A 72,089-nucleotide genomic window follows, 5' to 3' on the forward strand; every position below is an offset into this window, starting at 1 on the left:
GGTCTGTGTCTGTCAGCGCCCCGCCTGTCTGCAGTGCTGGCGCGCTGACTGAGGGAGCGGGGCCTTAGCCTCGGGCTAGGTCCCCGCTGCAGACGGCGGCGCACGCCTCTCACCAGCCCCTTGCTTCTCCCCTAGCAGGCCCCGGTGACTCCTCGCTGCCTGGCCCTCTTCGTGCTGTGACGCGTCAGCCAGCAGGGGATACAACGGGATTGTATTCCCGTGCGGCGACGCGTCACATGGTGCGCCAGGGAGCCAATCGGAGGCTGGATCCGCACCTAAATCATTTAAAAGAGAGACGAAAAGGGCAAGAGAAATGCAGTATAATGATGTGCAGCATTTTGTTGCCATTGCTCGGTTTATTTCAGCCTTATTAATGTAGTGTGCTATATATATCAGACATTATGTCTGCTCCATGATCACTGTGGATAATAAGAGGTCCATAGACTTTGATATTTAGCCATTCTATGTCAAGGATTTCTGATGTCTATTGCAATGTAATATACGTGTTGTATCTTTGTAGGGAAAGTGTGCCTCATTGCCCCTATGTAGCTATCATTTTCACAATTTAATTTCCCATTCACCAAAATCTGCATTTAAAACTGTCATATGGTAGAGGAATAAACCTCAAAGCCCAGCGCTACTAGCCAGAAAGACAGCGTGAATCACGCGGTGGCTTGTATTTAGCAATATACATACCGGAGACGGAACCTTTCATGTAGGAAACGCTGTCACTGTAATAAGGTAAGTCCTTAGATCACATATGATGAGGACCAGCTGGAAGCGGTGGACATGGGGTCCCCCTGCGGGAACCGGCAGACCCTCGCATTAACAACCGGATAACCCTTGGTGACAAAACAGCAGTGAACAGTCGATGGACGGCGTACTCGCGATCCAATCCCAGGTAAGTCTGAATCTCCGGTATAAACGGCATGCATCCACAGGTAAGCAGGAACAGATAAACAGGAGAAAAACTAGGAGCACAGCAACATTTAAAACTGGTGGTTTCTTGTAAAAATAAGGAATAGCTCATTTTTGAGTTATGCAAATTGTTTTAAACAATCTTCAAGCAAAGCTCCGAGGTTAATGTTGGTGTTGGTGACATCCAAATACTTAACTTTATTGAATACAGGCCATTGAGTTATATGGACAGAGAAAAGGACACAGGAATGAAGAAGTTGAACACAGACTGAGGGAAGTGGCCAGAACTTATGAGTTCAGTGAAAAGCTCCCATCTCCCCCCAGAGTGAGCAGATCTAGTATTCTATACATCGTTAAAATTGCTGTAACATATCCCTTCAATATCAGGATACATAATTAGTAGTATTTGCGTACATTGGCCGCGCCCACCCGGATCGTTTTGTCCACGCCCCCCCGCGCATCAGAACGCAACCTGCAATCGCGGTTTCGCACCGTGCACGCGGAGCCAGGACACCAGGCGCGCATGCAGCAGCCTCCAGTGGGACCTTGGCCTCAGTATGAAGGGGAACCACATGACTTGGGGGAAGTCGGACAACAGCAGTTTTAAATATCTTTGTAGATATGACTTTATTGTGGCATCTAGTTTGGATTCTAATTCCTCTGTCCGGATTCCAATGGAGGTGATGTAGTTTCTCAGTTCTTGCGTTTTCTCATGGAACAGTGATTTTTAGATCACAGAAGAGATTATTTTTTTTTAAGTCACGTCTTGTGACTAAGTCGTCCTCCCTGCTATTACTTCGCTCTCTCCCTGTGTCTCTTTCGGAGTCAGAGCCGTACTGTGAGGCAGGGGTTGCGGGTCTACCTGCCCGCGCCATTTCAGCCGATTGGAAGTAATTGGTTAACTTCGAGGACTGTCTCTTCCTTAATGCTCTCTTGGACATCCTTAAGTAATCTGAATTTAATTTGCGGGTTCGATCGTGTTAGTTTGCAAGTGTTTGATTTTATTTTAGTGCTGTGGGGTAACGGAGCTAGATACCTATCCCTCCATCACCACAGCCGTCGGACATGCGCCCTTCTATATTTTTTTATGACGTATTCCCCCCGTGTTGATTTATTGCAATATAGTTTATATTTATTGCAGGTATTATTGTAGCACCTTGGATAAGGGGCAGGAGATGGGAACTCACAGTAACAGTAATCCTGTACTTCTTTTCTCCACAGCCCCCCTGTCCTCTTCTGCTTGAGCTGCCTCCCGGGCTAACTGCAGCTCTCTTGAACTGGCTGTGGAGGCACACTCTGGGTGGTCCAGCTCTCCTGTTCCCCCACAGCTGCCGCAACAGCAAAGGATGCCCCTGGGGGGGTGTGCACAGGGGGGGAGGGGCGGCGGACGCCGGGGGGGTTATCTGGATGTGCAAGGATTCATATATCTTTTAAGCTGCTAACAAGGCAGCAGTCTGGCCATAGAGGACCCACCTCGGCCGGCATGTGAACATTGCTAGGGTAAATATAAAATAGATGTTCCAGGGCACTATGGTTTTTTTTCAATAAAGAGAATTTATTCAATCATAAACACAACGTTTCAACCAGCAGTGTGATCTTTGGCAAGTCAAGATCTTCACTTGCCAAAGACCACACTGCTGGTTGAAACGTTGTGTTTATGATTGAATAAATTCTCTTTATTGAAAAAGCCGTAGTCCCCTGGAACATCTATTTTATATAGTTCTTGGAGTTTTCTCAGGCCGGTACCCCCTGGACCAGTAGCACCAGTAACTGCAAGTATATTGACTTTCTCATGGTGTGCAGCATTATATCTTTTATGCATTGTAACATTGCTAGGGTAACATGGTTGGGACACGGGTATGCGGTGGACACATGTCCTTCCTGATGTCCTGCGTAATAGTCAGTGGTTTTTGGTGCCCAGATGTTCTGGTCTTCCATGTGGGGGGTAAAAATCTGTATCAGTGATGGACTCTAGAGGTGCTTTGGGATTTGGAGTGGGATTTGGGCCAATTTTTATTGTTATTTACAGGTGTGGTAATAGTCTGGTCAGACGTTGTCACTAGTTGTGCTGGAGGGGGGCTAATGACATCATGACAATTGAGCATAGTAGGCGTAAGCTTAACAGAGCAATGGAGAGGTTTATTAAGGAACTGATTGGTGTCGTTATTCGGCACAGAGAGTTGGAAGAACCAGAAGTTGGTCTATTTCAATGAGATGGGGTCCATTTTTCTGAGGTGGGCATGGATAATTTAAATGTTGACTTGCAGGACAACCTTGAAGCTGTGTTGGTGGGGCAGTGAGGCTAATTTAAACAAGCCTCCCTTGTGGCGGGGGTTTCATAGGGTTCCAGACTGGTTGGTAGGGTAGATGGTGAGCTAATGTCCTGGGTTGTTTTGGACAGATGGCGTAATTCCCGGTTGTTATATAGGCGGTTATCCAGCCAGCAAGAGGGGGTCACGAGTCGTGTATGCATGGGCTCAAGACATGGCCACGGGCAATCGGACATTTTTCAGTGTATGGACATTTTTCAGTGTATGGATATATATATATCTCGTGTGTTGGAGTTTAATAAAAGCTGTGGCCGTTGTACCCCATATAGAGTGTGGCGTATTATATGTGTCTTTTACTGGGGGAAGAGGGGTGAGGAAAGTGGGGCATCCATGGGCCATGTTCATTTTACTGACCATTCACTGTACATCTCATGTCCTCTGAAACTCATAATGGGGTGCCCCTAGTGAATCATATGCCACTAGTGGGAGGGCATCTTACTCGCTGGCTCTTGTGAGTCTCGGTGGCTTCGTCGTGGGAGAGGCTATCGTAGGCTTGAGGCCTCCACTCTCTCTCATAAGGCTTGAACTTGGCTTGATGTGCCCAGTCTTGTTGCACTGGTAGCACCTCCTTTCGTGTCGGAACTCTGCAGTTTTGTGTGCACTTCCATCTGCTGCAGGTTTACTCTTCCACTTAGGAGTTGCCATGTCCTGGGTAGCCCCTTTCTTTTGCAACACTACCCGACTGACGACAAACTCATCAGCCAGTTTTGCAGCATCTGTATAAGTCTTTGGCTTGCTGTCAAAGATCCATTCCGGCACGTCCATGGGGCACTGCTGCAAAAACTGTTCTTTGTATATTAAGTCAACAAGCAAGTGGTACTTATAGCACCATACCCCGCGACCCACTGTCCCCTGTGCAAAGCCATGCGGGAGGCAAACAGCGTGTAGTACTCTCTGGGCTGTTTCTCCTTGGACCGAACCATGCCCCGGTACGCTTCTGGGGTGAGGGCATACTGGGTGAGCAGGAGGGCTTTAACATGTCCATAGTCATTGCCATCCTCATGTGCGATGGCCTGCAGAGTTTCCTTGGCCGCACCGGACAATAACGGGTCAGGCCGCAAAACCCAGTCCCGCTCTGGTACCTTGTATCTGTGACATTGAGCTTCAAAGTTCCTGAGCAACCCATCAATCTTGTCCATGCCATCCACGAACTTCCCGAAGCTGTGATGGTCCACTTGGGGGGTTGCTTGCTCCCAGTTAACCAGTTAACGCAGGGATGATGTTCCTTGTGTGGCTGTAAGCAGCCGGACCCTTTTGTCCAGGGTCGATCCCTCTCCCCATGAGGCAAGGAGTGGATCGATTCCGGGGGGAGTCCATTAGCCACTGGGGCTACCATGGCTGCACTCTCCCGAACCGGTGCCCCCACAATGTCTCTGCTGGCACCCGCTCCCTCACCAAGTCCTTCCTCCACCACGGGCTGGATTAACCTCATGCACCCCTGTGTGAAGTGTTACCACTGCAACTGAAAGCAAGTCCTACTCTGGTGAAGCCATACGGGCTTCGTGAGTTTCCAAGTCCTCTTCCAGTAAAGTCTTTGACCGTCTGTCCGTAGCCCATAGCTTTTACACCGGGCAACAATCTTGGTTCGGTCCCATGTCCGGTACCGACCTGATCTCTTGTCCATCTTCACCCGCAGGCACTACAGTAAGCTAAGGGAAAAGAGAACCTGTGTTTTCCGTGCCTTGTGAAACGTGTGTAAGTTACCGCTTGTTTTGGGAGCTCGCAATCTGAGTTTCCAGCTATGTTATAAGACCCCGCAAGATTTTATAACATAGGCTCAATTGATCCCACCTCTGCCACCAGTTAATATAAAGCCTGTCACAGGAGACCAGGTTTATTAACACCTTTTTATACCAGGATCATTGATTGAGCACAGCAAGGAGGTAAAATAAATTGTAATTTATTTCAGGAAAAGACATACGCACAATTTACAGGGTTATCACACTTACTGGGAATGGGGCTAATGAATAAATCTATCCGTTAAACGAAATTCACCGAAATTACCTCTGTAGGAGCCCTTTCCAATGACCAGGAGGTACTCACGATCGTCCTGTAACCAATTTTGGCATGCAATGCCAGACGCGACCGCTACGTTCTTCAGAAGTAGGACTTAGAAGAATTCTTGAGTCAAAATCTTTGAAGCTGGCTCACATCTATTAAGTAACAGAGCATCTTTGAATTTGCAGCTGATGGTTTGGCGCTTGGAATCTCTGCACCTGATTGGCTGCAAGGCTCCTTGTGGGTTTCAGTGTTCCATTCACAAACCTCTACAGCCTATCAGAACGTGGGAATTCTCCTGCCAGCCAACCACCGATTTGCTTGTATTGTAAAGCCAGGAGGGCACCTTTTTTCATTCTGCAAAGGGGCATGCGCCAACCGGGCACCTGCCTCTACATACTGAGCCCACCCGCTGTCCAGGCTCCACAGAGTCTGGGATATGGCAAATGGTGACTGGATAGCCCTGTGTTAGCCCAGGTTGCGGGTACTCAAGCAGAACTGCAGTACCCCTCCTGTTCTAATACCTTGGTATCCCTAAGGTTTACTGAACCCTAGCATAAGACCTGTACCCCACAGTACATCACTCACCCCACAATATATTACCACGGATGTAGTGTCCCCAAAGTACATTGGGTGCTTGACACCAATATTCTGATGTCCTTTCCCCAATGTCAGGGACCACCCAAAAGTGTAGGCGATAGCGCTATCCCGTGGAATGTTGGTGCACTTACATGGAGTACCCGGCAGGTACCTCAACTAACGAAATGGTGGGTAGCCAGTGCATTAATAAAGGCAGTGTGCTCGGCTGGTTACCCCTATTTCGCATTGGGGATGAAGGGGTTAATTTGCATGCACTGTACATGTATCATTTTTCCCTCTGTCCCTTGTTGTTCTCATTTTGCAGGATTGTATGTGCCTGCCGTAATGTATGTAATGGTAAACTGACCTTCTTGGCTTTGGACAAGATGCCGCTGTGAGCGCTAATCCGTGAGTTAATTGGATACATGTGGCACGGTCTCTTTGTTCCATTGCCAAGAATAGGTATCTATTACTGAGACTGGAAGCCGTAACCGTAGAGTCAATTGAATTAAAGGGCTGTGTTTTCTAGTCTCAAGTGGTACTCGGATACAATGTATTTCCCTCCCGGCTAGTCAGCGTAACTTGAATGGCGACTGTTCAATTGGCGTGGGAACTCGGTCAATTGACGTGAGAACCCGGTCAAGTGATGTGTGAATCCCGTAACCGCAAGTTAAGTGAGGGGAGAAACCCATAGACCAGCATTGCCAGTCAAGGAGAAGCTGTAACTCTGGAACAGAAAGGGTTAAAAACCTGATATTTGGTGTGAAGCCCCGGTGTAACATCCCAAGCACGTACATATAAAGATTAGAAATGTGGGATAAGGGGAACACATATTTTTAATAAAGTGGATTTTAGTTGCAGATTTAAAAGGACAGACAGGATGCATTTTTTCTATCTGCCTTTGATAGGCAACTAGCCACCAAATGTTTTGACACCTATGAGCTGGGTCACTTTCCTATGCAAGCTTCAAAGATCACTTGCTGGGTCAATGCCGGTGAGTCTAGGGAAGTGTTGCATATGAAAGTCCCAGAGTCAGAATGTGTGAATTAGCCAGGATGGTTGCTAAATAGGAAATCCTGTTAGCCATCTGGGCTAGCTCACACCCTGAGTCCCCCTCCCCAGCCAGGGAGACGCCAGGTAGAAAGGGGAGTACACATATGCTAAGCAGGCCAGGTAGCAATGTTAGCAGAAAATCCCGAGAGTGCCCACTCTGCAAACTGTGGGCAAGTTGGGGATTGGGGAATGAGAAAATTCCCACAAGGGGGATTGGGTGGGCATGTTGGCTCTCAAACCCTATATACATGCTGCCCAAGCTATCTCCGTTGACTTTAGTTTTTCATCTAACCATGTGAGCGGACTTCCACCACGCTTCTAAAAGCGGGTATGCGCAGCACCAACTAATTCAGAACGCATCGAGTTTTTTTCAACGGAACCAAGTACAGAACTTTGCTTCAGGGTTTCGTTAGTGCTGGGGGTTATCTAACGAACCCCAACGGACCGGAACGAACTTTGCTATTTTCACGGAGATATTGAATTTACAGCGTGCGCCCCTTGCAACAGGACTGCATGTTAAAGAGACAATATTCCGGGGCTTTGTTTTATTTCTGGACATTCTATCCCGTTCTCGGTTCAGTAAGTGTTTTTATTAAGTGTATTCTAAAGATGTCGTGTGTCTGTCTATCAAGGAAATAAATGACAATTTATTTTGCTCAACTTGTATGTTCACTCTAAACCCAAAATATAAATGTGTTGATATAGTTGTGTCCATCTTGATACTCCAGTACCCGGTGCGGCCGACTTAGGAACAGGGATCTGCTGATCCAACGACGTCCGTGATGGCGTCCACCTCCACGTGGTCTGAACTCCCTCTGAATGGTATCGCCATAAAGAGTCTCTTATGCTGAAGGTGGTCTGGTCCCAGACCACAGGCTGCAATCATCGTGCGTTTCATCGGTGATATAACCTAACTATAGGCAGCTACTGGGGAAATGTCCCTAGCTATGGGCTATCCCTGTAGCAGCCACAATCTATTGTGAGTCAGGGCCTAGCTGGGGCCCAAAGGAGGTATCTGGCCTAGTATGGGAGCCACCTGTACCCATACACAACCTCACCCCTCTGCATCCCTGCTCCGACTGATGCCTCACGCTTTAAGCACGCCAAATGTAGCAAATCTACTCTGGATATAATAACGGCCCTATTGGATAACACTGCCCACCTGATCGGGGCGCCCCAAGGGATCCTGGGATATGTAGTTCCCCTGCGGAGCATTACAAAACATGGCCCCCGCAACTCTGCGCATGCGCGGATATCGATAATGGCCACCGCGGGTCGGAACTCTCCTGCGCATGCGTGATCCTCAAATGCACGTCATATTTACAATGGCATTGCCCTGCCTTGGCGTCCGCCGCGGAGCAACAGAGCTCCCTCTTCTGCTCTCCCGCTGGTCGGCGCAACTCCTGACATGCCGCATTAGCCTCCCCCATCCCCGCACCTGCATCAGAGGTAATGGGGGAGCAGGGGGCACAGCTACATCATCATAGGTTTATTTTTTATATTTGCTGCAACCGCACTTATTTTCAAATTATGCACTTCCTTCCACCAGTCTCCTTATGTCTCTAACTCTATTCATATATCTCCATCTCTCCTTTCTTCCCCACTTCTCAGTTCACATGAACTCCTTTCTTACCTGCGTCCTCTGTCACCACACAGCTATACCTCCTGCACTAAAACACACCCCTACAAATCATCCTCACACATCCTCTTTCTATCCATGCTTCTCCTCCTTGCTTCTGGGGATATCTCTCCCAATCCTGGTCCCTGCCTTATTTCTACTTGCTCTCGTCCTCGCCTACCACATACAAATTCTACTTCTTCTGGTGTTAACCCCTCCAACCTCATACCCATCCCCTGCCACCCTCCCTCCTCTCTCCCTTTCTCCTGTGCCCTTTGGAATGCTCGCTCCCTCTCTAACAAGTTCCTCTCTGTGCATGACTTCTTTCTCTCTCACTCCCTGCTTCTCTTTGCTATAACTGAGACCTGGCTCACTCAGTCTGACTCTGCTCTGGAAGCTGCCCTCTCTTATGGTGGCCTTTCCTTCTCCCACACTCCGCGCCTTGATGGCAGGGGTGGAGGTGTGGGGCTCCTGCTCTCCTCTCTCTGCCGTTACCGAACTATTCCTATTCCCCCCTCTCTTGCCTTTCCCTCCTTTGAGGTTCACACTGTCCAGATCTTCTCTCCTCTCCCTGTTCATGTGGCGGTCATGTATCGCCCACCTACCTCTACTCATCCCCCTTCTGCCTTTCTCTCTCACTTTGAATCCTGGCTCTCTTTCTTCCTCTCCTCAGACTCCCCTGTTCTACTCCTTGGGGACTTCAATTGCCACATTGATGACCCCTCTCTCCCTTGGGCTTCCCGCTTTCTTTCTCTAACCTCTTCTTTTGGCCTTCAACAGTGGACTGCAGCCAGCACCCACAAGGATGGCCACTACTTAGACCTGGTTTTCACTAAAAATTTCTCTCTCTCTGATTTCTCCATTTCCCCTTTTCCTCTCTCTGACCATCATCTCATTCTCTCTATCTCGCTTCTCCCCTTCTCCACCCCCATCTACCCCCCGGTTCTGCAGAAATCTGCGCTCTATTCACTTACCTGACTTTGAGTCCACGTTACACTCCTCCCTCTCCTCTCTCAGATCTGCTACAGACCCTGACAAACTGGTCAGGAACTACAACTCTGCCTTGTCCTCCTCTATTGATCTACATGCCCCGCTTTCTCTCTGCCGCACTCGCCCTTTTAATCCTAGACCCTGGTTAAATTCCCACACGCGCATGCTGCGTTCCTCCACTCGTTCCTCTGAACGCCTCTGGAGGAAATCTCATACTCTCGCAGACTTCCTTCACTACAAATTTATGCTATCCTGTTTCAACTCTGCCCTCTCGCAAGCTAAACAAGCCTACTTTTCTTCACTAATCAACATGCACAAGTCTAACCCACGCCGACTGTTCTCTGTCTTTGATACTCTACTCAAACCACCCTCTGCTGCCTCTCCTTCCTCCATCTCCGCTCAGGACTTTGCTGACTATTTTAAGGAAAAGGTGGAATCCATACGTCAGAACATCCCCTCTGTTTCTTCCTCCCATCCTACACCTCTTCCTAACTCTCCTCCTGCCTTCCTTGACTCTTTTTCCACTGTCTCAGAGGAGGATGTGTCGCTGTTGATCGCCTCTTCTCCCTCTACCACTTGCCCTCTTGACCCCATTCCCTCCCATCTCCTAAAACCTCTTGCTCCTACTATAATCCCTACGCTCACGCACATTTTTAACTCCTCCCTCTGCTCTGGAACCTTTCCATCCTCCTTCAAACATGCAACAGTCATACCATTACTCAAAAACAGCAAGCTTGACCCTACCTGTCTTTCTAACTATCGGCCTGTCTCCCTCCTGCCTTTTGCCTCCAAACTCCTTGAACGTCTTGTATTCGCTCGCTTGCTCCATTTTCTCAACACCTATTCTCTCCTAGACCCTCTACAATCTGGCTTCCGTACTGCTCACTCCACGGAAACAGCCCTCACTAAAATAACTGACGACCTCCATGCTGCCAAAGACAGAGGTCATTACACTCTGCTCATATTACTCGACCTCTCTGCAGCATTTGACACCGTGGACCACCCTCTTCTCCTTCACATTCTCCATACTCTTGGCATTCGGAACAAAGCTCTATCCTGGATCTCATCCTACCTCTCCCATCGTACTTTCAGTGTCTCTTCTGCTAATACCTCCTCCTCCTCTATTGATCTCTCTGTGGGGGTACCCCAGGGCTCTGTCCTGGGACCTCTTCTCTTTTCTCTGTATACACTCTCTCTAGGTGACCTAATAACATCTTTTGGGTTTAATTATCACCTCTATGCTGACGACACACAAATATATTTCTCAACACCCGACCTTACACCTGCTGTACAAACCAAAGTTTCTGAATGTCTCTCTGCTATATCATCCTGGATGGCCCTCCGCCGCCTTAAACTCAACATGGCTAAAACAGAGCTCCTCATACTTCCTCCCAAACCTGGCCCTACTACCTCCTTCCACATTACTGTTGGAACTACGATCATTCACCCAGTAGCCCAAGCACGCTGCCTTGGGGTCACACTCGACTCCTCTCTCACATTTGCCCCTCACATTCAAAACATTTCTAAAACCTGTCGCTTTTTCCTCCGCAATATAACAAAGATACGCCCTTTCCTCTGTTGCTCGACTGCTAAAACTCTGACTCAGGCCCTCATTCTCTCCCGTCTTGATTACTGTAACCTCCTGCTGTCCGGCCTTCCTGCCTCTCACCTGTCTCCCCTACAATCTATCCTTAACGCTGCTGCCAGAATCACTCTACTCTTTCCTAGATCTGTCTCAGCATCTCCCCTCATGAAATCCCTCTCCTGGCTTCAGATCAAATCCCGCATCTCACACTCCATTCTTCTCCTCACTTTTAAAGCTTTACACTCTTCTGCCCCTCCTTACATCTCAGCCCTAATTTCTCGTTATGCACCATCCAGACTCTTGCGTTCTTCTCAAGGATGTCTTCTTTCTACCCCCTTTGTATCTAAAGCCCTCTCCCGCCTTAAACCTTTTTCACTGACTGCCCCGCTCCTCTGGAATGCCCTTCCCCTCAGTACCCGACTAGCACCCTCTCTATCCACCTTTAAGACCTACCTTAAGACACACTTGCTTAAAGAAGCATATGAATAGGACTGTGGCTATTCTGAACACATGGCACATAAAGCTTGGCCCCCTGCAGATGCACTTACCAGAACTCCCTCCTCCTGTCTCTGTACGTTCTCCCTACCTACCAATTAGACTGTAAGCTCCTCGGAGCAGGGACTCCTCTTCCTTAATGTCTAAAGCACTTATTCCCATGATCTGTTATTTATATTATGTTATTTATTTGATTACCACATGTATTACTGCTGTGAAGCGCTATGTACATTAATGGCGCTATATAAATAAAGACATACAATACAATACAAGTGGAAACAGGAGGCAGGTGAGCGCAAAAAGTTAAAGGCAGAGAGAAGAAAATGAGACGTCACTACAGGTTGGGTGCAATAGCAGACCAATTTATTAGCTGTAATCTCTGTGATCCCTGATATACTTCCTCTGGCTGCTGAGCTTGCTGCTGCTGCTCTTGTTACTGTTCTTCCTTGGACTGCTGTGGTTCTTCTTCCTGCTCCTATTATACCTCTTGCTGCGGTTCTGGCTGTGGTTCTTCCTGTTGCTCCTGACCTTGTGACATTTGACTTTTCTCATATATTGAATATGTGTATCCAAAATCGGTTGACTTCCGGAGGAGATCTTTGTGCCTATAACAAGGGAAGTACGGGGTGGAGCACTCGTTGGGGCCTTGTCCCAGCTGATTGTTGTCGGGATATGTATTAGGAGTTCCATTATATTTGGCTATCCATAACTCAAAGATCCTGCAAAAGAAAGGTGAGGATAACTGATGTCTTGCTATATGTGTCAAATAAATTCAATGTTCTCTACTAACCAACTCTCCACAAACCCACTGACAACCAGCCTGTTCTCCACTTAACCTACCCTAATCCAATCATTCAGCCACCTACTCTCCAGTAACCCACCCTCCAATGACCTGCTCTCTACTAGTCTGTTTTGTACCAACTTGCTCTTCTCTTACTGTCTCTACCAACCTGCTCTCCAACCTACACTCTATACTTTAACCAATCACAACTCCTCCCTATTCTACTTTGTCACCTAATGTAAAGCTCTAAACTTCAAACAACCTGCTGTCCACTCTAACCTTCTCTGGTCTCTCATCCAAACCTCCATTTGCAATCTACTATCTTCCCGTCTTTCATCCTCAATTTGCTCCTTATTCTCTTAGAAACATAGAATTTGACAGCAGAAACGCCCCCACTTTGCTCACTTAATTTGCCCATTCTCCTGACTGCAGTGGAAGAATTGTATGCTGTGTGATAATGGGTTGCAGACCTGTCTGAAACATGCAAATGTACCCACCGGTGTTTTTTTTTTTGCCGTTTCATACTTATGTAACAGGGCTGGCCTCAGTTGCCTCTCTGCCCTTGTCATGTAAGTCCTGATAGCTCAGTAGGCTGTGACAAGCTATTCCAAAGGGCATTGACACCCCTCATGCTATTCTTTGAGTGACTGGAGAGGTGGTGACATGGTGTTTGTGTGCAGCCAATCGTGGTGTAGGCATTGTTCCCTCCCCTTCCAGATCTCAGAGAGGAAGTGACAAATTATATGTCACGAGAGGGGGTGGCTGGCCCGGTAATAAAGGGGTTAACCCCCAGCTGGCCACACCCACCATCATGTGGGAGGTGAGGGGTTAACTATAAAAATGGTTAAATGTATTTTTATTCCCCTGCCTCAGTTCAATGTGTATTCCCCTTCGGTTGAAATGTATTTTCCTGATTACATATGTTTTGACTTTTACAATGGTTGCACCAAGCACCTACACTGGGATCAGGTCGGGAGGGAAAGGGTTAACTGTGTTAGTGTGTTTATAGCCCTTTGTTCCCCTTCCCGCCTTTTCACCCACTATTTGCCGGCACTGTTCATACGTCGCCATTGGAGCTCCATAGAAGTCTATGGAGATCGCGAGGTTTTTGGCCCTATACCCAGGATGACCAGCAGGTGGAGCCCGAGAAGACGAGTGGAGCTCCCCATTGAAATGAATGACGCAATGCATTTCAATGGGAAATACCTAGAGTCCGCTCTCCAGGAACTGAGTTGGATGCCTGACAATCCGCAGTATCTGAGTTCCGCTACTGTTTCAACGAAAAGAGCTTGATCGCTAAATTGCCGTGGGAACTCGGTTACGGCCAAGTTCACCATCAATTAAAGTTGGTAACTCCGGTTCTGGGGCAGCTAGCAATAAAATCCTTTTTGTCCCTAGCTCGTGGGGACCCCCTCACTCGACCCCAACAGGGTCTGACAGGCAATGGCCGTGAGAAAGGGTCGCGCCCACCACTAGGGTCGCTGCCATTGACCACAATGGCGGAGAAATGCCGCTAGGTTAAAACGGCTAAGTGTAAAGCTTTATAAACTTGAAATCCGTACCTCCGGTTCGGTGAGGGCTAGAGGACTGGGATTCGGCCACCGGGTAGTCATGCTTCTAGCATGATTGCATGGCAATTTCCAGCCCTCTCAGACTAAGCGAACGGAGAGTATTTCAGGTGTAAAGTTACGGTCACTGCCATTGGCCGCCATGAGGGAAAAGCCACTAGGTTCCAAAAACACCAAGTGTAAAATTGTGTAAACCTGAAACCATTATCTCCGGTTCGGTGCGGGCTAAAGGACTGGAATTTGGCCACCAGGTAGTCACCCCTCCGGCATGGTTGCATGGCCATTCCCAGCCCTCTCATGCAAACCGAAGGGAGTATGGTTAACTGTGTAAAGTCTGGTTGACTCCAATGGCAGAGTGAAATGCACTGATTTCCCATTGACTCCAATGGCGGAGAAAACCCCATTGTTCCCTATGGGGAATTAAAGGTAAAAGTCATAACTTCGGTTCGGTGGGTCGTACGAAGCTGAGATTTGGCCACCATGTAAAGTCACCTCCGGCATGAGGACATGGCAAATGTCAGCCGTCTCGGACCCACTGAACGGATTATATTTAGACATAAAGATTGTGAAATATATCATGTATCTTCATGCCTACAGTAAAGCCCGTGAAAGTTACTGGCCAATGAGGTATGTTAATGGCCAGGGGGGCAACATTGTGTCTACAGGGAATACCCTGAACAAAGTCTCCCCCACCCTGATTAAGTATTCTAGGGCGGGGAAGAGCAGGACGTGGGTACTTGTATTAAGTGCCATACTTCACACCTCTGGACAGAGTTTCCCAGCCTAGATACCCAAAAGGCAGACTTAGAGTCGCCAGCTTGTTAGTGTGGGGTGCTGAAAATGGGTTTCTGGCCAGAGTAATGTGCACATGTGCCAGCTACCTGGGGGCAGATACCTTTCTGCTTCCAACGTTAGCTGGCAAAAGGTAATTGGGCCCAAATAATTGTCATCCAATACCTGAGTCCCAATGTTAGGGATAGAGCCCAAATCACATATAAACGATTGCAAGCTTTGGGCCCATTGTTAACCTGAATCCTGGTTCTTTCATTGTTCCCTTCCTAAGTTTGTGTACTGTATATATTCGTTTGTTATTTGTCCAACATTGTGTGTCCACCTGTCTTTTAAGGAATAAAATCGCTTTATTATATCACAGTCGTATTCAATTCAACCCAGATGATTTGGTGTATATTATAACCCTGTAAGCTGCCGTGACATTGTAGTCCAAGTCTGGAGAGACTGGATGGGCTGTGAGTCTCTCCCATCCAGGATGAGTGTGCACCCTAGCCTCTATGGGCTTGGAGACCATCTAAATTCTACAGAGTCCTCAATACTAACAGAGGTCCAGCACATCCGGAGGTCTGGGGACCTTCCTCTATCCACCTGCATCCGCTGTGTGTACCATCTGCAGTGTCTGCAATAAAGCCCTTTGTTTTATATATCCCTGCCTGAATTGCAGTATATTGGGCAGGGGAGGGAATGAAGTCTGCTTTGGTGAGAGCTACTCTGGGATTTCTGAAGCTCACTGAAGCTGGAGGCGCTGTTACCATGAACGAAGTCTGAGTACATCAAAAGCTGTCCCTGTCCCCACAACAACACGGACATCTCGGCTCTCCTGACCCTTACAGGTATGCCAGCACCACAACCTCTTAGTAGCATCAGTATCATCTCCCAGAAGGAGGGGGGGGGGGAGCAGTGCTACAAATGGAGGTGCTGCTGAGATAAGGGACAGGCTTTCAGGGACTTTATGGCAGTCGCAGCAGCAGCAATGCAGCAGGAGTAAAAGAAAAGCCAGGGCCGGGGCCCCCGATGGTATGTACCAGGGACCCTTGGGCACCATGCACAGCAAATAAGGGCGACCCCCAGATGGGATGTTTCCGGGGAGTGTTGTTACCCTATCCACTATCCTTCCTCCTGAAAGGTTAGAATGTTGGGGCCCAGGGAACTTGCATTGTGCTGAAGCTCTCTGTGGTACCCGTTACTCAAAAAAGCACAACGTACTCTGCTGTGGGGGAGTCGCACCAGGATCAGTATCCTAGGGGTGTGACTCCCACCCTTATGTCATTCCCAAGATCATGTTCTGGGGGCATAACCAGTGGGAAATTTATCCCGGAAGCGTGAACCCCATCTCTCTGCTATAAACGGACAAGCTATTGCAGTGTATGCAGAGACTTATGCACCTGGCAGGCTCTGCACTTTTGAAAAAGGTCTTAAATGAGCAAGAAAATAAATGGGCCCCTGATGGTAAGTACCAGGGACCCTGTGTATCTGACTGTTCTAAATAATGTACTGTGTTCTAAAATGGCGGACACCGCGTGTTCACTGTTCTCAAGTTCTAAAATGGCGTTCCCGCCAGAAAAGCGGGACCGCATGGGCTGCAGTTCACTGCAAAAGTTTTCCAAACCAAGTTGCATCCTTTCGGCACCAAGCTTGGGCACCGCCCCTCAAGATGTCTGGCTCAGTCGGAGTTAATTCACAACCTTCTCAGCACCGCCCTGCCCTAATTCCACCCAGGGGAGGGGCAACCCCAACTACCAGCCAATGGAAGCCTTCCTCTACTATGGGCGGCGTCCCTACTCTGTCGTGCCTAGCTCAGTTCCAGAGGGTTAAGCTTGAGAGAAGACGTCTCTGTACAACCCTTCTATACTACCGCATGGCTACTAGCTCAGACTTGGAGACTATGGAGGCCAACAACTATAACCTCCCTGGCGGTTTCCTCGTGGTGCACTTTCATGGGCCGACTCATCTGAGATGAATTTGCCCACGCTACTGACAACCTGGAGGCCAGCCCAGTCTCCATGCGCGGTGCCAGGACTGTGGCACCTTCTATATGCAGCCTGCTAGTCCTGATAATTCTGCTCGGAGCACCCCTATCTTCGGTGCGAGTGCACCGGATGGTGTGGCCCATGCAGTGCTTAAACCGGCGGCTGAGGACCCAGTGGGCTCTGACCATTGCACCAGGATGCCCAAGTGGTCCGGTGCCAACGACACCTACCTATGAAGACCTGGCCCTCCTGCATTGTGGTACGGCCTATCCGGAGCTGTACAACGTGGGGCTAACCATGGGCCCATGAGCTCTATTGCCTACCCCAAGAGGTGCCAGTGTGACGGTGCCCGCTTCCAGCTTCCCTGAGACGCTGTCAATGGTCCCAGGACTGGGGCCTGTGAGTGGTGTGGATCCTGCGGGTGAGTGAACTGCCCCAGGAGTGTCGTGTGCGGTTCCCCAGGCTGGCCAGGATCAGGCAAGCTTCATACTATCGGTCGCCCAGGCGAGCGAATCGCCACGACATCGCGTCCTGGTGGAGGTGTCCCCAATCCGGATTTGAAGAAGACATGTCCAGCGGTGCGGGAGCTGTGGAGAAGAGATCGTCTCCTACCTGTTATCCGTGCCAACGTTCCCGGTCAGTCGTCTATCCAGCGGGCCGTGGTGTCTCCGTAGAAGTCCTGCACCTGCGGAAGATGGCATCGCGATATAGACCCTGCAGACGGAAGAACCTGTGGAGCCAGAACCAGTCCCTTACCTTCAGATGGGTGAGACTCCCCCTCCTTCCAACAGGTCTCAGATGCGGCCTATCAGGACGAGGAACCAGGCGGAACCTTGTTCGGTGTGCTGTAGAATGATGCAGCTCCGGTGTTGCCGGACGTGTCGTCATCCGGGCCGCCGGATGAGAAACCACTGCGGAATCTCGCGAGGTTGGTGCTATGTGAGGACATCACCAAGATGGCGCCAACGGAAGTGAAGAGGGTTCCTGAGCCGCTGCTGACTCCAACAGTTGGGAGATCGGGACTCAATCAGTGGATGCTCCGTGCTTTGTGGCCCAGTGCCCCGGAAGGGGTCACTGTGTTCCTGACACCACCTTGCCAGTACTTCCACAAGGCCATGGTAAGCCAGCTATATATGGATAGGTCTCCCTCACCGGCCCTGCCCAATTCTGCCCCTGCCCATGACACCACCGTCAATTTCACTCCCTCTGCCTCGTCCCATGCCACCCCTGTGCAGGACAATGCTTTATCCCCCAACGCTACACCTGGTGTTAGTGGGTGTATTAATGTTGATCCCATCACCTCTATCTTTGTATTTTCCATGTTCCCAAGTAGTAATGAGTCCCCGGGGTTATCCACCGACTTGCGGGATTGGGATAGTAAATCTGAGGAGTCAGATGGGCCACCACAAGCACCTATTTGCAGATGGGACCAAGTCCCCAGGGTCATTTAAATCATTCAGGGGGTCATCTAGATCATCCCAGCGGTCTAACACCTCCAGTGTGTCTGTCACAACTTGCGCACCCGCACTTACCTCCGCTCTGGCCCGACACCTGCTGGCAACCCACAGCACTGTCCTGCTCTGTCACGCGCCTCTCCCCGCACGCGCAGTGTGCTCCCCTCGGGAACGTCAGTCCCCGCTGACGCGCTGCGCAGGCGCAGACCCCGCACCGCGGGATTGGAGGGCAGGGGCGAGATACGTCACCGGCGTGTGAGCGACGAGTCAAGAGGAACTCATTAGTTCTGTGCTGCCAGCTGTTTCCTCCCTCCCGGCCTATCCCTGCTCCTCGCGAGGGTTACGCCTCCGCTCCACCCCCTGGGGTGATTGGTCCCTGCCTGCTAGTTATGCTCAGCTGTGCCACTGGCACTTCGGCTGAGCATAGACTCTGTTACCTGGTGTTTGTCTCTGCCTCCCTTGTATTGTTACCTTGTCCTAGTTCTGCTTACCCGTGTACCGACTCTGCCTGCCTTTGAAACCCTCGCTCTCTGGAACCCCAACCTTGGCTTGAACTTTGACCATCCGTATCTCTCCTGCCCTGACCCTTGGCTCTGGACTCCTACCATCCGCTCTTCTCCAGTTCGGACCTTGGCAATAGTACCTCGCTCGCTCTGGACCTCTCCCGCATCGGACACGGCAAGTATACGTTTACTCTCACTTCTCCTGCCCTAGACTCGGCCAGCAAGACTACTCTACATTCCGGACGGGGTCCCCGTGTCTGTGGCTGGTGGCTACTATCCCATCTCAGCACAGGGGTCTCGTCTAGTTTGTGGCGAGCACAGCGTAACAGTGTCGTCCCAAGTGCCCACCACTCCCAGTAGTCCGAGGCCTGAACCTTTGTCAGGGGAACCCCTTAAATGATGGGACCCCATGTTCCGGGGAAATGTCCCTAAAATGGATAGGACAAGGTTTGTATTAGTAATGGCCCTATCGTTGACCACTGGTGGCAGGAAGGCAAATTCTCTCCTGAGGATTAGGCAGAGGCCCTTCATAAGAGGATGGGTGAGATCAATTTAGGAGTAAGAATACCTAAGGGCCCCTCTATATTATACCAAGAGGTGGATCCCAATGACACAGGGTTTTGGGTACTACCTGGTCAAGGAGCTGGCCAGAAGAATTTACGACTGAGCCGGGCAGATAGAGCTATTAAGAACCGGTACCGGTTATCTCACGCTATGAATTTCCATATGTCCCAGAACCAATCATGCAGGAGATAGATGACAACAGGCATGATTGGTTGAGGTTAGCTGTCATGGAATATCTCCATGCTAAAACCAGCTACAAGGAATTTGTTACGGAGTCTCGTATCTGTGCCATTATGAGGAAATGGATTACTGGGACCAGTATTTTCAAAGATAGGGTAGAGGTTCGCCACGACACTGGTGGACAAGGTTTACTATGTCTCGGTTAAGGATTTTGAGGGATGGGCTATCAGAAAGCCGGATCCTAAGTAGTTTCCCTAGACTCTTCATATTGGAAGAGGGTAGTTATCCATCACTGTTATCAGTGGGTGATTGGGGTTCTACTGTGTTTGCATCGTGGGTATGTGTACCATTAATGTTGTATAGCCTGTCATTATTTTGCAGGCTCCAGAGTGATGGATGGTGCAATCATTGGTTCCAGTGAGGACATGGAAATTTCCACCCAGGGGAAAGTGTAACAGGACTGGTCCCTGTTGCCTCTCTGCCCTTGTCACGTAAGTCCGGATAGCGCTGTAGGCTGCGACAAGCTATTCCAAGGGGCATTGACCCCACTCATGCTATTCTCTGAGTGACAGGAGAGGAGGTGACATGGTGTTTGTGTGCAGCCAATCGTGGTGCAGGCACTTTGGCCTCCCTACCAGATCTCAGAGAGAAAGTGCCAAATTGTAGTCAGTTTGAGTCTGGAGAGACTGGAGGGACTGTGAGTCTATCCCATCCGGGATAAGCGTGCCCCCCAGCCCCTAGGGGGCAGGGAGACCATCAAAATTCTACAGACGCCTCAATATTAACAGAGGTCCAGCACATCCAGAGGTCTGGGGACCTTCCGCTATCCACCTGTTTGTACCATCGGCTGTGTCTGCAATAAAGCCCTTTGTTTTATATATCCCTGCCTGAGTTGCAGTATATTGGGCAGGGGAGGGAATGAAGTTTTCTTTGGTGAGAGCTACTCTGGGATTCCTGGAGCTCACTGAAGCTGGAGGCGCTGTCACCATGAACGAAGTCTGAGTACATCAAAAGCTGTCCCTGTCCCCACACCAACGCGGACATCTCGGCTCTCCTGACCCTCACAGGTATGCCAGCACCACAACATCTTAGTAGCAGCAGTAACATCTCCGAGAGAGAGGGGGGGGGGGGGGGGGGAAATCAGTGCTACACTTAGAATAACCTTATGTCTATCCCAATAAGTTTGTAATTCCCTGAATGTATTTGTTTCGACCTCCTCTGTTAGGTTATTACACAAATCCACCACTCTTTCTGTACCTCCTCACATTTCCCCATATCTGTCACCCTCCCGCTTCAGCGCAATTACCTCTTGTGCTAGAACTTCTCTTTATGAAACATGCTTAATACCTTTTGTTAATACCTTTTTTCTCTTCTCATCTCTCCTCCCCTCTAATATTTATCCTCTTCCTCTTCCTGTCCTCATGGCATCAATTGTGCCTCCCACAGGCAAATCATGCTGAGGAACATTTCGATACATCAAGCTACAGCCGAGGAAAGTATCTACAAAGGGTTTAAACTGCAGAGTTGATTTGTGCTGAAACTTACTTGTCAATGTAACAATGGTGCAGAACAAACATTGGGTCATTGCTGGATATTGGGACTTGGCTCATGGTCCCTCCCAGGTATATGTGGACTAGATTATGCATGTTAAGTTCTAAGGTCAGCCCATCTGATGCCCTCAGGAAACCTGAGCAGAGAGAGAACACAGAAGCATCAAAAGCCAGTTTGTATCATGTCCCTCTCTTACTGATCCCACCCCAGTCACTGGATCCCAGCTCTCCCTATTTCTGTCAGTAGGGTTATAAAGCAAGGTAATATAGGGGCAGGAATGCAATGGATATACAGATGGATCAATGTACAGTACGAGCTGCTAGAAACATTACATAGAAGTAAGAATCCATGACACATTGATTACAATTGGTGAGTTTCCACATATTCCAAAATGTACAGGGGAAAATATCTGTATAATTTCTATAAAACTTGTTCAGTCGTAACACATAAATTCAAACAGATTAAAAATTTGTATTTCACCTTCTAGGGCATTACGGAAGCTCCGTCTTGCTCTGCTGTTATATGGGGGTCTGTCGAAGTCTCTCCACTTGAGTGTGTCCTCCACATCTTGGAATGAGGGCAGCCTGTCAGCCAGAGGGTCGGTACCAGGTTTCCTGCGCAGCATTTCCATCTGATATTCATTCTCAACCACCGGACAGTAAGCATCATCGTAGTTATACCCGCTGCAGATGGACTGAGGAACAGAAGACACAGAGATGGTTATTCTCCTGTTGCCTATTTGCTATAATCCAGAATACTGCAGACCATGGCACGTATATGTTAATGCCCTCACAGGGCCAGCATAGGAAGAAGTCACAGGGCCATGTCAGGCATTGATTTGCAGTAAATGTAACTACATCTTTATTGAAAGAGAACCAACACTTCCTTAGGATTTGGACGATAGAGATACTGGGGCCTATGCACTAAGCCGCAATAAGGCGCTTTTTGCAAAAAAAGCCTACTGCGATTCAGTAAGCAGCGAAAAGTCGGCGATTAATATCACCCCCGGTATGAATTCCATGCAATAAAAATGCATTTACAGGCAACTTCATTTCCTTAGCGACTAACCGCTGCAGCAATGAAGGGGTTAACCACCAGTGCCATGCTTATTGTGGGTAGCGGGGGTGGGGGAAGGTGGTATTTGGCCCTTGGTGGGTGTTTAGGCCTTGCGGGGGGGGGGGGGGGGTTGCGGGTGGACTTAACCCCTTCATTACCTTACAGGTTAATACCGCTAAGGTAATGAAGGGGTTAACCCCTCCCGCTACACACCCGGTAGGCCTAAACACCCATCCTTGGGGCTACTACCCCCTTCACCCTCCCCCACTACCCACAATAAACACAAACACACACAACAGCCCTAGTACGCACCTCCTAGGCCCCAATAACCATAACAATATATAATAAACACCAATACACAACCCACCAACCCCCTGTGCCCCCACATAAAACCATTATTTTTTTTTATACACAGGATTAATACCCCAGGCCAGCAGGGGTCCCCGGGTGGTCATCGCGGGTGTCCGTAGGACCCACAGGGCACCCTGGGGGGTTCCCATTGGTGTCTGGGGGCCCTCGGGTTGCTCCCACAGGTGTCTGGGGGCCATCGGGTGGTCCTTGTGCGTGTCCGGGAGTCCTCGAGTGGTCCCCAGTGGTCCCTGCTGGCTTGCAGTACCATTCCTGTATTTAAAAAATAAATAAACATGGCCTACATTTCAATAAATACACCTCCCCCCCCCCCACCCCAAACAAATACAGTACAGTAATGGGCAAAATAACTATTTTCCAGATATGGATAATAGATTGTTTGCCCATTATTAAACACAACATTAGCCAGCCAGCATCAATAAAGTACATAAAAACCCTTCTACTTACCCCTGACAATATGAAGGTACCATAGTGTTCAATTGGAATATCCAGTAACTCTTGTCTCTAGACATTTTAAGACCCATCACTCTCAGGACCCTACATATCTTAAATATAAAGGTATTCAGGCTATACCCACTGACAGGAGGGGTGGAGATAGGATAAAGGTACACTCTAAAGAGACTTACTGGATATTCCAATTGAACACCATGGTCCCTATGGGGTTAAATGAAGAGCTTGATATTATATCACTCCTATAACCTCTTTCATGTGTATCTATTACAGCCTATCTATAAGAAGAATGCATCTTTTATTTCTATACCTGCGGTTGATATTTTGGACCATAATAATTTTTATTAAGTCCAAATAGTAACATCAATATTGGTTCTCTAGTTCTAAGTAATCCATTTGACTCTAATGATTACTTTTTTGTCATTCCAGACTCCCAAGGTTACAATATCTATTTGCTATAGAATCTTTCAAGTTATGTATAGTTAGAATTTTCAGCCAAATGTATAATTTCTGTGATTAGTTCTTTATAAGTGATTTTTGTAGGATGTGATCTTACATGTTCACTTTGAAGTAATTACAGCTGTTTGTTAAATTGCTTAATAGATCCACCAATGGGCTATGTGGTTGCTTAATTGTCTTGTAACTCCACGCCCATTTTCAAGTTGCATTTGGGTTTAAATAGCACACATTTCCAGTGTCAATCAAACCCTGATGAAGTATCTTTTATTATACGAAACGCGTTGGATAGGAAATAGATTGTGTGCTTTTTATTCCATTTTTACTTTACATATATATCTTGCTATTTAGTAGTTTTTATAACAAATTCGCATTTTTGGTGCTTTTTTGCACTTATTCATACAAACATTGGGCGGAGCAGTGCAGTGTTCTATGTCTGCAGCTTTATTGTGAGTCTGTTGAATCTTCCATTGTGAAACAACGTGACCACTGGACACATCATTCTGGGAGCGGGTGCCTTACCTGACCGGCACAAGCTGAGGGCAGTTAGCCGGGAGCGGGTGCATTCCCTATCTGGTGGTGAGTGGAGCCAGGCGGGAAGTGGATCAGCTGGTCTACACTGCAAACTACTGAGACGTGAACTGCCTGCACTGACGAGCTGAGAGCGGTTGCTTTCCCTATCGGCATTGCCTGAACCACAGCACTGCTACTTTTTTTTGCCCTTGCTAACAGCTACATTTACAATGCACAAGGAGATTCTGGTAACTTTACTGCCGGCACTGACGACCTGAGAGTGGGTGTAGGAGCCTCTGGTAACTTTGTATCGTTTCAATTTTATGTTTGCTAAACTAATCTAGTGCTTTTTCATAGCACTCATTTGTGTTTCTTTTATTTCTATATAAAATATTTTTCTATTTTGGAACATGTTTTTTTGCTCTGGTATCTTTTTCTTTAAATTTGCACTATTGGATGTTTTGAGCCATCTTTATATACCTGCTGCATTTTTCATGGTCCTGGTTACATATTGATATATTTTTATATTCCTACCACTTTGAGCACCTGACTGTGGTAGTTTAACATAGTTGATTTAGAGCGCACTACACTACCCCTTTTTTCCCCTCACTGTAAGTGTATGTACACTAAACAGTGAATGCAACGTATTTGAAAGATTTTTATAGTGTATGTCAAAGATTTACAGTAGCCTTGGTTTCGGGCATCGACAATGGGTAAGAGGTTCCCCGTGGTGGCATAGTACCCGGAAGCAGATCAATGGGACAATTGAACGGACGATGTAGAGGAAGAACCTCAGATTTAACCTTATCAAACACGTCCCGGAACTCGGCATATTCCTCAGGCAATTGTACCTTTTCCTCAGACACGGTGGTACCCCCAATACTACTTGCTTCCATAATGCAGTTCTTGGTGGAGAAATAGCTCCATTGAATGGGTTCCTTGTTGAGCCAGTCCATCCGGGGGTTATGAATCTGTAACCAGGGAAGACTGAGAATCACGCTAATGTGTGTGAATAACGTTGAGTTGTATCTTCTCCAAGTGATTAACCTCAGTTTTAAGATGAAGTTCCTCCGTCTCAAGTGAGATAAAAGCCGGCTGAAGAGGTCTTCCATCAATGACTTCACGGGCAATGGGACTTCTTTTACGCCTGATAGGAATCACATGGCGCTCCGCGAATCCTTGATCTATGAAATTACCGCCAGAACCTGAATCAAGGAAAGCAAGCGTAGAAACTTGGAAGCCCTCCCCAAAGAGAGTGATAGGTAGAAGAATGCGAGGAGGGTTGTCAGCAGAAATAGGGGAAAGAGAAAGCGTTCCCAATGAGACTTCCCCTGACGATGAGACAAAAGCTGTGTGCAAATGATGTAGTTCAGTTTTATCTCGAGGAGGTACAAGTACCAGAACCTTCGGAACATTAACCCTAATGAAACAACATTTACGGTACAAACATTATACAGAATTCAGTAAAATGGATAAGAAGAGGAAATTAGATGACCCTAGTCACCCCAGTCTCAGTGCGGGACTGTCGCGCCCAGATAAAGGACAAACATTGGAACAGTGTTTGGACAAAATCAAGTCATGGGACATAAATCATCTTAAGGCAAGTGCAATTCATTATAAAATAGGAGAAATTATAGCTGTGGACAACCAGCCTTTTTCTATTGTTGAAAATGTTGGATTTATTAATCTTCTCCACACATTGGAGCAGCGATACAAAATATTTTTTTTTACGCAAAACATTATTCCATCAATATACGATAAATGTGTTGCCAAAATTCAAGATTTGATGAACATTGACAATTCACCAAACAATTTCATCTCCTTGACATCCGACAGCCTCAGTGGGATAACCACATAGATTTATTGCCTATAAATAGGCAACAAGGCCACTTTCCATTTGCCGGGTCTGGGTAATGTCCGGGTAGTTGGGAAGACGCCGGGTACCGGGTAATTCTGGGTACTCGGTACATAGTCTGTGCAAAGGGATTCACTTTGCCATCTGGCGGATACACACAGAATTTCACCCAAAAAAATCACAATCAAGGAAATCAACAACAGGAAACATAGGTTTGATTGGCTGCCTTCGTGGAAGATTAACGAGTAAATGCCGAGGGGAATACAGCAGACGAAAACGGCTGAGAAAAATGATCGGATAATGGGCGCTGCATCTGTATTACACAATAAGCAATAAATCTATTGATTTGTTACTGTGGTAAACTATGCCCAAAATGGGGGCAAGGATTACCACAATGGCAATAAATTGCCAACTTAAAAAAATCCAAAAAATAAAATACATTGCAATTAAATAAAAACAAACATTTGCAAAAAAATGCATTGCTTGTCAATGTGGTTATCTATACCCTCAAAGGGAGATAGATAAACACATTGCCAATCAATGGGCAACCAAAAAAGAATGCACACAAATACAATACAAGTCTTTCTTTCCTTCTCATCCAACAGCGTCGCCAACTCTTAAATCACGATGCAATGATCCTCATCAGCATTTGGGAAGAAGTCCATGATACTCAGTTTGCAGAGGAGGCCCTGGTGAGTAGATCTTCTTTATTTTCTTCTTTCTTGTCTTTAACAGGTCCAGCATATTGATCGGCTGCCTTCTTGCAGTCAAATGAGACGCGATAGGCCTTATATAACTGTCTGACTGTACATCCACCAATCCGATTGCTATCTCGATCTGTATGGCATTTTCCTAACAAACAATGTCTGACTTGTGATAACTATTTCTGAATACGGTGATAACACAAATGTCAGGCCGTGAGGTAGGAACTTGCCAACCCAATCGATATGGTAGTGATCTTATCAAAGCTACCTGAATAGGCCCCATGAACTTTTCCACTTTGTTTAATCCTTGCTACATTTGCAATCTTAAGGAAATAGCGAGTGTGACGATGAAGGGGTACCGAGGCCAGTAAATAAAGGTATTATGCCCGGCTGGGTGCCCCTGAGCCTTATTAGGAAATATAGATCTTCAGCTCTGCGACTCAGTAATGGCAGTATCACTGTGCTTTTAATAAAAATGTCTGTGCGTCTCCCACCAGGTACAAGGTGGCGAGAATATTGTTATTTCTACTGTAAAATGTATTTCAATACTGTGGCAGTGTTTCCCTGTAAACCACGCAAAGGAAAAATGGTTTTAAAACCCAGCAGCCCACAGCACAGTGCACGGCTGTTAGCTAACTTCTGCTAGGAAGGTCCTAGCGCGCTGAGTTTGCTGTGAGTGCTGGTGGGGTAAAATCATGAAAAAAGGTTATAACGCAATTTTTATAAAGTTTTATAAAAATTGATGAATGAATGTCCCCCTATTTTAATTGTTCCAACATTATAGGCGTAAGGGGATTTTCATTCCGACGGCCGTAACAGAGGGAAACACTTAAGTTGTAATTACTGTACTTTAGAAGTGTATATCAGGAAACTCCTGTGAGGGGGGCAATGCATATGTAACTCTGACTTCTAAGACACCACCGCTGGTTAGGTTCCACAGTGTCTGAAAAAGTCTGTAGTTGAAAAGAGTTTGCCGACTAAAGTGTGAAATGGGGAGGGGTGATCCAAGTACCCCATCTTAGCAAATGTCCGGGCAACTGGCCTAGATGTCCGGCCAGGTAAAGGAGTTTGGACTGGTATGCTAAGCGGCAATAGTGCGAGGTTCGGGCATGCCCTTAGCAAACTAAGAGGTCCCTCTGCCAGGTTTTCCAAGTATGGGCAACTCTGGGATAGGTGGGAATATTATTCCCACGAACGATATTGGCTGCAGAGGTTACAGATAGGGATTCTTACTGTATAAGAATCCTTGCAGCCAATCGGGAGTCAGATTAATCTAACCTGGATTTTAAACTTTGCAACATCGTAACCCAAGTCAAGAGTTCGTAAGAACTAAGGAATCCAGAACCAATTCTACGGCGGTAGAACGAAGTAAGCAGCTGCAGAGGAGAAACAGGGGTTGCGAGAGGCGCCCCTATCCAAAGACTGTTTACGGCTCTGTTTGCGCACAACTCCCGCTCCTGGGAAATTGTGCTTAGAGACTCCATTTCTAAAGATTTCGTTCTGGGAATAGAAGATTTCGTTTTGACCCGTCCCAGCAAGTGTATTTCAAGTGGTTTTTGTAAACTAAGCTGCGTATGTTCATTCTGTAAATAAATTACAATTTATTTTGTCTCTTGCTTTGCTCAATCAAAGGATCCGGGTATTTTGGTGTTAAAAGCATTGGTCTCCCGTGACAGCGAGTCCCTCTTTGTACTACTCCCTACAGTTCTTATGGCTGGAAAAACAGAGATAAGTGAACAGTATCCATCTGGTACCTGACCTTTGAGGTTGAAGATGAAGTACCTGACGTAGTGCACCTCAGCAGCAGACAACAAATTTGGGGGCCTATGGAGCAAGCTCCGATAAGTCACTTCTCGCCACGTTTTCCCCAAAAAAGCCTACTGCTATTCATTAAACTTCAATAAGTGAGATTTTCGCCAATTTTTTTAGCGAGTAAAAAAATTCGGCAAGCACGCGTCGAAAAATCACTTCGCCATGTTTTCAAACTCGTGCTATTCTAATAGCCCCGAATAGCTTCTCAGGAATATTCGCCAATCTAGAATCGAGATTTCCTCTCCAAATCGCCTTGCCACAAAAAGTTGGCAAGAAGGTGGGGAGAAGTGGCGAGGCGGCACTTAGAAAATAAAATGCATTTTTCCTACATCGGATTGATGCCAGGAGAATCTGGAGCTGATATCCATTAATATCAGCACCGGAGACCCGCGGCATGAATCGGATGCATGAAAAATGCATTTACAGGCAACTTCATTACCTTAGCGGCTAACCGCAATGAAGGGGTTAACCACTAGTGCCAGGCTTATTTTGGGTAGCGGAGGTGGGTGAAGGTGGTATTTGGCCCTTGGGTGTTTAGGCCTTGCGGGGGGATTGCGGGTGGACTTAACCCCTTCATTACCTTTAGCGGTTTATACCTCTAGGGTAATGAAGGAGTTAACCCCTCCCGCTACCTACCCAGTAAGCCTAAACACCCATCCTTGAGGATACTACCCCCTTCACCCACTCCCGCTACCCACAATAAATACAAACACACACAACAGCCCCACTACCCACCTCCAAGGCTCCCAATAAACCCTTACAATATCTAATAAACAACAATACACAACCCACCTACCCCTGTGTCCCCACATAAAACCATGATTTATTTTTTTACACACATGATTAATACCACAGGCCGGCAGGGGTCCCCGGGTGGTCCCCATGGGTGTCTGGGGGCCCTTGGGTGGTCCCCGCTAGGCTTTGTGGGCCTCCAGGTGGTCCCCGTGGGTGTCTGTGGGCCTCAACGGGGTCCACGGGTGGTCCCCACGGGTGTCTTGGGGTCCCCGAGTCATCCCCACGGGTGTCTGGGGGCCCTCAAGTGGTTCCCGTGGGTGTCTGTGGGCCCTCGGGTGGTCCCACTGGGTCCCCATTTCCCCCACAGCTTTGGGGTCCCCGGTTTCTGCCCGAATATGTCCGTGGGGCCTCAGGTGGTCCCCGTGGGCGTCCCGGGGTTCTCGGGTGGTCCCCGTGGGTCTCCGCTGGCCTGCGGTACCAATCTTGTATTTAAAAAAATAAACATGGCCTACATTTCAGTAAATACACGCCCCTCCCAAACACACAGTAATGGGCAAAATAACTATTATCCAGATATGGATAATATATTATTTGCCCATTATTAAACACAACATTAGCCAGGCAGCATAAATAAAGTAAATTAAAATCGTACGACTTACGCCTGCCAATGTGAAGGGCATCATCGTCAGCATACTGCAGGGCCATGTCCTCCGATGTCAGCGAGAATACATAACAAAATGCAATCTAATGTCCCCTAGCCCCTTAATCACTGTGGAGGTTAATAACCGCTATAGTAATTAAGGGGCTAACCCACATTCCCTGCTACACACCCGGGAGGCCTAACCACCCACCACGGACCCACTATACCCACCCTTCACCCTTTTATTAGTACAGTGGGTACATCATGCTCATAAACTATGTGCATGATTTACCACTATAGCAAGAAATGGTGAAGGAATAAAAAAACAATACCAAATAATAAAACACATAACATTGCCAAATAAAACACATTACATAGCCAACTAAATACATAACAAATGGCAATAAAACAATTGAATGGCACAGTGGGTACATCATGTCCATATAATATGAGCATGATTTAACACTATGCCAGTCAATAGTCAACTTTAAAAAAAAAAACAATCAAAAACAATCTCCTATGCATTCCAAACAATCACAAAATTAAAACAAATTAAGAAGTAAACACAACAAAATGAACACCAATCAATTAATCAAATCCAAAATAAAGACCAGAATAAACAATTAAACCACCAAAACAAAACCATGATTAAATAAAATAAATATCCAAATAAACTGAATCAAACACCAATCAAAAGCCAGAAATAAACAATTTAAAACACCACCAAAAATGTTAGCATACTAACTACAAAACACAAAATAAAGAGCCTAATAAAAAAATCAAATTACCAATATACTGTACATGTAAAATACATAAAAGCAAGCATTTGTCAAAACAACCATTGCTTGTCCCTGTGTGTATGTATATCCATGGAGACATACATACAGTGGCAATGAATTTTTATTTTTTATAAAAATGTTTAACCAGGGAGTAATACAGTACATTGAGAGTTACCTCTCATTTCCAAGTATGTCCTGGGCACGGAGTTATAAAAAATACATGGTTACATTAAAGAACAGGGGTATAAAAAAAAATTAAATCACAATAAAAATAAAATTGAAAAAAACCTGTAAAATAAAAATAACATACATTCAATATTTTTCCTTACCTTTTAGATGGCTTCACCCTCTTATTCCCGTGGTCACCGTATGCTCACGATCCACAGAAAAAAAAATCCAAAGTCCTTTTCTTTATTTTCTTCTGTAAATTGTAATCCATTTTCGTCATGACCCGGGCACCCCCAGACACCCGCGGGGACCGTTGTGGCCCCATTAGGGCCCACGGACACCCACGGGGTCCACCTGGAGGCCTAGTGGGGACCACCCGAGGTCCACAAGACACCCGTGGGCACCCCCCGGGGTGCACTGTGTGGCCTGCGGACACTCGTCTTGACCACCTGGGGACCCCTGCCGGCCTGGGGTATTAATAGTGTGTGTAAAAAAATAAATATTGGTTTTATGTGGGGGCACAGGGGGTGGATGGGTTGTATATTGGTGTTTATTAGATATTGTAATGGTTTATTGGGGGCCTAAGAGGTGGGTAGTAGGGCTGTTGTGTGTATTTGTGTTTATTGTGGGTAGTGGGGGTGGATGAAGGGGGTTTTAGCCCCAAGGATGGGTGTTTAGGCCTACCGGGTGGGTAGCTGGAGGGGTTAACCCCTTCATTACTAATGGTAATGAAGGGGTTAACTCCACCCGCAACCCCCCCCCTCCCCGCAAGGCCTAAACACCCATAAAGGGCCAAATACCACCTTCACCCACCTCCGCTACTCACAATAAGCATGGCACGGGTGTTTAACCCCTTCAATGCCTTAGCGGATATCTGCTAAGGTAATAAAGCTGCTTTAATGTAATTTTTCATAATAGTGAGCGGGAGCAGGGGGTCTCCTGAGCTGAACCGCTTTTATTTCAGCCTCGGGGACCCCCTGCTTCGCGAGTTACAGGCCCTGGTATAAATCACCCTGTTATGTCACGCGGACCCTTTAAAAATGGTGGCGCTACCGGCACCCGATGCCCCTTACTAGGGCCTATAACTCGGGAAGCAGTGAGTCTCCTGAGCTGAACCGCTTTGATTTGAGCCTCTGCTCAAATAGAGAGACCCCCAGCTCCCGCACACTATTAGGAAAAATTAAATTAAAGCAGCTTCATTACAATTGCAGATAGCCGCTATTGAAACAATTTTTTTAATGGTTTAACTTTGTGTTCTAATACTAGTGTCGATGAGCAGGGTGTCTCAGGAGCAGAACCGCATGGATTTGAGGTCCTGTGACCCCCTGCTTCCCGAGATACAGGCCCCGTTATGGGGTGCTGGTATCTCCTATGCATGTAAATGTCCCGATCACGTGACCATGGGAATCAAATGCATAGGAGATACCGGCACCCCATAACGAAAGTCCCTACAGCTGCAAGCTGGTCCGGGGCCGCAGTTTGCCGCATGGACGTCCGTCCAGCAGTATAGCAGTGCAGTGACTGATAAGGGCAAGAGTCCCTATCTGGGGCCTTCCCTACAACACTTAGCAGGTTGTGACTCAGGGCCTAAGGGGCAAGGTCTGGCCTAATCCAGGAAGCTGCTGCTCCCTGGACACTACCTTCCAGCTTGCCGCCTCCTTTAGCTCTGGTTCGCGGGCTCTCCACCCACGGAGGATTTCCTGCTCCTTCAGGCTACTTCCAGCCATTGGCTGGATCAGCCTACGTGATCTCCCTCCCCCCCGAGGATTCTGGGACTCGTAGTCCCGCTTCAGTCTATGCGGAGCCAAATCCAAGGTGGCCTCCGCACTTGCCACACTGCGCATGCGCACCCCTCTCAAAGACGGCCGCCCCCTGCCATGTCCCCGATTGTACGGAACTCCGCGGAGCAGCAAAGGAGCTATCCCTCACCGGAGGTAAGGAGGGGCAATCTGCTACACACTATAACTATAAAATTACATGCCTCATGTTTGGTATTCATGGACACATAGGCAAAACATTTATTTAATATCTCTGCTTTCTCCTTATCACTAATAATCTTCTTGCCGATTGAACCCTGAAAGGGGCCTCTGTTCTAATCCTTTCAGTATTCATGTACTTGAGATTGATGTTACTTTCCATTGCAATCCCTTTCTTTATTTCTATTTTTTGCCATTCTGATGGCCCTTTTGCCATTTCTTTTGGATGTTATACTGTATATTAGAAATAAAACATCACTCACACTCCAGGAAGCAAAGTAGGAATATGGGTTAAGGATCGCCTGCACATCGTTATCTCCCATGAAGTCATTAGTACAGATTGAGCAGTTCTTCTCTCCGCGCCAATCATAATATGGAAGAGCAAAGTCTTCATCACTGGTCAAGAGCTGGATTTGTCTCTCTAAAAAGAGAAGACCTAGACGATGCCAGCCAGGAAAAGCAGGGCCTTGATGGGCATAGCTACGTGACCAATCAAAGGAGCTGTTCATCATGATTGGCTTCATAGAGTAGTAATGAATCCATGCAAAGACATTATAGATTGTAGCATCCACAAAGCGATATGTGTCTCGGTGGTGTCTGTCTCCAGTGGTCAGGACAACAAAGTCTTTGCTCTTTGTGGTTTTCGCTAGTGCCAAATAACTAAAGACTCTTTTCCTCTCCAGTAATGACAGCTCCCGGATCTCTCTCCGAACCACAGTCTTTTTCCGATCACATTTCTCTCCATGGTAGCCGTATCTGCAGTCACCGCAGTTGAAACCACTGTAGTTTCCTTTGCATTCACATGTTTTGTCATAATAGTGATGGGGCCAGTCCAGGCGGTCATCGTCATACTGGGGAACTTTACCAGCTGCAAATGGGACAAATACCACCCAGTTCCGACATTGACCTCTCCCTGAGAGGGAACCACAGGGGCTTCCATCCTTCCAAGCCGGGCAGCAGCTCTTTCTCCTTATTGCTTCATCTGTGGTGCAGGCTCTGGGGAACTGGCTGTGCACTGCGCTGAGACAGAGGGTGAGGAAGGTACAGAGGAGAATCATGTCTTCCTACAGTTACCAGCGATCCTATGTGTGGAGAGAGAGAGAGAGAGAGAAAGAGAAGGTTATAGATGACTTTCTGAGACCAGGAAACAGAGAACATGTCTGAAGCCAGCGGTGGAGAATTGGGCATTCGTGAGAGGAAGGATATTTGGTATTGCAATAAATATATAAAAGTGATGTAAATTACATAACTACATATTAACATATATCTACATCTATTTATAAATGAGTTTGTTAGCATTTGTTTTGGGTCAGTGCTTGGGAATGGAGCAAGGAAAGTGAGGTGGGGAGGTTGAGGGAAAGAGCACGGAGATTAGGAGGAGCTGTGTTCATGAAGACATCTGAACAAGTTAATTTCCTGAGGGGATTTACCAAAGAAAAGGGTCACCCTGAGAAAGAGGTCGTAACTGAAGCAGAAGAATATTTACACCCCCGTCTCTCCTTCATTGCCTATATACTGTACGTTTATCTTTAACGTGGTGTTTGGTCACCTAATCTCATGTGTGGCCGGCGTGCTTTACTTTCATTTACTATGCCAGGCCTATAAAATATAAATGGTGTACTCCATGTCTCAGGTGGGGGATCAACTAAAAAAGTGACCGCAAAGCGGAAATAACAGGAATGTAGATGGAAATAAATCCCGCTATCATTGCTGGAAATTCATCTTTCAGTTCACCTGGTTATTATTTCTGTGACGTTGTCGCATTTCCCACGCTCTCCCGCTGATACATCTCACATTGTGATGGTGACTGCCCTTGTTTTTCTCATCTTACGATCACCCCATGTGTCCTCTGATCTCCTTGCTTTGGCTCCCAATCCAACCCTCACACGAGAGGCTCCCCACTCCTCCAAACTTAGGTTGTACGTTCTACAGAGCGGGACCTGAGTTTGCCATTCCGTGCACATAGTGCGATGTTTGTGTTGTTGTAACCGATTTTATTATTTACTCTGTGTCATTAGCCAGTCTGGTATGTTATACTGTTTCACTATTTGCTGCGCTAACATGTTATACTGTTTCACTATTTGTTGCGCTAACATGATATACTGTTTCACTATTTGCTGCGCTAACATGATATACTGTTTCACTATTTGCTGCGCTAACATGTTATACTGTTTCACTATTTGCTGCGCTAACATGATATACTGTTTCACTATTTGCTGCGCTAACATGTTATACTGTTTCACTATTTGCTGCACTAACATGTTATACTGTTTCACTATTTGCTGCGCTAACATGATATACTGTTTCACTATTTGCTGCGCTAACATGTTATACTGTTTCACTATTTGCTGCGCTAACATGATATACTGTTTCACTATTTGCTGCGCTAACATGTTATACTGTTTCACTATTTGCTGCGCTAACATGTTATACTGTTTCACTATTTGCTGCGCTAACATGTTATACTGTTTCACTATTTGCTGCGCTAACATGTTATACTGTTTCACTATTTGCTGCGCTAACATGTTATACTGTTTCACTATTTGTTGCGCTAACATGATATACTGTTTCACTATTTGCTGCGCTAACATGTTATACTGTTTCACTATTTGCTGCGCTAACATGATATACTGTTTCACTATTTACTGCGCTAACATGTTATACTGTTTCACTATTTGCTGCGTTAACATGATATACTGTTTCACTATTTGCTGCCCTAACATGATATACTGTTTCACTATTTGCTGCGCTAACATGTTATACTGTTTCACTATTTGCTGCGCTAACATGTTATACTGTTTCACTATTTGCTGCGCTAACATGATATACTGTTTCACTATTTGCTGCGCTAACATGTTATACTGTTTCACTATTTGCTGCGCTAACATGATATACTGTTTCACTATTTGCTGCGCTAACATGTTATACTGTTTCACTATTTGCTGCGCTAACATGTTATACTGTTTCACTATTTGCTGCCCTAACATGATATACTGTTTCACTATTTGCTGCGCTAACATGTTATACTGTTTCACTATTTGCTGCGCTAACATGTTATACTGTTTCACTATTTGCTGCGCTAACATGTTATACTGTTTCACTATTTGCTGCGTTAACATGTTATACTGTTTCACTATTTGCTGCGCTAACATGATATACCCATATCTCAGTTTCAGGTGACGTCTTGGAGTCCTTACACAAACCCTCTTTTAAATAACACTAGTAGAGAACACCATGGGGAGGGGACCCTTTCACATTATGTAGAGGTGTGCTTTCTATGTTGAAGTTCGCTGTGTGTGTGTGTGTAGAGGTGCGCTGTGTATTTAGAGGCGTGCTGTGTCTGTAGAGGCACTCTGTGTGTATAGAGGCGTGCTGTGTATGTAGAGGCACGCTGTGTGTATAGAGGCGTGCTGTGTATGTAGAGGCGCGCTGTGTGTATAGAGGCGTGCTGTGTATGTAGAGGCGCTCTGTGTGTATAGAGGCGTGCTGTGTATGTAGAGGCACGCTGTGTGTATAGAGGCGTGCTGTGTATGTAGAGGCGCGCTGTGTGTATAGAGGCGCGCTGTGTCTGTAGAGGCGCTCTGTGTGTATAGAGGTATGCTGTGTATGTAGAGGCGCGCTGTGTGTATAGAGGCGTGCTGTGTATGTAGAGGCGCTCTGTGTGTATAGAGGTATGCTGTGTCTGTAGAGGCACTCTGTGTGTATAGAGGCGCGCTGTGTGTATAGAGGCGCGCTGTGTCTGTAGAGGCGCTCTGTGTGTATAGAGGTATGCTGTGTATGTAGAGGCGCTCTGTGTGTATAGAGGTATGCTGTGTCTGTAGAGGCACTCTGTGTGTATAGAGGCGCGCTGTGTGTATAGAGGCGCGCTGTGTCTGTAGAGGCGCTCTGTGTGTATAGAGGTATGCTGTGTATGTAGAGGCGCTCTGTGTGTATAGAGGTATGCTGTGTATGTAGAGGCGCGCTGTGTGTATAGAGGCATGCTGTGTGTATAGAGGCGCGCTGTGTGTATAGAGGCATGCTGTGTGTATAGAGGCGCGCTGTGTGTATAGAGGCGCGCTGTGTGTATAGAGGCGTGCTGTGTGTATAGAGGCGCGCTGTGTGTATAGAGGCATGCTGTGTCTGTAGAGGCGCTCTGTGTGTATAGAGGTATGCTGTGTATGTAGAGGCGCTCTGTGTGTATAGAGGTATGCTGTGTATGTAGAGGCGCTCTGTGTGTATAGAGGCGCGCTGTGTCTGTAGAGGCGCTCTGTGTGTATAGAGGTATGCTGTGTATGTAGAGGCGCGCTGTGTGTATAGAGGCGCGCTGTGTGTATAGAGGCGCGCTGTGTGTATAGAGGCGCGCTGTGTGTATAGAGGCGCGCTGTGTGTATAGAGGCGTGCTGTGTATGTAGAGGCGCGCTGTGTGTATAGAGGCGCGCTGTGTCTGTAGAGGCGCTCTGTGTGTATAGAGGTATGCTGTGTATGTAGAGGCGCTCTGTGTGTATAGAGGCGCGCTGTGTCTGTAGAGGCGCTCTGTGTGTATAGAGGTATGCTGTGTATGTAGAGGCGCGCTGTGTGTATAGAGGCGCGCTGTGTGTATAGAGGCGTGCTGTGTGTATAGAGGCGCGCTGTGTGTATAGAGGCGCGCTGTGTGTATAGAGGCGTGCTGTGTATGTAGAGGCGCGCTGTGTGTATAGAGGCGTGCTGTGTATGTAGAGGCGCGCTGTGTGTATAGAGGCGCGCTGTGTCTGTAGAGGCGCTCTGTGTGTATAGAGGTATGCTGTGTATGTAGAGGCGCTCTGTGTGTATAGAGGCGCGCTGTGTCTGTAGAGGCGCTCTGTGTGTATAGAGGTATGCTGTGTATGTAGAGGCGCGCTGTGTGTATAGAGGCGCGCTGTGTGTATAGAGGCGTGCTGTGTGTATAGAGGCGCGCTGTGTGTATAGAGGCGCGCTGTGTGTATAGAGGCGTGCTGTGTATGTAGAGGCGCGCTGTGTGTATAGAGGCGTGCTGTGTATGTAGAGGCGCGCTGTGTGTGTAGAGGCGCGCTGTGTGTGTAGAGGCGCGCTGTGTGTATAGAGGCGCGCTGTGTGTATAGAGGCGCGCTGTGTGTCTGTAGAGGCGCGCTGTGTGTATAGAGGCGCGCTGTGTGTATAGAGGCGCGCTGTGTCTGTAGAGGCGCGCTGTGTGTATAGAGGCATGCTGTGTCTGTAGAGGCGCGCTGTGTGTATAGAGGCGCGCTGTGTGTATAGAGGCGTGCTGTGTCTGTAGAGGCGCGCTGTGTGTATAGAGGCGCGCTGTGTGTATAGAGGCGTGCTGTGTATAGAGGCGCGCTGTGTATGTAGAGGCGCGCTGTGTGTATAGAGGCGTGCTGTGTATGTAGAGGCGCGCTGTGTGTATAGAGGCGCGCTGTGTGTATAGAGGCGCGCTGTGTGTATAGAGGCGCGCTGTGTCTGTAGAGGCGCGCTGTGTATGTAGAGGCGTGCTCTGTATGTGAAGACACGCGCTGTGTGTATAGAGGTGCGCTGTGTGTATAGAGGCGCGCTGTGTGTATAGAGGCGCTCTGTGTGTATAGAGGCGTGCTGTGTATGTAGAGGCGCTCTGTGTGTATAGAGGCGCGCTGTGTGTATGTAGAGGCGCGCTGTGTGTATAGAGGCGCGCTGTGTGTATAGAGGCGCGCTGTGTGTATAGAGGCGTGCTGTGTATGTAGAGGCGCGCTGTGTGTATAGAGGCGCGCTGTGTGTATAGAGGCGCGCTGTGTGTATGTAGAGGCGCGCTGTGTGTATAGAGGCGCGCTGTGTGTATAGAGGCGCGCTGTGTGTATGTAGAGGCGCGCTGTGTGTATAGAGGCGCGCTGTGTGTATAGAGGCGCGCTGTGTGTATAGAGGCGTGCTGTGTATGTAGAGGCGTGCTGTGTATGTAGAGGCGCGCTGTGTGTATAGAGGCGCGCTGTGTGTATAGAGGCGTGCTGTGTGTATAGAGGCGTGCTGTGTATGTAGAGGCGTGCTGTGTGTATAGAGGCGTGCTGTGTATGTAGAGGCGTGCTGTGTCTGTAGAGGCGTGCTGTGTCTGTAGAGGCGTGCTGTGTATGTAGAGGCGCGCTGTGTGTATAGAGGCGTGCTGTGTGTATAGAGGCGTGCTGTGTATGTAGAGGCGTGCTGTGTGTATAGAGGCGTGCTGTGTATGTAGAGGCGTGCTGTGTCTGTAGAGGCGTGCTGTGTCTGTAGAGGCGTGCTGTGTGTATAGAGGCGTGCTGTGTATGTAGAGGCGTGCTGTGTCTGTAGAGGCGCGCTGTGTGTATAGAGGCGTGCTGTGTGTATAGAGGCGTGCTGTGTGTATAGAGGCGTGCTGTGTCTGTAGAGGCGCGCTGTGTGTATAGAGGCGTGCTGTGTCTGTAGAGGCGCGCTGTGTGTATAGAGGCGTGCTGTGTCTGTAGAGGCGCGCTGTGTGTATAGAGGCGTGCTGTGTCTGTAGAGGCGCGCTGTGTGTATAGAGGCGTGCTGTGTATGTAGAGGCACTCTGTGTGTATAGAGGCGTGCTGTGTATGTAGAGGCGTGCTGTGTGTGTGAAGACACGCGCTGTGTATTGTGATGTCTGTCACAGCGTAGGATCTTATGTCCCAGATTAAGGCAGGAAACGTAGTATTTCTGTAAGGAATCGGGGAACACAGCCCCTGCGACGTGTTCCCTCCTTACCTCCTGCTGCACAGCATTCCGCTGCAAGCGGTCAGAGAGCGCGTCTCTCGCGGCGCGCTTCCTCCTTGCTTCCTGCTGTACAGTCTCCCGCGTACCTTACAGAATGCGCGCGCCCAAGGAGGGCTTTCAGGGTTCCCACGGGGCTTGGCTCTGGCCCTCCACGTGTGACCCGCGGCTTGCACACATGACGCGCGTGCACCACTGCCCAGCTGCGCATCAGCACACATCTTCCTCACCTGTCTCCTGCCTCAGCCTATCCCTGCCTCCACAGAGGCCGCTCCTCCGCTTCACCCCCTTCTCTCATTGGACTCCTGTTACTATATATGCTCAGCTCTGTCACTTCCTCTTTGGCTGAGCATAGTTATTGGTAGCCTTGTGTTCCCACGTCTTTGTCTCTGCCTTGTGTTCTCTGTGCCCCTAACCTTGTCGCTGCTTGCCTCCCTGTGTACTGACCCGGCTAGACTTTGGACCCTGCTCTGGATTATCGACCCCGGCTCACCTCAGACCTTCCGACCTTCTCCATCCCTGACCACGGCAAATGGACAATCTACTTCTCTACTGGCTTCAACCCTTGACCTCGGCACCTCGGACTATTGACTATTCTCTTGGCACCTACATACGACCTCGGCAAGTATCAAGACTAACCCACTCTCTGCAACCCAGACCCGGAAATCTTGACAATCCACCCTCCAGGCGTGCCTCCACTGCTGTGGGTGCGCATGTCACAGTAGCTTATGACAAAATATAATAAACACCAAATATCTGGGTTGAACTGAACGAGGCTTAGATATAATAAAATATATTTATTCCTTAAAAATGGTGAACTCAGCAATATAGTACAATTAACAGACAAGAAGGTAACACTTACTTAGGGTTGGGGAATGGAGAAGTATCAGCTAGCTATTCTCCAGCAATCCGGTGACATTCCAGGTGGAATCAGAAGCACAACTAAAAACTGTAGGGTTGACACAGTTTATATACCTGTGTAACCCTATTCTTAACATTGAATACAGACTATTGGTGAACAATTATCTGTATCCAATCCCTAACGTGGAGACACAGTTTAAACCATGCAACCCCCGCTAGTTAGCCCATGTGTACTGGGACTCTGAGGATCTTATTTCTGTAGCCCCATAATTAAATCAGGGGCGATGACCAGTCTACCAAATGAAGTATCTGGCCGGAGCTTCATTGTTTGTAGGTGTAGATATACCACTTACAAACTACTCCAGTTTGATGCTCTCCGCCCTCTGGTAACAATTAGAGTGGCAGAGTCTGTTGATTAGTACTTGGTTCCTAGTGTAAACAATCAGGGCAGTTAACTTTTGATCACAGTGCTTATGCTCAATCATCCGGCTGCCCCTCATGACCTATTAGCATAGCAGATGGAGTCTGCATTTTCAGAGCAGTCCAGTTAACCCCTTGCCTCCCTGGTGAGGTCAGGGGGTGGCCATATGGGGTGCAACCTCTTTAATACCAGGCCAACCCCCCTCTCCCTCTACAGCGCAGTTCTATACTTTCCCACCTCAGTACCGGGGTCCCGCCTTTTTCGTGGTGAGCGCAAGCGTTACAATTTCTCTATATGGGGTTTATTTACAATGATAAATAATACACGAACAGGGCCCCCGTCCCTTTAAGTCAAAACAAATCATAAAATAAATGCCTACTCCTCTTTAGGAGACTGACTACACATGCAGCTTCAGCCCTTACAAACTGGATGGACTGCTAAGCTTGTTACCACCCCAAAACAGGTACTATTGTAGCTAAACATGTACAGTCTCTGCACACAGCAATATAGTGTTTATCTTATCTGTTATTCCTTTGTTATGGAGCAGACGTCCCCGCTTCAGCACTGTCTCGCATCCTTCCTTCTTAGGGGAGCTAAGCCCCACGAGAGCTAAGATAATCTCTCCTCTGTACGTCCAATGTTAAGGACAGGACAGGACATCCAGCTTCAGCACAGTCTTGTGCCCTTCCTTCTTCCTAGGATTAACAACCAAGGCAGTGCCAGCAGACTCCGCGACCACAGTCCAGCAGGTCTAGGGGACTGTGCCAGCTTCCACAGCTGGGGAGAACTCTTCTCTGTCCCCTTCTCTTGGAACAGCAGTCTCTCCCAGTGTGTTGTCACTTCCTGACTTTTAAATCTCCATGAGCAATCAGGAGTTCAGCCTGCTCAATTAGTTTGCAGCTGCTGCTGGCTTCTCTAGGGAAATTAACTCTCTGTATGCTGGAAAGTCCCAAGCTGCCTTATTCTAGCACCTAGAGACAGCGATTGTAACACATATCTCCCTCCCCAGTGTAACATTGTCCTGTGAAGTGGCCTGTGCACTATTCCCATGCACCAGTCTCTATATCAGAGACGTCTGACATTCATCTCTTCATTTTCTTTGCCTTCCAGTTGAAGGCTTTTTTTTCTTCGGGCAATTACTAGGCCTTCTTGGCCTGCAGACTGGTACTTCGCTACCTCTTCGTCTTGTGCCGGTTTGGCCTTCTCTTGTGAAGATAGTAACTCTGCGTCAGTGGTGATGGCTTCGGGACCTTTCTCCATCAGTGTACCTTCAGCATTTGAAACTAGACTGGTTATCCACCACAAGTTCTGTGTTTGGTTCCACACCATTTAGCTTCAGTATTTCATCTTGGGCGGGATTCTCATTAACCCCAAGTGCACCCCATGGCGCCTCTCTATTACAGTCGGCAGGACCCTGCCAGAAGCTGGCCCCTCAAGGTGACAACTATCCAGACATAGACCCTGAGACTGACATGAAAGTCCACCTGCTTTGGAGGTACTTCTTTAGACTTTGGGATGATAGGGGGGAAAAGAACAAAGGTGCGCTCTAAATTATTGTGATATGTGACAATACAGTATGAAGTAATTGTTCTAAAGTGTTTTAATTAAGTAAAAAGGAGGAAAATATTCCTTGTTGCTACAGTAAGAGCTTAGGCTCAAACCAAGTGAAAAGGGCAGCTAGTAAAAATGATGGCTCAGAACATCAGAGAGAAAATTTTAACAACAATAAAAGCGCAAAATTCTCATAAAAAGGATTTTAGTAGATGTATAAAAAAACACAGAATAAAATATATAAACCAGCACATAATACAAGTGCTAAAAAACCAACAAAAGATAGTGATCAGTGACACATTGTTACCAGACTCCCATAGACATCACAGGGTAAGTGTTGATCTCAGATGTAAAAATGCCAAAATCTTGACGATGAGGTGAATGTCCACAATTGGATGAATGGTGAAGCCGGTAGGGAAGGCACCCACTCCCGACTACAGCGATACAAACGTACCCGTTTGAAATGAAGAGGAGAAAGCGGCTCTGCTCCATGTAATACACGCTCCTGATCTCTGCAGCAAACAGACGCACACAGCGTAGTGGAGGCGGATCGGCTCCGGGAGGGAATGCGCCCATTCCCGATCTCGAGAGATAAATGCCACCCATCTCCGTCAGGTGGTTGTGATTGAATGGAGGTAAACGCCACACATCTCCATCAGTTTGGGGTGATAGGTTGGTAAGGGGCTTTTCCTCCCAGCCTTGTAGATGGGGTTTGGGGAAGTGAGTTAGGCCTTACACAGGGATAGCCTGTTTATATGTTTTATGCTTTGCTTTGATTAAAGTGACAGGTTGACCATTTTATTCAAAAGATATTTTTTTATATTTTTTCCTGGTAATGTGCAGGTTAATAAGAGCTTCAATCAGACTTAGAACTATGCAACTAATTTTGACAGATTTATTATAAATCATTCTTCCTGGTAATGTACAGGTTATTAAGAATTTATATTAGTGTTAGGACCCTTGAGACGTGGTCTGCCTTGGAGGGGCTCAAGGGCTTACAACACTTTGGCCAAAGAGTTAAACTAAAAGACCATTTTATTAAAAAGATATCTATATATATATATATATATATATATATATATATATAAATAGGCACTGTACCGTGTATCTGTGTTAATGGATGTAGTACTGAGCTCTGTCTGTGTTTCATGTTCTGTCTCTGGTTTTTGTATTTGACTGCCGAAACGTTGGACTTTATGGCACATTAAACCTCATTTTGAGTAAGACCGTGTGCCTGCTTCTTCTTCTTTGTACTGGAACATTTGGGACTACAGGAGCTCCCCAGGACCAGCGCACCGGCAGCTAAGTACCCCACCTCTATTACCATTGAAATTGAGTGCGTGTCTTATCCTCTGTCTATTTACATATATATTGCCATGCTCAGTAGCACTTCTTTTTGACACCTATACGTATATATATATATATATATTGTGGTTATTCTGGGGGTTCAATATGAGCTTATAGGGGTTCTGTATATACAGCCATAGAGAGGCGGAGTACTGGGTCTGGAGAACTGGGACCCCCTGTGGGGAGGACACTCTGGTCTGCCAGATTCAGTGTAGCCTGCCCAATAGGAGGCAATTGGTTGACTCGGGTAGGCTGTAGGCGTGTTTCTCATTGGCCAATCTGTATGTCCTGCACACCCAGCATTCCAAGCCGACTTGGCACGCCTCCTCCTCTGACGTCAGCCAAGAGACAAGCCCCAGTTTCTATTGGCTAGTGGGAGGGAATTCCCACGTTCTAATTGGTCGCACTTCCTTTCTCCATGCTGAAGATACCCTCCGCTGTTGTATGTAATGAGTTGACCGAGTCAGAGAACCAGACCATCTTGTGGCTTGAGTCGATGACGCGAGGACGGGCTTTTCAAAGTTGCTCTGTCCCAAATAGCAAAGCCACCGGCTTCGTTTGAAGCTAGGAAAGCCTGCCCTGCAGAGTCAGGCGTCAGGACCAAGTTCTGAAAATCCAACATAGCGGTCGCGGCTAAGGGTTTTAGCCGCAAAGAGGACCAGGAAGCCCGGGTGTATATCCGGTCAGGGTAAGCCTTCCGAAGCAGGCATCCTGCACCTATTTGAGCCTAGTTTTCACCCCCAGACCCTCAGTAAGTGTGTATTTCGTCTGTATTTTGTATATTCATTGTGGGTACGCGTGTTACCCGAATAAACTTCATTTTGTTCCATTACCTTGTTTTGCCTACTGAATGATCCCGGTTAAAAGGTGTTAAAAGTCTTGGTCTCCTGTGTACGTTTTATCCTATAGGAATTTAGTAGGGGCCATCAAAGAAGTTTCACTTCAAAAATAGTCGCTGTATACATGTGTTCAGGTGTGTATTGTGTCTGTAGGGGGGGGGGGGTAATTATGTGTGTATTGTGTGTGTATGGGGGGGGTGGGTAATTATGTGTGAAGGGTTGGAGAGAAATTGTGTGTGAAAGGGGGGAAGAATTGTGTGTGTATACTGTATGTACTGTAGGTGGAGTGGAAGTGTGTGTGTATTAGGGCGGAATTGTGTGTGTGTGTGTGTATTTAGGGATGTAGGGACAGGGGAGGGGAATTGTGTGTGTATCAGGGTGGGATTGTGTGTGTGTAAAAAGGGGGGGAATTGTGTGTTTGAAGGAGGGGGAATTGTGTGTGTAAATGGGGGGGGATTGTGTGTGTGTGTGTGTGTAAAAGGGGGGAATTGTGTGTGTTTGAAGGGGGTGAATTGTGTGTGTAAATGAGGGGGGAGGAATTGTGTGTATGTGTATGCAAAGGGGGGAATTTGTGTGTGTGTGTGAAGGGGAGGGGATTGTGTGTGGGAGAAGGCATGGGGAATTGTGTGTGTGAAGGGGAGTGGATTGTGTGTGGGAGAAGGCGGGGGAATTGTGTGTGTGAGGGGGTAATTGTGTGTGTGTGTGTGTGTAAGAGGTGGATTGTGTGTGTGTGTGAGGTGGGATTCTGCATGTGTGTGAAAGGGGGGGATTGTGTGTGTGTTAGGAGGTGATTGTGTGTGCGTGTGTGCATGAAGGGGGAATTGTGTGTGTGTGTGAAGGCGGGGGGAATTGTGTGTGTAAAGGGGTGAAATTGTGTGTGTTTGTGTGTGTGAAGTGGGGGAGAATTCGCGTGTGTGTGTGTGATGAGGGGAGAATTGTGTGTAAAGGGGGTGTTGTGTGTGTGTGTGTGTGTGTGTAAAAGGGTGGAATTGTGTGTGTAAAGGGGGTGACTTGTGTGTGTGTGTGTGAGGGGGAATTGTGTATGTGTGTATGTGTGTGGGAGGGTTGTGTGTGTGAAGGTGGGAATTGTGTGTGTGTGTGTGTGTGTGCGAGATAGGGGAATTGTGTGTGTTTGAAGGGGGGAATTGCGTGTGTGTGTGTGTGAATGGGGGGGAATTGTGTGTGTGTGTATGTAAATGAGGTTCGAGGATTTGTGTGTGTGTGAGAAGGGGAGGGAATTGTATGTGTTGGGGAATTGTGTGTGTGAAGTGGAGGGTATTGTGTGGGAGAAAGCGGGGGGAATTGTGTGTGTATGGGGCAATTGTGTGTGTGAGGGGGAATTGTGTGTGTGTAAGGAGTGGATTGTGTGTATGTGTGAGGGGGGTTGTGTGTGTTAGGGGGTGATTGTGTGCGTGTGTGCATGACGGGATGTGTGTGTGTGTGTGTGTGTGTGTGTTTGTGAAGGTGGGGGGAATTGTGTGTGTGAGCGGGGAATTGTGTGGGATGGGGGGAGAATTGTGTGTGCAAAGGGGGGATTGTGTGTGTGTGTGTGTGTGTGTGTAAGGGGAGGGGCTGTCTGTGTAGGGGAGGGGAATTGTGTGTGGGGGGTGGGGTGGGGATTGTGTGTAGGTGGGTGGGGGATTGTGTGTGTGTGAAGTGGGTTATTGTGTGTGTGTGTGTGTGTGTGTGTGTGTGTGTGTGTGTGTGTGTGTGTGTGTGTGTGTGTGTGTGTGTGTGTGTGTGTGTGTGAAGGGGGGTAGAATTGTGCGTGTGTGGGAAAGGGGGGAATTGTGTGTGTTGTGGATGATTGTGTGTGTAAAGGGGGGCTTGTGTGTCTGTGTAAGGGAAGGGAATTGTGTGTTTGTGTGTGTGAGGGGGGATTATGTGTGTGTGTGTGGGGGGGGATTGTGTGTGTGTGTGATGGGGAGGGGATTGTGTGTGGGAGAAGGCGGGGAATTGTGTGTGTGTGTGTGAAGGGGAGGGGATTGTATGTGGGAGAAGGTGGGTAAATTGTGTATGTGTGTAGGAGGGGGGAAGTGTGTGTGTGTGTGTGTGTAAGGGGGGAAGAAGTGAGTGAGAGTGTGAAGGAGGGGGATAATGTGTGAGTGTGAGTAGGAGGTGGGGGGAATTAGTAGTAATTATGGTGAAGAAAGCACACAGGAAACAAACTGTAAAAAGATTACTCTGATTTAATGTATAAAGTGCAGGGTAGGGGGAGGGTGTGTGTGTGTGTGTGAGGGGGGATGTGTGTATGTCGGGGGAGAGGGTGTGTGTGTGTGTGAGGGGGAGAGGGTGTGTGTGTGTGTGTGTGAGGGGGGGTTGTGTGTGTGTCGGGGGAGAGTGTGTGTGTGTGTGTGTGAGGGGGAGAGGGTGTGTATGTGTGTTTTTGTGTGTGAGGGGGGGTTGTGTGTGTGTCGGGGGAGAGGGTGTGTGTGTGTTTGAGGGGGGGTTGTGTGTGTGTCGTGGGAGAGGGAGGGTGTGTGTGTGTGTGTGAGGGGGGGTTGTGTGTGTGTCGGGGGAGAGGGTGTGCGTGTGTGTCGGGGGAGAGGGTGTGTGTGTGTGTGAGGGTGTGTGTGTGTGAGGGGGGATTGTGTGTGTGTCGGGGAGAGGGTGTGTGTGTGTGTGTGTGTGAGGGGGGGTTGTGTGTGTGTCGGGTGTGAGGGTGCGTGTGTATGTGTGTGAGGGTGTGTGTGTGTGTGAGGGGGGATTGTGTGTGTGTCGGGGGAGAGGGTGTGTGTGTGTGTGAGGGGGGGTTGTGTGTCTGTCGGGGGAGAGGGTGTGTGTGTGTGTGTGTGTAAGGGAGTGTGTGTGTCGGGAGAGAGGGTGTGTGTGTGTGTGTGAGGGGGGGTGTGTGTGTGTTGGGAGAGAGGGTGTGTGTGCCTGGAACATCACGCTATGCTTGTACCTGCTCTGTTAGGGATTAAAACAGAGTAAGATTGTTACAGTTCTGATTCCTGTGTGCTTCCTTCACAACAATGACTACGTGTAAATGTTTGGATGCAGCTTTGAGTCGCCGGGATTAGCGCATTGTGAGCACCAGTGAGAGAATACAATACCCCATCAAGTTATGTGTGAGTAGCGGTGTGCCACTTTCTCTGTAATATCTACTGGGGGGCGGGGCGCATTGAGTGAGGAGTGGGGCTGTGTGTGAGAGAGAGGGGAGGGAGAGAGAGAGGGGGGGGGGGGGGAAGAAGAGTGATTAAGGCCTCGTTCAGGGTGCCAGAGGCAGGAGTTGGAGGGCGGGCGTTCGGGAGGGCGGGCGGCAGTCTGCTGGGCGATGTGTGTTCATCCCCAGCAGACGTTTTCAGGAATTGAGGAGGGGGCGGGGCTACAGACGTGAGGTTAGGGATTGAAGTTGCAGTCTTGAAATCCTTCTCAAGAATGATTTTATTGGCTGCCGAGGTCCCGGTGACGCTGCTGCAGCTTCAAAAAACGATTTTTACGTTTAGTGAAACTGTAGCCAGCGTCAACTCCGGGCTTCGGAGACAGGGCAGCTGCCACCCTGACAACCAGTGTTCAATTTGAATACATTGTGTCCCACGGCAGCTCGCACGTCAGCACGCCCTCCCTCCGAAGCCTGCACCCTGAACGAGGCCTAAGGCCCGTTCTATAGTGTACGGTGTAGCGCGCGCACGGCATTTTAGTTGGCTGACGTTAGTCGGCCTTTCAATAATGGCGCCCCGCGCACGCACGGCATGGAGAGTAGAACCAGCCGACAGGAGGAAAGAAGAAAAAAAGAAAGAAATCGCGCCTCTACCGCCGCTGTAAAGGTAAGTATACTGTATGTGTGTATATGTGTGTGTGTGTGTGTATATGTGTGTGTGTGTGTGTGTGTGTGTGTGTGTGTGTAGCCATGCATAATAATGACTGCATACCTCTTCCCTGTTGGCAGTATGTCCTGGTAAATACAGGCCTGCCAACAGTAGTTATGGAGGTTTTCCCTCACACCCTGGTGTGGTGCCCTGTGTAAGGAAGGGAGTGGCTGTATGCTCTGAGTCCCTGGATAGTGACCTCAGAGATGCGCCTGCCCCCTGAGGTATAAAGGGCACAACACTGACAGTTAGTGTTGTTGTTGGTCGAGAAAGAGTAACCAGAAGGTAAAGGGATTGGAACTTTTGTGACCCTAGTGCAGTAACTAGCGGTAGCAGAGTGATCAATCAAGTCTGTCTAAGCCACACTGGCACAGTGGTGATCTCCCTAGGAGAAAGGGAATCCCACTTCAATACGGGAGGGCGTACCGGGCAAAGGGACAGCACGGAGAGATGTGCGGCTAGAGCTGGCAGCTGCATGGGGCAGTCTGCTACATCCCTGTATTCAATAAAGATGTCCTTGAGAAAAAGAACCCCACTGTGTGAGTGTGAGATTACTCAACAGTGGATGGCACCAAGAAGGAGTTCCTCACCAGGACCATCTCCCTGCGAAAGCACAGATCCTGATGAGGTGGAGGCGCTGCACATGATGTAAGTTGGACTCGTACCCACTACCTCAAATACCTGTCCTGATGACATCCCCTAATAACACCAAGCGGGAGACTCAAGAGTCCTGTTACTTGCAGGTGCACCACCACACACGCCTTGTAATGGGAGACTGGTTAGACTACACGGGCCAATATGAGATTGGGTGGGTCAGGCCAGAGGGAACACCCGTTACAATTGGAGGCACTGCTGAGATACCTGTCAACAGGACAGGCTTTTGCTAGGCACACAATACGAAACAGGGAAAGTGTCTGCTGCCACTTTGTGCTGCGTGGGACGGAGCCAGGGGTAGTCAGGGAGATGCTGGAGCTGCATGCCGCAAAGACGCCTTGGGATCCGTAAGGGGTTAGTGAGTCTGGAGCAGGGGGCTATTGCTGTCCTAGTCGCCTTGAGGTAGCGCTAGCGGGGGACGCCTAAGGGGTAAACTGGTAACTGAGAGCAGGAATTCTGGACGGGTCCGCACTAGGCTAGCCAAAAGTAGGTCGACGCCCAAAGTACTGCATGGAAGAGCCAGAGTACTCTAGTCTTCATTCCAGACCACTTACCAAGGAGCACAGACTGGAGGAAAGCGTTACAGTAGACACAGAAAGAGTGAGCCTAGCCTGAGGTAGTGCAAAACACGAGTCAGATCTACGTTAGGTACACAAGGTGGTGCACAAGGCATGTTTATTGTACAGATGTGGTAGCTGCCCCGCAGAGCGGAGCTCCACGTACAGAAAATCAGTGTTCAACGATCAAGAGAGACCTGTCAGAATATAGGATCTGCACAGAGCAGAAGGTCCAGGATGGCAGGGAGAGAGAACCGTCAGAATGGAGGATCTGCACAGAGTAGAAGGTCCAGGATGGCGGGGAGAGAGAACCACAAGAATGGCGGATCTGCATAGAGCAGAAGGTCCAGGATTGCGGTCAGAGGAAGAACACGCATATGAACTGTGCGTGGACGAAGAACAAGCTACAGAAGAGACTTTTGTGAGTTTGTTGTGGAATGGCGTGAAAGCCGTGGCTGCGCCGTGTTTGTCATGTTTTTGTTCTCGGGATGATACCCCTGAGAATAATGAGCATGACAGTGTGATCCGATGGGAGGAACGAAATGGACTTTGTTATACCCCTATTAACAAACAGCCAGACGCTGCCTTACATGAAAGAAAAGACAATGCTTACCAAGATGGCGGTTCCCGCGTTCCCGGGACACCGCGTGGGCATGCTGCAGAAAGTCTTGCAACTTTGCAGTTTGCTAAATGTTGGCCAGGATTGGCGCCAACGAGAAAACTCCACCCCGATGAGGAGTTTGGCGCGAAAGCTGGAGCCGCGCCCTCATGGACTATGACTCACTCCGCACCTGTGCTGGGTCAGCCTACAATCTACGAGACATCCCCCTAGTTTCAACCAGGGGGAGTGGTTTGCGGTTTCACCGGATGTCGACAGAGAAGATGGGAGGAAGGGGTGCTACATCAGCCCATGCCTTTCAGTTGCGAAGAGCCATTGACCAGTATAGACCTCTGAGACGAGTGCCTCCGCTGGTAAAGATGGCTGAAGCTGCTGACAAAGTGGACCAAGGTCCTGTGATCTCCTCTCACCCTTATTCGGCTCCAGGAGGCTTCCTGATAATCCGTGTGGAGGGTGTGGAGACTGTGGCGTGTCTTTGCCTGCAGTGCAGACTGCCGGGCGGAGCCGTGGGCAGCGAGGCCCGATGCCCCCACTGTGGACTGCAGTACATGTGGCCCATGACCACGTTTGTACCGGTGCAAGCTGTGGGAGTGATCGGAAATGTCCCGATGCCGATAGAAGAACAGCCGGGAGCTCTCTGGAACAAGAGTGCCAGTCCCGCGGAGTCGGAGTCAGCACTGGTGCTTCCGACGGAGAAACTCAGCCATCGGAGAGGTGATCACCGAGGAGCCCATCGCCGGTCTCCTACTGGGATGCCTCGGCCGAGTTGCAAAGTAGAATCCTCGGACGAGGAGTGCGCAAGGCTGGCGAGTAAGACAGTCATAAGAAGAGACTGTCATACCATTGGTACGCCATGGAGGGATGAAATTCCTTGTGGTGTGGAGACACGGAGTCGAGTGTCTCCAGTACCGCGACCACCCGATCGCCGGAGTCCCACTGCCGTGGTGACTAGTGGATCGGACGCGGGTCGATCCACCCCGACCCTGCGAGGTACTAAGACACCGTGCCTGTTGCAGAACCGAGGGGTGGAAGAGCCGGAGGAGCGAGTCCAGAGCCAGACTGGATCGCGCAGCAGACGGGCGTTGCCGGATGTCCTGGTGGAGGAAGAGATCTCGATTGGGGATCCATCCCAAGATGGCGTCGCAGCACGTGCGTGTGCGGAGGTGGTTCCGGAGGACCAGAGCGGCACCGAGTGGGAGATGGTGGCACCTCTGCGGTCCAGCAGCGGGAAACGATCCCCTACTACCAGGGGGAACGGGCGATCGAAGTGCAGAACCAAGGGCCCCGCTGAAGGAGACAAGGATGGACTTTGCTGCGACATTAAGGCAGGTATCGCTGGAGAGCAGGTCGTAACCCTGTCCATGCCTACTGTTCGGTCCCGTCCCCAAACCCCGTCCACACCCAAGGTTAGCCCCAAGGCCCTAGTTAAAGCCTCTGTACCCGTCACTATTTTATTTGGGTCCAGTTCCAGCTTAGGGTTGTCCGGGGAGTCACGGGGTCCTTCCGATGATCGGACTGGAAGCCTGGACTTGGGTACGTCGGATGATGGGTCGGAGGGAGGGGGGAGTATGTCCCGACAAGTGTCGGTATCCAGCGATTGCCCTAGTGGGCTTAGTATCACAGTGAGAAACACCTCCCAGTATAAAGGAGTTGTTGAGCGATCTGAGGGTACGTCTGGGGTATCTTCTGGTGGGCCTGATGAGGAGTCCTTAGAAGAATCCATAGACCCTAGCTCCGAAGAACGGAAGGAGACTAGGTGGTGGGCCCCGTTGTACGAGGGGTATGTATCCTGGTTCGACCGCACCCGCTTTATTTTAGAGAGGGAGGGGGTGGTTGATCACTGGTGGGCTGCCGGGGACTTTGACGACGAGTCATACCTTAGGGCCCTAAGGGTAAGGTGGGATCGTATCCAGGCAGGCCTTATTATCCCTAAGGGGTCCGCAGGGTTGGATGACCCGGTAGAAACTGATGAGCCCCTGTCATGGGTGTTGCCCGGGGCGGCTGGTCAAAATAGCTTAACCAGGGTTTGCAGAGCTGAACGGGCTATTGCGGCAAAGTATAGGAAGTCCCATGGGCTTGATTATCCTTATGTCCCGGAACCTCTAATGAGAGAGATAGAGGAGAATAGGGAGAGATGGCTCAAAACCGATATTCAGTACTATATCGTAGAGAGAGGGGGAGCCATTAAAGGGATACAGGCTGAGCAGAGGGTAGCTCAACTGATGCGGGTCTGGAAGATAGGGCGCAGTGTGTATATGCACAAAGTGGTATACTGCAATGAGCGAGGAGTACCACGAGAATACAGCGTGACTGTACATGATGCCGCGGGGCGAGAGGTGAAGAAGCCAGATCCTAGGCATTATTATTGAGTATCCAATAGAGTGGTCTGTTGTTTTCTTTAGCGCTCCCTGCTGGTCAGTGAGTGTACTGGGCTTACATTATTATGTCCATGTAATGATGTTTGCTATGTTATTTGTGTGTTCTTTTGCTGTGTTTCCTGGCGCAAGGTACACCAAATTTAGGTCCCAGCCGGGACGGTGGGTATCAACCAGGGGGAGTATGTAGCCATGCATAATAATGACTGCATACCTCTTCCCTGTTGGCAGTAAGTCCTGGTAAATACAGGCCTGCCAACAGTAGTTATAGTGGTTTTCCCTCACACCCTAGTGTGGTGCCCTGTGTAAGGAAGGGAGTGGCTGTATGCTCTGAGTCCCTGGATAGTGACCTCAGAGATGCGCCTGCCCCCTGAGGTATAAAGGGCACAACACTGACAGTTAGTGTTGTTGTTGGTCGAGAAAGAGTAACCAGAAGGTAAAGGGATTGGAACTTTTGTGACCCTAGTGCAATAACTAGCGGTAGCAGAGTGATCAATCAAGTCTGTCTAAGCCACACTGTGTCCAGGGACCTGGCACAGTGGTGATCTCCCTAGGAGAAAGGGAATCCCACTTCAATACGGGAGGGCGTACCGGGCAAAGGGACAGCACGGAGAGATGTGCGGCTAGAGCTGGCAGCTGCATGGGGCAGTCTGCTACATCCCTGTATTCAATAAAGATGTCCTTGAGAAAAAGAACCCCACTGTGTGAGTGTGAGATTACTCAACAGTGGATGGCACCAAGAAGGAGTTCCTCACCAGGACCATCTCCCTGCGGAAGCACAGATCCTGATGAGGTGGAGGCGCTGCACATGATGTAAGTTGGACTCGTACCCACTACCTCAAATACCTGTCCTGATGACATCCCCTAATAACACCAAGCGGGAGACTCAAGAGTCCTGTTACTTGCAGGTGCACCACCACACACGCCTTGTAATGGGAGACTGGTTAGACTACACGGGCCAATATGAGATTGGGTGGGTCAGGCCAGAGGGAACACCCGTTACATGTGTATATGAGTGTGTATGAGTGTGTGTGTGTGTGTATATGAGTGTATATGTGTGTATGTGTGTATATGAGTGTATATGAGTGTGTATGTGTGTATATGAGTGTATATGAGTGTGTGTGTGTATATGAGTGTATATGTGTGTATATGAGTGTATATGAGTGTGTGTGTGTGTGTGTGTATATGAGTGTATATGTGTGTGTATGTACAGCATATTAATTTTTTTTTATTTATTTTAAAAACACACATACATACACACACATACACACACATATACATGCATACACATACACACAATCGCGCACAGTATATACACAAAACGTGTGCGGCACATGCACGCGCCTTCACGCGCACGGCCGCACACTCTATATAACAGCCCTAAGTGAGAAAGGGGGGAAAGGGGGCAGTAAGGGTGTGGGAGTGTGAGGGGGAGGGGAGAGAGCCTGTAGGACCATATATCCATCAGCGGTGTTGGGGGTGGTGGGGGGAGAGAGAGTTTAGTGGGGGAGAAGGGTTTGAAATTAAAATTAACATTATTAGAAAGTAAGAACAAGTCAAATAAATACAAAAAAATCCCACGTTATTATCAGACCCGAGAAATTCTGAACGTTTCAGGGTACAATCCTTTGTCAAGAGGAAATGAATGGTTGTACAACAAAATGCTGAGGATTTTTCAGGTGTATCGTCCCTTTTCTGCAGTTGCATTTGTTGTGTTTTCATATTGCGCTGTTGATATTATCACTTTGGGATTTTTTTGTTCTTATTTGACTTGTACTTCCTTTCTAATACAAACTTTTTGCAAATTGTACATTGAGTTTTTCCCTGACATTTTTTACTTGACGTAGAATCAGCCTTTCGGCTTTTACCCCGGTCCCTGAGCGGTGTCAGATTTAACGGTTGAAATTTAAAGTGGCGTATTATATTGAAAAATGTCTCCCGGTGGGATGGACAATCGCACACTATCTAGAGGATTTTCTGCTGTTCGGACCCCCAATTCGTTTCCTTGTCCTCTGCAACAGGCACGCGCGCTGTGTACGTGTATAAAGAGGAGTTCTGTGTGCGTGTGTAAAGAGGCGTGCTGTGTACGTGTATAAAGAGGAGTTCTGTGTGCGTGTGCAAAGAGGCGTGCTGTGTGCGTGTGTAAAGAGGAGTTCTGTGTGCGTGTGCAAAGAGGCGTGCTGTGTGCGTGTGTAAAGAGGCGCGCTGTGTGCGTGTGTAAAGAGGCGTGCTGTGTGCGTGTGTAAAGAGGCGTGCTGTGTGCGTGTATAAAGAGGCGTGCTGTGTGTGTGTAAAGAGGCGCGCTGTGTGCGTGTATAAAGAGGAGTTCTGTGTGCGTGTGTAAAGAGGCGCGCTGTGTGCGTGTGTAAAGAGGCGCGCTGTGTGCGTGTGTAAAGAGGCGTGCTGTGTGCGTGTGTAAAGAGGCGTGCTGTGTGCGTGTGTGTAAAGAGGAGTTCTGTGTGCGTGTGTAAAGAGGAGTTCTGTGTGCGTGTGCAAAGAGGCGCGCTGTGTGCGTGTGTGTAAAGAGGAGTTCTGTGTGCGTGTGCAAAGAGGCGTGCTGTGTGCGTGTGTAAAGAGGCGTTCTGTGTGCGTGTGTAAAGAGGCGTTCTGTGTGCGTGTGTAAAGAGGCGTGCTGTGTGCGTGTGTAAAGAGGCGCGCTGTGTGCGTGTGTGTAAAGAGGAGTTCTGTGTGCGTGTGCAAAGAGGCGTGCTGTGTACGTGTATAAAGAGGAGTTCTGTGTGCGTGTGCAAAGAGGCGTGCTGTGTGCGTGTGTAAAGAGGCGCGCTGTGTGCGTGTGTAAAGAGGCGTGCTGTGTGCGTGTGTAAAGAGGCGCGCTGTGTGCGTGTGTAAAGAGGCGTGCTGTGTGCGTGTGTAAAGAGGCGTGCTGTGTGCGTGTATAAAGAGGCGTGCTGTGTGTGTGTAAAGAGGCGTGCTGTGTGCGTGTGTAAAGAGGCGCGCTGTGTGCGTGTGTAAAGAGGCGCGCTGTGTGCGTGTGTAAAGAGGCGTGCTGTGTGCGTGTGTAAAGAGGCGTGCTGTGTGCGTGTGTGTAAAGAGGAGTTCTGTGTGCGTGTGTAAAGAGGAGTTCTGTGTGCGTGTGCAAAGAGGCGCGCTGTGTGCGTGTGTGTAAAGAGGAGTTCTGTGTGCGTGTGCAAAGAGGCGTGCTGTGTGCGTGTGTAAAGAGGCGTTCTGTGTGCGTGTGTAAAGAGGCGTTCTGTGTGCGTGTGTAAAGAGGCGTGCTGTGTGCGTGTGTAAAGAGGCGTGCTGTGTGCGTGTGTAAAGAGGCGTGCTGTGTGCGTGTGTAAAGAGGCGTGCTGTGTGCGTGTGTAAAGAGGCGTTCTGTGTGCTTGTGCAAAGAGGCGTGCTGTGTGCGTGTGTAAAGAGGCGTGCTGTGTGCGTGTGTAAAGAGGCGTGCTGTGTGCGTGTATAAAGAGGCGTGCTGTGTGCGTGTGTAAAGAGGCGCGCTGTGTGCGTGTGTAAAGAGGTGCGCTGTGTGCGTGTGTAAAGAGGCGTTCTGTGTGCGTGTGTAAAGAGGCGTGCTGTGTGCGTGTGTAAAGAGGTGTGCTGTGTGCGTGTGTAAAGAGGCGCGCTGTGTGTGTGTGTAAAGAGGCGTGCTGTGTGCGTGTGTAAAGAGGCGTGCTGTGTGCGTGTGTAAAGAGGCGTGCTGTGTGCGTGTGTAAAGAGGCGTTCTGTGTGCTTGTGCAAAGAGGCGTGCTGTGTGCGTGTGTAAAGAGGCGCGCTGTGTGCGTGTGTAAAGAGGCGTGCTGTGTGCGTGTGTAAAGAGGCGTGCTGTGTGCGTGTGTGTAAAGAGGCGCGATGCATGTATGTGTAAAGAGGTGGGCGGTGTGTGTGTGTGTAAAGAGGCGCACTGTGTGTGTGTAAAAAGGTGCACTGTGTGTGTGTTTTAAAGAGGTGCACTGTGTCTGTGTGTAAAGAGGCACACTGTGTCTGTGTGTGTGCTCTATCTATGTAAAGCCGTGCTGTGTATATAGAGGTGCTCTGTATATGCAGAGGCTCGCTGTGTGTATGTAGAGGCGCTCTGTGTGTGTATGTAGAGGTGGGCTATGTATGTATAGGTGCACTGTTACCTGTGTGTATGTAGAGGTGCTCTGTATATGCAGAGGCTCGCTGTGTGTATGTAGAGGCGCTCTGTGTGTGTATGTAGAGGTGGGCTATGTATGTATAGGTGCACTGTTACCTGTGTGTATGTAGAGGTGCTCTGTATATGCAGAGGCTCACTGTGTGTATGTAGAGGTGCTGTGTGTGTACAGTATGTAGAGGTGGGCTGTGTATGTATAGGTGCAATGTTACCTGTGTGTATGTAGAGGTGCTCTGTGTGTGTAGAGATGCTGTGTATGTATAGGTGCACTGTTACCTGTGTGTATGTAGAGATGCTGTGTATGTATAGGTGCTGTGTATGTATAGGTGCACTGTTACCTGTGTGTATGTAGAGATGCTGTGTATGTACAGGTGCTGCGTATGTATAGGTGCACTGTTACCTGTGTGTATGTAGAGGTGCTGTGTATGTATAGGTGCACTGTTACCTGTGTGTATGTAGAGGTGCTGTGTATGTATAGGTGCACTGTTACCTGTGTGTATGTAGAGATGCTGTGTATGTATAGGTGCACTGTTACCTGTGTGTATGTAGAGATGCTGTGTATGTAGAGATGCTGAGTATATATAGGTGTACTGTTACCTGTGTGTATGTAGAGATGCTGTGTATGTATAGGTGCTGTGTATGTATAGGTGCACTGTTACCTGTGTGTATGTAGAGATGCTGTGTATGTAGAGGTGCGGTGTATGTATAGGTGCACTGTTACCTGTGTGTATGTAGAGATGCTGTGTATGTATAGGTGCTGTGTATGTATAGGTGCACTGTTACCTGTGTGTATGTAGAGATGCTGTGTATGTATAGTGCGATGTATGTATAGGTGCACTGTTACCTGTGTGTATGTATAGGTGCTGTGTATGTATAGGTGCACTGTTACCTGTGTGTATGTAGAGATGCTGTGTATGCATACAGTAGGTGAACTGTTACCTGTGAGTTTCGGGTGCCTGTCTCCTCTCTGCCGCTGTCTCAGCACTGGCTGCTCTTGGCTCTGTGCTCCTAAGATTTATAAGCTCTCAGGTGAGCGGTGTCAGGTGTGTGTCGTTCTCAGGAACACGCGGTCCGTCTAGATTTGAAAAAACACTGATTCCTCCCAAACAGCCCACATGTTTCGGGAATGATTGATCTTTATTACAGGTGTTACAGTTAGCTATAGTGCTGTAATTACTCACTACAAGATGAAGTAACAAGGAAAGGAACCCGCAGAATTCATTAATATGCAAGACATCAATCCCGATTAAAATAAAAACGAACCTTCCCAGTGCTATCACACACTGGCCCAGAGCCACAGAAGGTGCTAAGCTTTAGTCCTACTCGCAGTGAATGGGAGGAAAGGCGATCGAAAGCTCAGCACTAGAGATGGACGGAACAGTCCAAATCCGCTCCCTTCAACTTTCTGGATATTTAGGGCCAAATTCGTCCCCCCTACCAAGAACCGCACACAAATTTGACATTAAAAAAATCAGAGCGGATTGTTAATAATACGGACTGATTCCAAAACCCTTTTTTGTTTCTCCTGACCCGCCGCTTCTTTTTTTCTTTCTCCCTGAATACTCCCTCCCCTACCTACTTTGGCTCGCCCTGTCTTCTCTGGGTTGCCCCTGCCTTCCTGGCTCGCCCCTGGCTTCTCTGGCTCGCCCCTGCCTACAGTACTCTGGCTCGCCCCTGATTTCTCTGGGTTGCTCCTGCCTTCTCTGGTTTGCTCCTGCCTTCTCTGGTTTGCCCCTGCTGTCTCTGGTTTGCCCCTGCCTTCTCTGGGTTGCCCCTGCCTTCTCTGGGTTGCCCCTGCCGTCTCTGGCTCATCTCTGCCTTCTCTGGCTCACCCCTGCCTTCTCTGGCTCACCCCTGCCTTCTTTGGTTTGCCCCTGCCTTCTCTGGCTCGCCCCTGCCTTCTCTGGCGCGAACCCTGCCTTCTCTGGCTCTCCCCTGCCTTCTCTGGCGTGAACCCTGCCTTCTCTGGCTCGCCCCTGCTTTCTCTGGCTCGCCCCTGCTTTCTCTGGCTCGCCCCTGCCTTCTCTGGCTCGCCCCTGCCTTCTCTGGCGCGAACCATGCCTTCTCTGGCGCGAACCCTGCCTTCTCTGGCGCGAACCCTGCCTTCTCTGGTGCGAACCCTGCCTTCTCTGGCTCGCCCCTGCCTTCTCTGGCTCGCCCCTGCTTTCTCTGGCTTGCCCCTGCCTTCTCTGGCTCACCCCTGCCTTCTTTGGTTTGCCCCTGCCTTCTCTGGCTCACCCCTGCCTTCTCTGGCTTGCCCCTGCCTTCTCTGGCTCCCTGAATTCTACGCACCCCAGATGGATGGCTGACCCCCCGCTCCCCCATGGGAATGCTAACCCCTCTCCCCCAGGGTGAATGCTGCGGGCCACAGTTGGCCTCCAGCCAGATCACCTTGGTTTACCTTTGACTGTGCGATGATGCAGCTGATACAGACTGATTCCAAAACCCTTTTTGTTTCTCCTGACCCTCCCCTTCTCTTTTTCTTTCTCCCTGAATGCTCCCTCCCCTGCCTTCTCTGGCTCGCCCCTGTCTTCTTATAAGGAATCGGGGAACATGTTACCCCTGGCGTGTTCCCTCCATACCACCTGCAGAGCGCCTCCCCGCTCTGGTTACAGAGCGCCCGCACACCAGCAGCTCTTCACACTGTGCCACGAAGCCTGACTCCACCCCCGGTCGCGTCACGCATCTCTCACGCGCAGCGCACGCACGTGACGGCGTGCACCGCTCCCCAGCAGCAAGTCAAGTGCCATTATGCCTCCATGTCTCCTGCAGCCTATCCTGGTCTCCGCAGAGGCTGCACCTCCGCTCCGCCCCCTGGCTACTGCTTCCTGATTCCTATTTAAACCCTGCCTGCTCACTCTCTCATTGCTGAGCATAATCCTGTGTTGCCTTGTGTTCCTGCGATTGTTGTGCTTTGCCTTGTACCTGTGTTTCCCTGCTGCTCCCATGTGTACTGACCCGGCTTGAGTTTAGGATGCTCTCTGTATAATGACTCCGGCTTGACTTTAGGACGCTCTCTGTATAATGACCCCGGCTTGCATCTGACTACCCGCACCTCTCCATCCCTGACCACGGCTATCGGACATACTACTACTCTCCCGGCTCCAACCCCTGACCATGGCCCAACGGACATGGACCATCCTTCTGGCTCCACCCCATGACTTTGGCAAGTATCACAACTAACCACATCTCTCCTACCCAGACCCGGCTACGCTGACTATTCACCCTCCAGGCGTGCCTCCGCTGCTGTGGGTGCGCAGTCTTGTATTTTCCCACCTCAGAACCGGGGCCCTGCCTTGTTCGTGGTGAGCGCAAGCGTTACACTTCTCTGGGTCACCCCTACATTCTCTGGGTCGCCCCTGCCTTCTCTAGGTCACCCCTGCCTTCTCTGGGTCGCCCCTGCCTTCTCTGGGTCGCCCCTGCCTACTCTGGCTTGCCCCTGCCTACTCTGGGTCGCCCCTGCTTTCTCTGGGTCGCCCCTGCTGTCTCTGGGTCACCCCTGCCTTCTCTGGCTTGCTCCTGCCATCTCTGGGTCGCCCCTGCCTTCTCTGGGTCACCCCTGCTTTCTCTGGGTCACCCCTGCCTACTCTGGGTCGCCCCTGCCTTCTCTGGCTTGCTCCTGCCATCTCTGGCTCGCCCCTGCCTTCTCTGGGTCACCCCTGCCTTCTCTGGCTCGCCCCTGCCATCTCTGACTTGCTCCTGCCTTCTCTGACTTGCTCCTGCCATCTCTGGCTCGCCCCTGCCATCTCTGACTTGCTCCTGCCTTCTCTGACTTGCTCCTGCCATCTCTGGCTCGCCCCTGCCTTCTCTGGCTCGCCCCTGCCTTCTCTGGCTTGCTCCTGCCTTCTCTGGCTTGCCCCTGCCATCTCTTGCTTGCTCCTGCCTTCTCTGGCTCGCCCCTGCCTACTCTGGGTCGCCCCTGCCTTCTCTGGCTTGCCCCTGCCTTCTCTGGCTCGCCCCTGCTTTCTCTTGCTCGCCCCTGCCTTCTCTGACTCGCCCCTGCCTTCTCTGGCTCGCCCCTGCCGTCTCTGGCTCGCCCCTGCTTTCTCTGGCTCGCCCCTGCCTTCTCTGGCTCACCCCTGCTTTCTCTGGCTCGCCCCTGCCTTCTCTGCCTCGCCCCTGCCGTCTCTGGCTCGCCCCTGCTTTCTCTGGCTTGCCCCTGCTTTCTCTGGCTCTCCCCTGCTTTCTCTGGCTCGCCCCTGCCTTCTCTGGCTCGCCCCTGCCTTCTCTGGCTCGCCCCTGCTTTCTCTGGCTCGCCCCTACCTTCTCTGACTCCCTGAATTCTACGCACCACAGATTGACGGCTGTACCCCCCCCTCCCCCATGGGGATTGCTAACCCCTCTCCCCCAGGGGGAATGCTGCGGGCCACAGTTGGCCCCCAGCCAGATCACCTCACCTTTGTTTACCTTTGACTGTGCGATGACACAGCTGTGCCGAGCCGGTCAAAGCCGACGGGGAATGGAGCGAGAACCGGATTCCCTTCTGCAGGATCAGATGAGCATATAAATGTGGTTAAAACCATGTTTGATTCTGTGTCTCAGGGTTCAGGTGATAACGATAGTGAGACATCAGAATCAGATTCAGGTACCATATCAGACAGCAAGGACACCCCAATGTTTAGGTTAATGAGGAGACAAGTGGAGCTGTTAAATGCACTCAAAACATAACATGAAAGCTAAAATGGAAATGACCTCTGTGGTGCACAAGTGCCAACAGGGAACTACCTGGCAAATGTTCCCAAAGTCACAGCATGTATAGAAGGGAAACGCAAAATTCAATGGAAGAAAACATTTATTTAGTACATACTGTAAAGCCACCGACGCATTTCAGTCCCAGATGGGACCTTCCTCAGGGCTACAGCAATACAATCTAACTAACATTAAATACCCTAACTAACCAATCCTCAAATTAAAAAAACCGCGAAATACAACCCTTCCCCTCCGCTTCTGACCATAGCGTCTGTGCGCTCCACCGCTGTACATTCGGGTTGCGTTCCAGCGCACATCACTTCTGGGGTGGTACTTTCAAGCATTTTCATAGATACAGGGAGGAAGGAGCATGCGTCGTTTGATCCCCATTGCAACATGATGGAAGAAAAAAAAGCACTAAAAGAAAACAAAACACTTCCTAACACACAATCTGAGACCCAATACTATATTACAAAGCAATTTAAAGAATAGGTTAAAGGTTAAATATGAGGCAGTTTGTGTCCATTAGCCAGTCTGTAAAAACGTTACATGTTAGCAAAGTCAGGGCTAGGTAGACGCCGTGCTAACAAAAAAAACCCATGGCTTTCATAGATCCTTTCCCCAGTTACAGTAGAGTTATGTTCCATGCTGCATCCTGCGGCTTCTTCTGAACAGGACGCTCTACATGACTTCTAAACCCAACAAAAACACTACTGAGCTGCTACATCGGAGCAGATTGACATCTAATCTCACCACTACGTCTCCATACCGTAAATTCCCAAACTCTCTTCACCTCTACTCCTTTTAAAGAGACTCAATTTAAGTACAAAGTGCACTACAGATACTTTGTAACATTGCAGTGATATAAGCTCAAATGGATTTATAGGGCAGCCTCAGGCTGTCTCTATTAACTAGATACTGTTTAGGTTTTCCCATAAATGTATGTGTTGGCATTAGAGCCATTAAGGTTTAGAACAGAAGCTCAGACCTTGTGTTTTAATCCCAGTTGGATATAATATGCACAAATATATTTGAAGTATTTTGATTGTTTTAGAAAGAATAGGAGATTGAAAGCTAAGTTTTATTTATACACAAACTACAATTCAATAGAGCGAGGTGACCCCACACTGTTCTCTTTTTGCTGGTACAGTGAAACACACAAACACTAGTGACATATTGCTAGGATTGGGACATTTTCCAGCTCTCGAATGGCGACATTAACCCTTGCAGTCACATCTTGACGAGCAGAGGCAGCATGTGGGCTAAACCTTTATTTGGATTGCCAATGCCGCCCCTGCCGTCACCCCTCCACCTCCAATATGAGACCCCTGGGGTAACAGGTCCGGTGGGGGTACATACATTGCTATCACACCGGGCCGGGGAAACCTGCCAGGATAAGCCATCATTGTTACTGTCCCAGTCGCCCGGTTTGCCAGTTGAGATCGTTGTGATCCGTTACTGCCGTAAACGCTTTGCCATTTGCGAAGTGCCCATACAATTGGTAAGCACTCCTTTTCTATGGTTGCATAGATGACCTTCCGATCTAGGAGCTTCCTGCTCAGATAGAAATAATGGTGGTCGGTCCATCCTCGCCCACCTGGCTGAGGACTGCACCAATGCCGAATGTAGCGACATCGGTCTGAATGAGGAACCGCTTCTGGTAATTGGGGCTTGTAACAGGGGACTTATCCCTGTTCACAAATGTGCCTCTAATCCAGCAGTGTGGTGGTTAACTGCTGGTAGCAAATTAACTAACACCACCTGCCTGATTACAGGTGGTAGAAAAAGCCTGCCTTTGAGACAGGAAGTGACTCCTTAGCTCACGTGTGAGCTGAACTTTGGAGACAGAGCAGAGGTTCTTGAGTCTCCCAGGAGAGACTGACCAAGAGAACACAGATCTCTGGAGCTGACAAATAAGACTTCTAAACCTGGATGCTGACATTTTCTGTGCACACACGGGTGCGGTTCCAGGAGAGCAGAGAAGCTTACTCTACAGCAGCTAACAGATAAGACTTTTATTACAAGACTTTTTATATCTGTTCATTTCATGCTATGTGTTTGGGGCTGGGAGACATGCTTAACTAAGGGAGTTGTGAATTAATTGCATAGTATTTCACTAGAAATACTCCCTAGTGAATAGAAGCTTTGTTCCCCCCCCCCCCCCTGTGTTTGGATGGTTTCCTAATGTTAAGGAAAAGGCACAATAAAGCCTCGTTATAATTTCACCTTATAAAGTCTCCAATTGTGTACCTCTGTGAATGTCCGTCTACATATGGTGTCCGAAGTGGGACGAGAGGTGTCTTTGAAGTTATAAAGGACCGGAGATTTTTTATGTGAAATTTTTTTTATGCTTTTTTCCTACAAACAATCTGAGAAACTTAAAAAAAAAAAAAATCTCATGCAGCAGAGACCAGAGTTAAAGTGATACACACCACTGAAACTTATACTGCACTGAAACTTACAAAACCACAGATGGACTCTTTTCCCCAATCCCAAGAGGAGAGAGACTGCTGAAGCAGCTAAACCTTATTTGCCTATCATAAAGTGTAATATGGTCATTGAAATAGGGGTTTTGCCTTCCAGCCATAGTCAGGGTTCAAGAAGTGTGTCAGCCCTTAAAAAGGGATAGGTGCTTGTTGTTTTCAAAGGTTTTGCTGAAGCAGTGAATACAGATGGTGACCCACGAGTGGTACTGATTTTGCAAATAAAGGTTGCCACACCGCATAGTGCTACCAGCTGTGAATGGAGTATATGCAGAAAAGTGTGAAAATTGATATAAGACTGTGCTGAAGCAGGGGAATTTTTAGCAAACAAATGCTGAGTGTAAAATTGCCCTATAGGGGAAAAAGGGATTGCTGAACTGTGTAAAAGGTATTTCAAAGCCAATTGCTGAGTGTTGAGTCACCCTGACGGGAATGAAAGAAATAGTCCACTGCAAAGAATGTTTTTTTTTCTGCAAGTAAAAAAGTCTGCCTATATATATCTTGGGAGCAAAACAGACACCCAAAGTGTGAAGTATGAATGCCATAATACCCAAAGATGAGACTGAAAATTACTGAACTCAGGGAGAAAACCAAATTCTGTTGCTGAAGTGGAGGGATTGCACCTAGCAAGTAAATTGTGTAAAGCAAACAGAAGTTTTTACCTAGCAACCACACATTCAGCATACCTAATGAAAGATTAAACCTAGCAAGTAAATGGTGTAAAGCAAATAGACGTTTTTACCTAGCAACTGCACATCTTGTATACCTGATAAGAGAAAATGCATGCACAGTACTGCTGATATTGAAAAAAAATTTTTTTTTTACCCAAGAAAGAAAAGTCTACAGAGATGCCTGTGAGAGCTACGACCTCTACAAGCAAAATATGCCCATCTGTAGGACTACCACAAATGGTGGTTCTAGCAAATACAGTGTCAAAAGCTGCAATAGCGCCTCCTGAGGTCAGGAAGAAAATTACACCTGAGAGCCCCAAAATGGAGGACAAGATGCAGCGTTCCTGTAATGAACCCTACCCCATGGAAGAGTGGCCCTTCCAGTCCAATAAAGAGGAAGACATCTCTTACGGGGAACCCGAACCGAGTCACATCCACAAAACATCCCAAGAATGGTGGGGGTGCCTGAACTCGGCACGAACAGAAAAGACCGCCCTCTATGATGACGAATATGGTCGACAAGAGAAAGAGCTGGAGCAGCAGATCACCCAATATTTCTGTCAGCTAAAGCAACTGCAAGAAAAGCCTGGCGTATATAATGAAGCTGCTAAAGTATCAAATAAAGAAGGAGACCCCAGTATTCCGGATGGGACGGAGTCATCCAAAACAAAAAAGCAGAAAAAGAAAAAGAAAAGCGGTTCTTCCCTTACCATGGAAGGAACAGACACGTCCGCAGATCCTGTGGAGGAAAAGGGGGACCGAGTTGCCCTGCAGCCTAGAGAAAATGGAGAATTCGTCCCGCGGATAACCGAATATCCAGAGGGCCCAAGGCAGAAGTCGTGTACCCCAAAGAAGTGTCTGTCTGGTGCCAACAATGACGAACCCTCAACCAACCATCCCAGGGAAGTGGAGCCGGAACCAGTGAGTGACGATCCCTTGACCAGCCCTGAAGTTGCCCTGAAAAATGCCAGGCATGACTGTGATATGCTCCGTGAACAATTGAAACAAAAGGAAGATGGTTACACAGAGCTACAGAAAAATAACATGAGGCTACAAAAAGATGTGCTCACAATTTACTCTTTAGCCAGGACAGAATTGGACGATCTCAAGACTGAGCTAGATACTGCAAAGGCTACTATTTCCGCCGTGGATGAAAAGCAGAGCCAATCTGATAAAATGGTGGCTACACTGAAGCAGAAGTATGAGGAGGCACTGAAGCAGATGACAGTCTTCCAGCAAGAGGTTCACACTCTTCGCATAGAGCTGAATGCCTCACAACAGGAGGTCAACAGTGTCCGGATAGAGGTGGACGTATCTCAGAAAGAGGTTCAGACACTCCGCAAAGCACTGGATGCCTCACATCATGAGACCAACAGCTGCCGCACAAACCTGGAAGTTTCCAGAAAGGGACTACACAGTCTCACTGAGGAGCTGGACATTGCTAAAGAAACTATTGTCAATCTTGATACAGATCTCAAAGTCTCTCAGAAGGAGCTTCAGACCCTCAACCTAGAGAAGGAAGTCTCACGCCAGGAGATTGTCATTCTCAAAGCAGATGTGCGTAAATGGAAGGAGGACTGCAAAGAGGCCATGAAGAATACAGAGACTGAAAAAGGAGAAAATTCAAGATTAAAAAGAGAAAACTTAAAACTGAAAGAAGAAAATTTTCAGTTGACAGAAGAAGTCAAGGAAAAGTTTGAAGCAGAGCACCGACTGCAGAACCAACTGCAAGGTCTGCGTACACACTTCCAGTATGCTGAGGAGAAGCAGCAAACGCTGCAGGAAGAAAAGCTGCAGGCTGCTAAAGAGGTACAAGCGCTGCAGGAACGTCTGAATACCCAGTACATCCCCACAGAGCAGTATGAGGAGCTAAAGGCCACGCTGCATGTCACCAGAGCATCATTGGAGGCAGAGCTTTGATACCAGGTGACTCTGTATGAGAGGGAGCGTGAGAAGGCTCAGAAACTGGAGCAAGAGCTGGAGAGACAGAGAGACTGTTCCATTCCATTGAGTCAGTACACCAAGGAGAAAACAGACGCAGCGGCAGCCTTGACGACAAAAATTACAGAGCTCCAGAATATGAAGGAGACACTGATACAGACTCAGAGAAAGCAAAGTGCGCAGATAAATTCCCTGAGAAGAGACTTGCAAGACACACTCAAAAAACAGGGATCTCTCGCGGATAAGATTGACCCTGACTAAGCGTCAGTATCACACGGCCACAAAAACCCATGAAGACAAGGGTACAGTGAGAGCTGGGAATACCGCTCGTCTGAAAGACAAGGTTGCAAAATTTGAACCACCTAAACAAGCACTAGCAAAACCTTCAGCCACCCAACAGGCAACAAAAGAAGGTACACGTGCTGAATTAAAACCAGAAGAATCCTTAGCTGATGAAGCTGAAAAGATGAGACATTCTCTGGAAGTGGGTGTGGAATTGCAACTTAATCTCAAAGAGGCTGAACTAGCAACCCCATTGAGTGTAAAAAGGACATAGAGACAGCTTCAAGAGCAGAAAACTCAAAGGGCTGTTTTTAAATGCTCTGTAACTGCTGCTATACAATCTGCCTACAATAAGACAAGCACCCGACGCGAGGGAAATCTTATGACCGCTCATGTAGAAAAAAGACTGTACTTGGAAAAAGTCCTCCTCGAGCGACTGAGGAGTGCTGATTTCAAGCACATTCGGGAGGAGACAAAAATAAACTGGAAAAAGGGCTCCAATCCCAGCAGGACAGAGGATTCTCTTCCTCCATCCACTCTCATTTAAGTCACAGAAAGATCTCGAATGAGAGTGGAAGGATGGGCTTTGGCCGTGGTAAGCCTGAGCTTCCCACAAACAGGGGAGGTATGTAACAGGGGACTTATCCCTGTTCACAAATGTGCCTCTAATCCAGCAGTGTGGTGGTTAACTGCTGGTAGCAAATTAACTAACACCACCTGCCTGATTACAGGTGGTAGAAAAAGCCTGCCTTTGAGACAGGAAGTGACTCCTTAGCTCACGTGTGAGCTGAACTTTGGAGACAGAGCAGAGGTTCTTGAGTCTCCCAGGAGAGACTGACCAAGAGAACACAGATCTCTGGAGCTGACAAATAAGACTTCTAAACCTGGATGCTGACATTTTCTGTGCACACACGGGTGCGGTTCCAGGAGAGCAGAGAAGCTTACTCTACAGCAGCTAACAGATAAGACTTTTATTACAAGACTTTTTATATCTGTTCATTTCATGCTATGTGTTTGGGGCTGGGAGACATGCTTAACTAAGGGAGTTGTGAATTAATTGCATAGTATTTCACTAGAAATACTCCCTAGTGAATAGAAGCTTTGTTCCCCCCCCCCTGTGTTTGGATGGTTTACTAATGTTAAGGAAAAGGCACAATAAAGCCTCGTTATAATTTCACCTTATAAAGTCTCCAATTGTGTACCTCTGTGAATGTCCGTCTACATATGGTGTCCGAAGTGGGACGAGAGGTGTCTTTGAAGTTAAAAAGGACCGGAGATTTTTTATGTGAAATTTTTTTTATGCTTTTTTCCTACAAACAATCTGAGCAACTTAAAAAAAAAATTGCCTTGCAATGGCACTGTAACGGGGTACAAACTTCCTGTAGGAGCCAGCTGTCCTCAAGAAAGTTAGCACTTATTTCTAGGAAAATATATACAAGCTATTTGGGGTGATATAAATGACACGGACAGATCAGGAGATATACAATGTAAACAGAATCACATTTGATAAAATGTTTGATCTCATATTTCTGATCTTTATTGGGGGTTACGAATTCTTTTAAACAACCTGTTAAAATATTGATTCTACAACTGCTGCAATTATTACATTTGTAAAAACCCCAAAGGTTTTACTGCAGAGGTTAACCAATTAGAATTATGGCTGATACTCTTAATTTGGCTAGGTGCTATCTGATTTTTAATATTCCTAGCTTTAGTATAAATAATCTTTGGTTGCTTTGGTAAAAGATTCGGCAAAACCGGATCACTGGTCAAAATTTCCCAGTGTTTGCTGAGTATCTTCTTAATATCTTTAGCCTGATTGCTACTGTATATTGTGTAAAAAAAGCAAATTCACTAAAATTATTAAAATCTGTCTTAATGGTGTCTTTATATTTAACCAGATCTGACCTTGATACTGATTTGGATTTATTTTAGGCATTATCAATAACATCCTTCATATAATCTTTGTCTAGAAATTTTGTTTTTAACACTTCTGTTCAAACACCTCTAATTTCGAACAGTTCTGTCTGAGACGACGAAATTGCCCGCATGGTACATTTGATAACCACATGGGATGGTGATTGCTACTCGCGAGGATGCAGTTATTCCTTTCAACCGTTTTATTGAAAGTTTTCGTTTCGATTCTGCCCTGTTCCACATATATAACAAGGTCAAGGAATTCTACATACTCCTGGCTATAGACGGAATTGAAAACTAAATTGAAAGGATTTTGATTCAAATATGCCAAAAATAGATCTAAAGACTCCTTAGTACCCCTCCAAACAAAAAGAACCTGGTTCCCATCGCTGTACCTTTTTTCTGTAGATAAAACTTACGTTCGAAAAGAAAAAAGTTATGAGTGAGGCTGTAAAATATTTTTTTTAGAGAAAAAGGGTGATTTTGTTTCTTCACAGATAGATTTCCTTCTAGACTATATACTATTTGTTCTCACTCATAACTTTTTACTTTTCGAACGTAAGTTTTCTCTACAGAAAAAAGGTACAGCGATGGGACCCAGGTTTGCCCCGGGATATGCTAACCTGCTCATGGGATACTGGGAAGACCATTATCTTTGGTCTAGGGCGGATCTCGGGGCTAACCTGGTTCTTTATCAACGCTATATAGATGATATTCTTTTAGTTTGAAGGGGTACTAAGGAGTCTTTGGATCTATTTTTGGCATATTTGAATCAAAATCCTTTCAATTTAGTTTTCAATTCCGTCTATAGCCAGAAACTCCTGAACCTCCTAGAGGAACCCAGAGCACTGATAAAAAGAACTTGCCATTAGTAGGACATCCAGATTTCCAAGTGGGCAATGAATCTGTAGTTTTTAGAGAATGGGAATCTATGGGGTTATGTAAACTGTATCAATTCTATAGTATAGAGCTACTCTGTGCTTTCCTTTCAGGAAGCACAGATAAAGCGTTAGGGACCCCTGAATTGTGGTCTGCCGTGAAGTTGGCTCAGGGGCTTACAACAATTTTGGCCAAAAATGTCAAACTAAAAGACCATTTTACTTAATAGATATTTATACATATATATTTAGGCACTGTACCGTGTATGAGTTTCACTGGATGTGCTAAAACTGAGCTTGTCTGTGTTTTATGTTCTGTCTCTGGTTTTAAATATATATTGCCATGCTCAGTAGCACTCCTCTGTGACACTCATACTGCTGCGGCCGAGTTTATTCGAGCATTTGCCCGTTCTCGGCCGCAGCAGTAACCTGGCGTGCGCCGGAGGGTGCCGGGCGCGCGCCGAAGCAGCGGAGGAGCGCCCTCCGATCGGGGCGCTCTCCCTCCCGCTGCCGGGTCCGCCGGGTCCCCCGGAACCCCCTGCCGCATCCCCCATATCGCGGGACACCAGGGCTCCCTCGGGGAGCCCTGGACGCGCGTGCAGGGGGCGCAGGCACCCGATGACGCGTAACCGCGCATCGGTGATGCGCGGCACGCTGAGGGAGTGCGGCTAGCACGCCGGGGCATCCCCCGGCTTGCGGTGCTAGCCGTGCTTCAATAAAACGTGTCGCCAGTGTATGCTTATATATATGTTGTGGTTATTTTTGGGGTTCAATAGGAGCTTGTTAGGTGTCCAGTATATTTTACAATTGTGTTTCAGCTAGTCTTGGCTGTTTGGAGGGTGGCAACCTCCTACTTAATTGAAGCTCACCCCCTGTCACGAGAACTTGCGACAGGCTGTAATTTACACCAAAACTATATATAAATATATATATACCTGGGTTTGAACTGGGACGAGACTTAAGATATAATAAAGTGATTTTATTCCTTAGGATAGGTGAACACAACAGATATGTACAAATAACAGGCAACATATAGACACTTACTTAAAAGATGAAAATAATGAAAACAGTCCCAGCTGGACTGGCAGTTTCATGCAGCAATCAGCCCAAGACATTGCATGGCATTTCTTCTCAGCAATCAAGATGGTATAGCACAACAGGCCTGATGATATGCAGGCCTGATGATCATTTGCATGCAGAACAATGGACAACATGAACAACAATGGGTAAAAGGTGGTTCTGACTTATATATAATTTTAACCCCCTCTTTCCCAGTTTACGGCTCCGTGCCGTCTAGTAAAAAGTCTTTGAAGCTCTTTTGGCTTCCATTGAAGTGTGAATTACCACAGTTACAAAAACATCCACTTCCCTTGGTCCCTAGGCCACGCATAACAATTAGCAATTAGCCTTTGATGACCAGGTATGTAAATTCTAGCCTTCCTGCTCATTATCATAGCAGGGGGGCTGCAGTTTCTCAGAACTCAACCAAAATTTCATATTTACTGCAAATCATTGCATAACTTCCGTTCCGTAATACACACAGTCAGGTGAGATATATTAATACGGTCTGTGACACCTGACGGTCGCAGAGAGACCCAACATTACATTGTAATATGAAAATTAATAGAGATATTAATATCTGGCATTTCGTAACGGGTAAATGTACAATGTTTAGCCTCAAAACGATGGGCTACATCCAACGGATACACATATGTAACTCTTATCCTTTTCCGCCCAGGACATCTCATAATATTCTTATATTTAATAAAGTTACTCACTTTGATTTGCTGTTGGGGGTAGCCCCCCCCCTGGCCCCATCAATAAAACCTTTTGACGTAGCTCGCATAAACAATTCCCCTGTGAAGCCAGGCTCAAGTCTGGCAGGATATCCTATTTAGCATCCAACTGGCCAATTCACACCTCCCTTTGGATATGCACTTTCAGAGAGGAAGCGTGCATAGGCAAGTGACTAGACTCAGATGAGGCAAACCTTTTGGTTTCTGGACATTTCCAAAAACTGCAAAAAGTCACTTTATCAAAAATATATGTCCCCCTTATGACAAAGTTATACTTTCAATATGTGGGTACTGATTAACCCAGACATTACAATGGGACAGGGAAACAGGGGAGAATACATTTACAGGTTATAACAAGGGTAAAATCACATTTCTGGGCCTCAGCCCAGTTAACCCCTTGTCTCCCTGGCGAGGTTAGAGGGGGGCCCTTGGGGTGTAACCTCGTTAACCCCGGGCCAAACCCTCCCTACTGTCACACCCCCTCCCCCATTTAAATGGTTAAGGGCTCACTCCATAGCATCTTCCACACAGGGGAACTTGTTTGCTTGCAGGATGGTTGTGACAACTCTAATACAGAGTGCTTTTCCTGGTAATGTACAGGTTAATAAAGGCTTCAATCAGACTTAGAACTTTGCAACTAATATTGACAGATTTACTATAAATCATTCTTCCTCAGGTTTCTAAGAATTTATATTAGCGTTAGGGACCCCTGAATTGTGGTCTGCCGTGAAGTTGGCTCAGGGGCTTACAACAATTTTGGCCAAAAATGTCAAACTAAAAGACCATTTTACTTAATAGATATTTATACATATATATTTAGGCACTGTACCGTGTATGAGTTTCACTGGATGTGCTAAAACTGAGCTTTGTCTGTGTTTTATGTTCTGTCTCTGGTTTTAAACATTAGTATGACATCCAGATTTCCAAGTGGGCAATGAATCTGTAGTTTTTAGAGAATGGGAATCTATGGGGTTATGTAAACTGTATCAATTCTATAGTATAGAGCTACTCTGTGCTTTCCTTTCAGGAAGCACAGATAACGTTAAATATTCCTGCAGGCAACTTTTTGGCATATATGCAACTGAAACACTATATATTTTCTATTATCAGAGAACAGTCTAGGGTTTTTGAATGTGGATGTACAGTAAAGATGATTTTTTAAAACCAGTTCCCCTATTTA

The 72,089-nt window shown here is 48.0% G+C and overlaps 1 protein-coding gene across 1 annotated transcript; it reads right to left on the bottom strand.

Moving 5' to 3' along the window:
- Positions 1-12,044: 12,044 nt before the first annotated feature.
- Positions 12,045-33,500, bottom strand: LOC142488298 (tyrosinase-like). The gene is made up of 4 exons (XM_075588670.1): positions 32,706-33,500; positions 21,410-21,623; positions 20,924-21,065; positions 12,045-12,285 (listed from the first exon to the last, which is right to left on the bottom strand). Exons 1-4 carry the CDS (start codon positions 33,498-33,500, stop codon positions 12,045-12,047), a joined length of 1,392 nt encoding a protein of 463 aa, XP_075444785.1.
- Positions 33,501-72,089: the final 38,589 nt, after the last annotated feature.

Source organism: Ascaphus truei, chromosome 2 (genome assembly GCF_040206685.1).
Source record: "Ascaphus truei isolate aAscTru1 chromosome 2, aAscTru1.hap1, whole genome shotgun sequence".
NCBI lineage: Eukaryota > Metazoa > Chordata > Amphibia > Anura > Ascaphidae > Ascaphus > Ascaphus truei.

Bases quoted from the DNA above. Each gene is read 5' to 3' on its own strand.
- LOC142488298 (XM_075588670.1), bottom strand. From the start codon at position 33,500: ATGATTCTCCTCTGTACCTTCCTCACCCTCTGTCTCAGCGCAGTGCAC. The intron at 21,066-21,409 runs GTGAAATACAAA...CTCTCTGCTCAG, and splicing joins CTTCCGTAATGCCCTAGAAG to GTTTCCTGAGGGCATCAGAT. The intron at 12,286-20,923 runs GTAAGTTTCAGC...TTTCTTTTGCAG, and splicing joins CACCATTGTTACATTGACAA to GATCTTTGAGTTATGGATAG.